The 63,429-nt window shown below is 54.4% G+C and overlaps 1 protein-coding gene across 1 annotated transcript; it reads left to right on the forward strand.

Annotated features, from left to right (window-relative positions):
- The first annotated feature begins 12,942 nt into the window (after positions 1-12,942).
- Positions 12,943-54,483, forward strand: Znf469 (zinc finger protein 469). The gene is made up of 3 exons (XM_075977502.1): positions 12,943-13,056; positions 40,342-40,403; positions 41,695-54,483. The coding sequence occupies exon 3, from the start codon at positions 41,822-41,824 to the stop codon at positions 53,243-53,245; it is 11,424 nt and encodes a 3,807-aa protein (XP_075833617.1). The 5' UTR covers positions 12,943-13,056; positions 40,342-40,403; positions 41,695-41,821; the 3' UTR covers positions 53,246-54,483.
- Positions 54,484-63,429: the final 8,946 nt, after the last annotated feature.

Raw genomic sequence — 63,429 nt, forward strand, 5'->3', positions numbered from 1 at the left:
TGGTTTGTTCCTCTGCCTCAATCCCCACCACTCACCCATTCTTCTGCTTGGGAGAGAACAAGTCATCATTACAGAAGGCTCTGTGTTCTGCAGCTGCCTTTTGTAAGAAATGTTTTTTCAAAGTAAAACCAATTTTTGTTGCTGTTTTTTCTTTTGAGACAGGGTCTCTCTGTGATGTAGTTCTGGCTGTCCTGGAGCTCATTATGTAGACTAGGCTGGCCTTGAACTCACAGAGATCCACCTGCTTCTGCTTCCTGAATGTTGGAATTAAAGGTGATTGCCACTATGCCTGGCCTCAAAAGAAAACAATTTTTGAAGAATGAGTTGATTGTACAAGATGCTGCTAAACAGCTGGAACTCACTGAGGCAAGCCCCAACTCTGTTCTTGCTTCTCAGAATAACTTCAGATGTCCTTGGTTCTTTACCTTCCTCCCTCAGTTTTAAATGAGTTTATTTATGCCTACCAAAAGCTCCTATGAGATTATTCAAATTATATGTGTCCCCGTCACCATCAGCAAGGTCACCATCAGCAACATCAGGGTCATCACCATCATCACCACACATCACTATTATCATAACTGTCGTCACCTTCATCATTACATCTGCCACCATTGCCATCGTCACCACCACTAATACTATTACCGTCCCCACCATTGCCATCCTGTTTTGCTCAAAGCCCAGACTTATGTCATCACCCTTTGGGTCCCTCAGAACTTGTCATAGAGATTGGCATGTGAGTGCTTAGCTAAGGTTTTTTTTAAGTAAATGGAATAAATGCCCATGTTCTGCATTTTAGTAATATGAAGAAATAAATTAGATGCTGAATTCTCAACGTGAGTATTTAAATTCACTTTAAGGATGAGGATAAATGCCAAGGCACTGGAGAGCTTGAGCCCAAGCTCCCAAACTTAGTTAGCGACGGTGCTGGGATCTGAGCATGCTCTGTCTGTCCCTGAAGCTTGGATTGTCTCCTGAGGAAGTCTAGGGAGAAGGCCCTCTGCCCTGGAACGTCTGTGTACTTAGGAACAGGAAATCTGGGAGGGCTTCAGAGGGGAACATGCATGATAAACTCAAGCAGGCATTTCTGAAGCAGGGTGAGTGGCCGCAGCCACCAATGGAAAGGCCGTGTGAGCGGTCTTTGTGCTAAGTTGATAGAAGCACATCGACCACCCACTATGCACCAGGCGCTGCTAGTCCCAGGGGCACCTTCCCGGGCTTGACACACAGCTCACTGGCCACCAGCTGGGATCTGGCTCTGGTCTCTGGGGTTCGGGGCTCATGTCCTCATCTGGAATTCAGAACAATGCGATGAAGAGCCCAGCTTTCCAAGACACATAGTTAGGAAAACACAAGAGCACAGCTCTCCCAAGCAGCTCCACTCCGGTGAACTCAGTGGACCTGGGCTGGCGCAAACAGACCTGCATTCTTACCCCCAGCCAGCGTCCGTGCAGAAGTCCCCAGTGCCCACAGATGAAAGCATCCCCATCCCGGCTTAATTCCGGATGAGTATCCTCCCTCCAAATTATGAGAGGAAATTCAATATTATTTTAGGACTTGCCTTTGCATAATAGCCACGGAGAGCAGAGAACAATCCAGGGCTTATAAAACACAAACAAGCCTCAGCTGACAGCCCCAGTTCTGCCCAGGAAGAGAGCTGGGCATTCAGGAGCAGTGCTTTTCTGGATAGATCAAGAATAGGTCACAGCCATGTGGATGCATTGTGGGAGGAACAGGGGATAGGCAAAAAAGCCAGCATATGCTGGACCATGTTAGGGATCCTCCTGGGCTTGGACATGGCCCTCGACCCTGAGTACAGGATTTGACTCCTCTGTGGAAGGCAGAGCTGGTCTGTGCAGCCCTCTTTCCTTGAGCGCCTGGCTCAGTCTGCTACAAGCCGCCTGGAAGGAGGTGTGGCTGCAGGTGTAGGCCTAGAAGACTTGGTGGTGGAGGGAGGGCATAGTAGTGGGCATGCCCACTATTTGGAAGGTGAGGTAGTAGGGGTGTGGCCTCTACTGTGGCTCTGCTTTAATTGTTCCTTGTTCTCAGGAGGTCTGAGCAGTGGTCTCTGCAAGAGGAGTGACTGGCTTCTGATCAGGGACATGGCATTGCGAGTCCTTCTGGACTCTCAAGCCAGAGATTCCCCTGGCCCCAAATACAAGTCCACCTTTCCTTCAAGGTAGGCAAGACACTCAACTCAGGCATCCATCTGCCCTGCCCACACCCTTGTGTGTCAGCCTGGTGTGCACACAAGTGCAGGTGACATTTGAATTCACCTTACTTCTTCCTGGAGCTCCTTGGCATGCTGGGGACAGCCCAGGAAGACAGTGTCCACCTGCTGGCACTTCTGCCTAGCAGAATGCAGCCAAGCCATGTGAGGACAGCCTGGAATTGAAGTCATCCCATAGCCTTCTGCTGAGTGACCCTGGGCAATTCACTTTGCCTTTCTGAACCCAGCAACCTCCTCTGGAGACAATGCTAGCAGATCAAGTCAAGTTCATAGAACATCTAGGCCAGTGGTAGTCGCATACGCCTTTAATCCCAGTCAGTACTCAAGAGGCAGCAGCAGGCAGATCTCTGAGCCTGGTCTCCAGAGCAAGTTTCAGGACAGCCAGGACTACAGAAAGAATGCCTGTCTCAAAAACAAATAAACAAAATCAAATTCACAGGACGGTCCTCACAGCGATTCCAGTTCCCACCACCCTGATTCCCAGATGAAGCAGGCTCACTCCTGCTACATTGTGTAGACTGAGCCAAGAGGCGAGAAAGCTTAGCCACTGGGTCCCAGAACCATAGTGAATAAAGGGCAGGCTGCTGGGAGCCTGTGCTCCCCACCAGCTGAGCAAGCCAGCTAACTGCTGGATGATGAAGCATGGGCCCAGAAATGTCTATACCCAACTGGTGGAAGACAGCCATAGACAACCCAGACCCACCAAGATGGCACCAGTCAGCCAAGCCAACCTACACCAGAGAACTGTTCGTGCCCTGTGGAACTTCAGTGCTAATATTTTAGCCATTTGCTGTGGGATTGGTTGTTGTGCAGCAAAGACTAACTGCTACAGCATCAGATACAAATATCGCTTCTTCTCCGTCTTGAGTCTGAGCTGCTTGGTCTTCTTCTGAAGCAGGAATACAAGACAGGGCCTAATAGGTGGCATTCTTCAGGGAAGGGAAGGCCAGCACAGACACACAGACATACCTTAGGATCCTCATACAGCCAAGTGCTCACCCCTCTCACCTATGTAGAACTTGACAGTTGACAGTGAGGTTGGCGCATGTCCATAAACCTCTGACAGAGTCCTTCAGATCTGCCCAGGAGTGTGATGAGCCCTGCAAGGAGAGGTGATCTTCTGGGTCCCATGCTGTGCTCTGCAGAGGCAGAACTCAAGCCCAGAGCTCCTGCAAGTATTAACAGCATGCTTCCATGTTGACGCTCATTCTCCACGCATGTGGCTTGTCCTTCCTGGTCCAGTTCTTTCTCAGTGACATCACTGATGACTGAACACTGCTTGTTGCGGGTCCTCCATTTGCAACGCTCCATTTGCAAGTCTCAGGGCCTTGCTCTGTGACATTTTCATCATTCCTATCCCCTTCACGTTTGCCCTCCTCACACCATCCTCAACTCCAGCCTCCTGACATCACCACCTTCAGCAACAACCTCACCGCCTCCAGTAGCATCACCAACATCATTGCGTCATCACCATCAAGATCACTGTCATCAACACCACTGCCATTGTCCTCACCCTAACCACTACTCGCATCAGCAACACTGTCATCACACCCTCGCTGTCTATCACTGCGGCATCTCTATGATCCTCACTGTGACCAGCAGTAACAGCATCATCCCATCTCGTCGGTACTCTTATCATTACTGTAAATCAATCACCATGATCGCTGTGATGCCAATCCTCATGACCACTGTCATCCCCATCCCCATCAGAGCTGTCATCACCACCATCATCATCACCGTCCTTGTTGCCATCATCACCATCATCTCCTCTCCATCACTATCATCATTATCCTTACCATCATTGTTACCATCATCACCTTCACCATCGTCCTCTCCACCCCTTGCCACCTTCATCGTCTTGGGATGAAAGCACTGTCTGATGGCTCTGTGCCTGGCATCTCATAAGCACGTTTTATTATGTCACTGAATCTCCTGACTACCCTTGAAGATGGTTTCTATATGTTAATTCTACTTTTCAAATGAAAAGGCTGGAATTCCTGGGTGGTGGGGGAATGCAGCTTATCCAGTTTCCACAGCTACAGCAGGCAGGGTCACCCTCCTCCCCTGGCTGCTACTGCACAGACTCCCGTCAGGGGTGTTTCCTCTTGCAACGAGACGGTTGAAACAGGCTGTGGGTAGTAAAATAAGCAAGGGCACAGGAGAGCGGGCAAAGAGGAAAAGAGTGTCATATTTGCCATCGAGACAGGATGCTGAGCTACCTCTATGGGGCAGACAGGCTGACATGCAGACGGCATTTGGGCTTCTGGCCTAAAGAACACATAAAAGCTCCCTTCTTAGACTGAACCCTGCCTATGTCACCATGACATCGCTCCTTCCCTAGGCCTCAGTTCCTTTGTCTATGATATGAAAAGCCTAGAGCAAGCTGTGTCCCCGAGGTTTCTGGCCCTGGGCTCCTCACGACTATGCCCATGACATGTCCACACTAGGTTAGGCACAGAGGACTTTCTGCAGGTGCAGCTTTTCTGAGAAGGTTTTAAAGGACAGGAAGAGCTTCTGGTGTCAAAGATGGGGGCATCCCATGCTGGGAAGGGTGTGTGGAGTGGAGGGGTGGAGCCTGCCTGTCCTGGGTAAAGGAAGCACCAAGCAGGCTCAAGGCTCTACAGTGGAGTGGACAGCAGGGTGCCCCACCTGGGGTCCAGCAGAGGAGGCAGGTGCACAGACAGCTACAGGCTGTGGCATGGAGACTTGACCTGTGTGGGTCTTGGAGAGTAAGTCAGAGTTTTCCCAGCTGGCAGACGTTGCAGGATGAAGGAATTTTCCAGGAAAGAGGGACATCAAATCCGGAGTCATCGAGGAGTAAGGACTAAGGAGTGCTGGGACGGCTGACCACAACTCATACAGCTTGAGTCGGGCCGAGGGAAAGTGGTCCTGGGACAGCTTAGGAGTGCTGGGATGGCTGACCACAACTCATACAGCTTGAGTCAGGCTGAGGGAAAGTGGTCCTGAGACTGTCGCTGATATGCATCCTTCTTATGGAGGCCAAGAAGCCGCATGGTTCTTCTGGGAGGGCACATGGCACCGCAGTCTGTGGTTTAGAAGACTTGCCCGTGGAGTCCGTGAACATTTCTCCAAATGTCTGGTGGACGGTGACCCCCGTTAGCAATTAAAGCATGACTAGAGTGTTGATGGCATGACCACTGAGCACTTGAGGGGGCCAAGAGCTGCTGGGCTCCTCCTGCTCCAGCACGAGGCTCACACCGCTTGAGTGACAGCTGCAGATTTCAGTGCAGCGGAGTCCACACCCTGACAGCACAAACACAGGAGTGGCCTTGTGCATTGAGCCTTGTGTCTGCCTTAGTAGTAACAGGGTTGTGTGCGCACAGACAGGCAGCATGGTGAGGACAGGCTTGGTGTTGGAACAGGCTCTGAAATGTGGTGGGTGATTGACATCACTAGACTTCTTGTTGACAATAAGGTGTAATTTGTGGCCAGTGTAGAAATCTGGGACAGTGGAAGAGGAAATAAGTCACCTACAAAAGTCATCAAAGGAGCTTGGGAGACGGCTCGGTCAGTAAAATGCTTACTGAGTAAGCTGAGGACTTCGGTTTGGATCCCCAGAACCCATATAAAAACGATGGCCCAGTGCAGGTCTTCTCAGGCTTGGGGACCCAGAAGAATCCCTGCCACTCACCAGCCAGACTGTCTAGCTCAACACGCAAGTCCCAGGTTCAGTGAAAAGCCTTGCCTAAAAATAAGAATAAAGTGGTAGAGGACACAGAATGTCAACCTCTGGCCTACACACGCACACACACGTACACACGTACACATGCACACACACACACCCCCCACACCACATGCACACGTACACATGCACACACACGCGCACACACACACCCCACACCACATGCACACGTACACATGCACACACACCCCCCACACCACATGCACACGTACACATGCACACACACCACATGCACATGTACACATGCACACACACACCACATGCACACGTACACATGCACACACACACCACATGCACACGTACACATGCACACACACACCACATGCACATGTACACATGCACACACACATATACAACATACACAAAAATCCACTCAGACCAGTAAGAGTTAACGCCCATGACAACCTATTGTGGGCCTCTCTGAATACTCAAGGCAGATTGCTCTTAGTCCCTGTGGAAATGGGCCTGGGGAAACTGAGGCAAGAGGAGGCACGGTAGTGTTGAAATTTAAACCTGGAATCTCTCAAGTTCGTGACCCTTCAGCAGTGAGGTGGACAAGTTCCCAATTCCAGGCCTTTGAAAGCCCACCAAGGGCTATATTACTCTCTAACCACAGTGGAGTCCACGCATGCTACCTGAAGACTTAGCTTGTTCCTCATAGGTTCGCTTCTGCCTGTTTTTTTGTTTGTTTGTTTGTTTGTTTGTTTGTGGTTCTGTTCATGTATTCCCTCAACAAATATAAACTATTCTACATGCCAGGCAAGCTCAGGGCCCTAGAGCCAATGCCGCTGACTGGACTGGGGCCATCAACCTTCACCGCCGCACAGAAGGAAGTCTGCTGACTGCTACCCTGTCCCTGCAAAGTCAGAGGGGACCATTGTTCAGGCCGTAGCAGCAGGTGGCAAAACGGAAGCGTGTTTTTTCTTTAGTGTCGCCAAAGGGAAGAGGCGCTGGCTTGAGTCTCGCTCGCCTGAGCTGGATAAGTTATCTGGAGAAAGATCCCAGGAGCCTTGCCACATTTTTTTCTAAAAGAATGTTGGAAGTCTCAGTGGCCAGGTATGGAAAAGACAGTTGGGCACACTAAGGCCATTCAGGGTGCTGACGCAGGCCCAGGTGGCAGAGAGAAGGACGCCGCTGTTCACCACAGACCCTCAAAGGGCCAGTTGTCTGCACACTCAGTGGGCACCCTGCAGATGAACAAAAACACTTCTCAAAGTGCCTTTTACACAAACCGTTCTCACAAACCTTCCCGGGCACCCCGAGTGAGTGATCGACCAGGACATGCAGATCCATAGAACTAGAAAAAGATAAAGGCTTAAAGATTTGGACAGAGGATATCCAAGCTTCTTCCCGAGCCCGGTCAGGATGCAGAGAGAGGATGGAGGCTGGCTCCAGGCTGCTGTCCCTTTCCTCCCTGCCCAAGGAACTGCCACTCCTTGGACCCAGCCTGGTGCCTCAACCTGGCCTCACTCTGGTTATGACTCATGAAAGGGCCCATTCATGCCCTGGCTGCTGGCTTGGGTTGCTGCAGCCGCTGCTCCCCACTGCCTCTGTTTTCATTTCATTAGAAGAACTCCGGTCCTGAAGGTTTATGCTTGGCTGAGTCAGGGATGCTCCAGAGAGGATGTCTCGACAGAGCCACCCACAGGCCCTAGCACATTCACTGGATGGCAGATGGGGAAACTGAGGCCACACAGCCTCAGAGTATAGGGATGGTTTGGGCTTAAGCCACCAGCTGCTATGGCATCCCAGACACTCAGAGGGGCTCAGGGGCAGCCAGAAGGCAGGAAGCCCTGACGAGATGAATTCTTCCACCCAACAGGGCTCTGGCTTCTTTCAGACATGCCCAGAGCCTCTAGGGACCCAGCCTCCTGTCCTACACACAGGAAGAGAGGTGTTTACCAGGGCTGGGAGAATGGGAGGCCTGGCACAGGCCTGGCTCACAGCAATATAGCCTCAGCCACTCCTAAAAGGGGCTTTTTCCAGGGGCTCCAACAGGTGTTCAGGACCTTCCACAACCCTGCTTCTCTCAGGTCTTCCCCAGCCCCCTTGGTGGAGGAGGGACTAAGAGCTCAGGCAGTGCCCATGAGAAGCTCTATCAGACCTAAGAGGGAGGGCTTTCTGAAAGAGGAGGGGTCAGCCTAGGTGCCCTTTGACTTGGGGTAAAAAGACTGCTGGGCCTCACACACAGAAGACCCTCTACCAACGAAAGTCTGTGGCCTTGACCAGACATGTGCTTAACAAATGTGGGTGGGTGAGCGTCGTCCACATGCGAAGCTCTCTCAGAAAGGACATCTTTGCCTGACCCCTCTTTTAAAAAAGAAGGGGGAAAAAATGGGACCACTTGGAAGCTAAGCAGAAAAAAAAGTCTCGCTCTGGGCTCTGAGTCATGCGCCACCGTCTGTCTGGAATGTCTCCTGGCCCTGCTGCTATTCACTCCACACTCAGCCCGCCCTAACTGGGCCTGACCAGTGAAGCTTCCCAAATCAGATGAGGTCAGGGTGGTTTGACCATAGACCCCTCCTCCTTTCCCTCTCCCCTCCCCATCTCTCACTCCCTCCTTCTTCCCTTCCCTCCGACTTTTCCATCACTATCTGTCCTCTCCTTCTCTCTTCCCATCCTTTCATCCTTCCCTTCCTCCCTGCATCCTCTTTTTCTTCTCCCTCCCCTCTCCCTGCTCCCACTTGAGGTACAACAGGCCCCTTATAATGTGCGTGCGTGCGGAGTTAAGAGATGAGCTGAGGGCAGCACTGAGGTTTATTCATTCCTATTTGATTTCCTTCCTCTACCCCAGAGCCTGGATTTGTTTTCCAATGCCGGGGGGAAACTTGGCCCCAGTTCTGACCAGACACTCAGGAGCAGGATAACCTTGGGGATCTCAGAAAGCTGTTCCCAGGGCCAGCACCCTACATCCTCCGGAGGCCCATGTTCCTCCCGCCTTGGACATCAGTTGCCAGGTACAACTGATCTTGACCCCAGGGCCCCGCCTGTGGCAGGGTATGTGAGGACAGAGGCACCAAGACCTCTAGCAGCTCTACCCTCCTGACGAGGGGATGTCGAGGTGACTGTCAATCAGAGCAAGTGGAAACTCAGAGAGGTTTCTCTCTTACCCAAGGACACAGAGCTGGCAGGAAGCATGGGAGGGGGTGGAGCTAGGGCTACTAGTGAACTCTGTGGATGGTTACAGACATGAACTTCTGAACTGACCGGTGGGGATCCACAGACACTGGCCGTGCTCCCAGTGGAGCACATGGCTCCACTTCCCACCAGCCCCACAGATGCTCCACTCGGCACTGGCCTAGAGGTAGTTCCTAGAGAGGTCTCTAAAGCTGTCGGAGCTTCTGCTGAGGAACAGGCTCAGGACCCTCCAAGTCCACTTGCCTCCACTGGCCACATGACCCAGGACAGAGAGTATGGATCTACCTAAGCACATGACCCATGATGTGGGAGCACCACTGTCCCTTTGGCTTCTCATGAGGTGCTTTTACATGGGTGCTGAGCAGGCCAGAAAGAGGAGCTTGACCCTAAGCCTGGGGCCAGGCTGTTCTCACTCTACCCTAACCACAGTGAGGAGGCAAGGCAGGCGAAATAGTTTGTTGGCTGTGCAGGGTGTGCCCCACCAGCCCCCACATCCGGGTGAGCTTCTTGTCTTCCAGCCTCAGTTTCTCCACTCTAGCAGTTGGCTTTGAAAATGCCTGGAGGAATCTAAGCAGGATACAGTTGCTCAGGCCTCTAAATGAGGCTGGTCTATGGGGAGAAGCATCATCTCTCATCACTTATTAGGGTGAGTGTCCTGATGCCCCCAAATGTGTCTGGTGCCTGTGTGTGTCTGTGTGTGTGTGTGTGTGTGCGTGTCTGTGTGTGTCTGTCTGTGTGTCTTGTCTCTGTGTGTCTGTGTGTCTTGTCTGTGTGTGTGTGTGTGTGTGTGTGTGTGTGTGTGTGTGTGTGTCTGTGCCACAGGCTGAGGTAGCTGGGTTCAAGCTTGCTAAAGTGTGACAATGTGGCCCTGGAATCCGCCAGAGGCTTCTGCTCCTCCCACCCTGCTCTGGTCCCATGGTGTGGTTTTTCTCTGCTTCAGGCAGAGGTTAAGGCGATGACTCAGGAGCACTGCTGGCTCCCTGGATGTCCCAGAGCCAGGAAGCCTCTTGCAGAGTGTGGCTGGCGCCAGCTTTGAGTGCTGGGTTGAGAGGGGCTAGGTCAGGTCCAGAGACCTGAACTCTACTGGATGGATGAATCGAGTTAGCCACTCTGGCTGGCCCATGATTCCCCTGGAGAACGGAAGTTCAGAACTCTCAGCTCTTCCCACACAGTACCAACTAGGGTGAAAGGCAGGAGGAGAGGCCCATGCTCCCCAGGAACCCCTTCCCCTCCCAATACCACCATGACTCATCCCCCAGCAGCTCCTCCCGGGGTAAACAGGTCACACTGTCAGGAACTCTGTCCCGTGTTCAGGACCAAGAGGAGGTAAGGCAACTGGAGATAAGCCCAAGGTAAGCCCAAGTCATCTGTGAGGACCCTGTCACCCAGAAAAGTCACATGACAGTATTGTCGTGCTCACACATGACTGATGTCTAGAGTTTGCGGAGACCTTGCCCCAGCTGTCCTATGCACACTAAGGCTTCAGAGGATCACAGTGGTCCCACCTGTGCCAGCCTGAACAGCACTGGTCAGTCACAGGTAGGTATGGAAGAGGATATAGGCTACCTCCAAACAGAGGGCTGACGAAAGCACAGGAGCCAGGAAAGAGCCAGCAGCTCCCAGAGCAAAGGAGGCCTGCCATACTTGTGGCCCCTGGACAATAAAGCAGGGTTGTAGTCCTCACACCTGCCTGGCCCCAGGAAGCACAGGGTCTATCCACTGTCAAGGCTGTGGCAACAGTTTTGGGCACCAATGGCCCTGTCTATTTTGTCTGTAGCCTGGGCAGTGTCCAGAGGCGCAGAGCTAGAGAAATATGTGTACATATACTACATGCATGCACATATCATATGCATGCACGAATACATGTACACACTGCACATACATGTATATGTATGCACAGATACATGCGTATGTATGCACAGATACACATACACACACAAACATACTGATGGATTTTGAAATCCTGACCTTTCTTAAAGTCAAAACAGACATCAAAAGAAGCCGGGCGATGGAGGCACATGCCTTTAGTCCCAGGACTCAGGAGGCAGAGGCAGGTGAATCTCTGTGAGTTCGAGGCCAGCATGGTCTACAGAGTGAGTTCCAGGACAGGCTTCAAAGCTACAGAGAAACCCTGTCTCAGGCAGTGTGTGTGTGGGGGGGGGATCAAAACAAACATCAAAAGGAAAAGAAGGTAACATCTTCCAAGGTCTCCGAGGTGGGGGACTCAACTCTAGGGCCTAGGAAACCCAGTTGCTGAGGCACCCCTGCATTCACAGTTGCTCAGAGTGTTTTCTGGGGAGCAGGCCCAGAATGATGCTTAGGAAATGTGATCCGAGTCCCAGTCCTGGGGTACAGGGCAGGACGGGGGGCCTCTCAGCTGCAGCCCAGGTTCCGTTTACATTCGCAGCCATTTCTGGCTCACAGCCACGAGCCAGGCTGAAAAGTCCCAGGAAGATCAACTTTGCACCGCGGTTCGCTAGAGTTCATAGCAAGCCACAGGTGAGTTGTTCAGTACAGGCCTTGGGACCTGCCCAAGGCCAGGAGTTTCCCAGAAAGCAGCCTGGGAAGCCTGTGCGGAGCCTTGCTTTGCATGATAAAGGTGTTCCCCGGAGGAGTGAAACCGGAACTTCTGAGTGGCAGCTCGACCCTCGGTGTGGGTAGGGGGCTGTTGAACCGGCTAGCTCTAACAGGGCCCCTTTCCGTTAAGAACCTTCACCTGGTCATTTACCATTGAGAAGCCCACAGATCCATGGTCAGATGAACCACGACTTGGTTTATCTAAAGTGAGAAGTGTCCTCAGTGGTCCTATCTCTCTCGGATCTGGTTTGTGAGCTCACATCTTGGATGTGTATGGTGTGTGCATGCGTCTGGAAACCAGAGATCGGCCTCTCGTGTCATTTCTCAAATGTCCACTTTGTTTTGGGAGATAGGGTCTCTTGTTGCCCTGGATCTCACCAATTAAATGGGCTGCCTGGTTAGCAAGCCCCGTGGTTCTGCATGGCTCTGCCCCCCCCCACACACACACACACTTTGTACGAGCGTGCTGGGGCATCGAACTTAGGGCTTCATGATGAGCTCAACACCTTAATGGAACCTCTTCCAGTTTTGTGGCCCCTGTCAGGTCCCTGATCTGTGAAGATTAGGTTAATGTGTTGGATGTAGCACTTGGTCAGATGATCTTAAAGGGGTGGGTCCCTCCTCTCTAGGGACCTAAATGGCTCCTTTCCTCCCCACTGTGTTTCGATGTGCCCAGTCCCAGGCTGGATGAGGGCCCAGCAGGAAGCCACCAAGGTTGGGGACCGCAAGCTCCACTTTTATGACAAGAGCCCCCTGTAGCACCTTGGAGGGCCAGAATTGATGGGGTTGGGGAGCGGGTTCCTCAAACTGAAGTTTCCCTTAAACAGGTGCCAGTTGTGACCGGCCTCCTGACCTTCAGGGCCAGAAGCCAGAGGAAGAGGTTTAGTTGCTTTTGGTGACCCAGGGACTGGGAGGACAGGGGGATGGATAGAGCTGCGACTAGAAGCCACACAGTGGAATGGTGGCAGCTGTTTCCAAAGTTGCGCCGAAGCCAGGCTTTCCGCCCAGCGGCGTGCCAGCTGTAAAACTGGCCAAGGAGAGTGGAGGGGAGGGGGATGGCCGGGGAGAGAGTTTCCCACCAGGCCGGCGTGGCTAGGTGGATCCCATGAAACCAACACCTAGGAAAAGCCGCGCTAAAAATAGCCGGGGCGGGGCGGGGGGCAAGCGTGTAACCCAAGCCGGGGCGCTGCTGTCGGGCTGCGCGTCCGGCCTCCGCGCGAGCGCTGCCCGCGGACCGGCCCGGGAGGCGGCCCTCTGCTCGCACCCCGCCCCAGGCGCAGCGCGGCGGCTCGGTGCCCGGCGGGCGGGCGGCCGGGGCGCTGCAGGCGGGGATGAGCGCTGGGGCTGCGCGGGCCGGGCGCGGGCGCCCCGCGCGTCCCTGGAGCTGGAGCTGCGCGTGGCCAGGGCGGAGGTGAGTGCGTGGTGCTGGAGTGTGCGGGGACGGGTGCGGTCACCGCGCTGCGCTCAGGGCGCAAGACTGGCTTCGGGTCCCCACTCGAAGTGAGACGAGCTGCGTGCGCCGAGCACCAAACACGGGGCATCTTGACCGAGGCCCTGGGAGAGCCGTTGGCGACGTCGCTGGCTCTTTGCGAAGTGCAGAGCTAGCATCGCCAGTGCCCTGGGGAGTCAGAGCTGCGGGTTGAGGGAGGTGGTGCGGTGGCTCATTCATTGAGCCCTGGAGCCTTTGGTCTGCGACCTCACTGATGCCCGCTCGGGACATCCTAAGGTCCGATGCCGCGGGCGTGATGGGGTTCTGTTAAGGTACTGGAGGGTCGCCACGCTGTTGCTTCCGCCTGGAGGCCCATCGCGCCCCCACCCACCCTGTGCTTTGGGGCAGCTCCGCTGGAGAAGTCCACAGAGTTAAGCGAAGCCTACCGCGGGGACACTGCGCCCCTCGTGGCGATGGTGGGAAGAGGAGGGTATCGGGATTCATCCCGACTTCAGTGGCCGCCCAGACCCTGTCCTGCACCCGGGACCCCGGGGTGGAGACAGCAATGCAGACAGGGGACGGTGGAGACGGGGCAGCTGAGCTGCTGAGTGGGGTTCAGGCTCCAGCTGAGGGAATTGACGGATTCTCTGTCGGCTAGACTGACCGGACTGTGTGGGGACTGTGCCACGTGTTACTACTGCATTTAATCTTCAGCCGTGAGATGGGTGGGACCCCATGCTCTAGATGAAGAAAGAGAGGGTCGGAGTGGCCTGTGGTGCCCCGCTGGAAAACAGCAGAGTTGCTGACAGTGTCTACCCACACTGCCAGCTGACTCTGGTCCAGTCCTGCCTGGTAGAGGGACAAAGGTGTGTTGAGGCGTCTGTGTCCTGCGCTGTCCCAACTGTCTTGACTCAGCCAACACCCAAATCCGGAAAATAACAAGACAAGCAAGTAAAATGCCTGGGCGTATTGACAGGGCTAGTCAGGAAGAGCAGGAGCCGAGCAGGAGTCCCTTTAAGATGGCAGCCTTCTTCCCCCCACGAGCTTGACCTGACAGGTCCCAGAGGGCTGGGCAGAGCCGACAGTGTATGTCTTTCTAATGGTGAATGGGAAGAGGCCCGCCCAGGGTCGCTGTGAGGTGCAGTCTGGGAGATACAGGTGAGAGCCATGAGTGAACTCCCGGCTGGCAGTATTCCAGGGCTTTGTGGAGGTCAGCAAGTTCCAGGATTTCAGAGCCAAAGAGGATTCTAAGGAGGCCATGAACTTACAGCGTTCATCAGTGTTCTGGCCTCCACAAGACCCTATCCTCTGGGTCATTGGCTGCTTGCATGCCTCTAGTGATGGGATCCCACCCCTTCGCAGCAGCTTGAGCCTGCTGTCCTGCCACTGGTAGGGGATCTCTTTAAGTTTGGTCCAGAGCTTTTAGCTGTCAGTCATCTGGAGTGACAGACAGCACATTAAGCTAACACCCACGGCTGCCCTTCACTTCCTACCAAGTCTTTGGTGAGTGTAACTTCTCTGACTCAGCACTGCTGGCCAGAAAGCAGCCTGCCACCTGCCCTGGGGAGACATGCCCTGGGTCTCTGCATGTCCCTCACTCTTGCTAAATACCAGGGTGGCCTGGAAGCAGAGGCCAGGCCACACGCTTATTGGCACTTATCTGCAGCCTGGAATTCTGGGTCAACCACCCCTCTTGAGAATAATTCCATTTCTGTGCCTGCTTCCAACTCTAGAGCTGTAACCGAGTGTGGGGGAGGGGCAGACCTTCCAAAGAGTACCCAGGGTAGGTTATGTGGCCTTGGACAAGTCACCAAACCTCTCTGGGCCTGGGTATCAGAAAGATAGAAAGACCCGTGAGGGTGTAAGGTTGTAGCTGATGGTCTACGTGGAGGCAAGTAGCCAGGCACACAGGGCGCCATCTGCTTCTTCTCATCCTCACAAGCCTTCCTTCTGCCCACCTTCACCTCACTTCCTCCCGGAACTCCTGGGTTAAAGGGAAGGATGAAGAGTGAGCTCACCCTCAGTGCAGCCCCTACCTCCCACACCTGCCCTGGGCTCCAAGCCCAGGACACTCATTTCCTTTCCCACCTGGGACACCTCCCATTCTGTCCCTGTCCTTCCTGGCCATTACCAGAGCAGGTGAAGCAGTATCCCCTCCCACACTGCCAACATGGTCCCGCCCCTTTCCAAGCAATGCTCTGCCCCCTCGGACTATAAATGACGCTCTCAACCCCACTCCCTGTGATGGCCCAGGATACTCAGACCCAAGCATGGCAGGAGGGCGATACCAAGTGGGCTTGGGGCTTTGTGTTGAGGTGAGATGGCCTGACCATTACCAGGAAAGGTTTCTGTGTCCTCCCCCTTTCTCTGTATGCTTACCATTCCCCCTGGAGGCTGGGGCTGGGGCAGTAGACGCTGTCTAGTGTTAGCCTAAAGTACCATCATGAAGTCTACCAACAGCCCACCAATGGCAGAAAAGTAGGTCAGTGCAGGTGGGTAGCTGTTTGCTGCACTAGGGTGCTTAGCTCACCAAGACTCCACACACCTCAGGGCTGTTTCTTCCCAGAAGAGCATCTCATCTTATATATCAGAGCCCCCACATTGGCCCCATGATGTCTATGCTGTATGTGAGGGGCTGTTTTTGTTTCCAATGATTACACTCAACCGTGTGTGTGTGTGTGTGTGTGTGTGTGTGTGTGTATGTATTGGGAAATGACCTCCCTCTCCAGAGACCCAAAGAACCAAGGCAGCCATCATTTCCGACTCGGGATCCCCCCGTCAGGTGTTAACCTTCTAGTGTACATCTCTCTCCCCACGGCTTAAGAAAGGTTGAGAAGTGGGCAGGGAGGCTCCTGGGATCCACCCGGAGGTGCTGCAGGCTTGGCTGTGGTCAGCAATGAGTTCCTGCTCCAGATGTTCTTCAGAGCTGGTCTCTGTCCGCCTCTCGCTGCTGCTGCTGCTGCAGAAGCTTGCACTGAGTCCAAACTGGAGCAAGTGTGCCTGGCACAGTAAGCTGGGGGCTGTGACCTGCCTTTAAACCACCCGCTTCCACGTCCAGCCTGGCAGGATTGAAGTGGTCGCTGGGAATTACACTGTTGTTTAAATGGAGCCTGCCCTAGGGAGGCAACGCCCAAGCTAAGCTCTGCTTATGAGCATGGAGAGACACTGGCCATACACCCAACACCCAGCCATTCCAGACCTCCCTATCCAGTCCTTCCCATCACCCAGGGCTTAAAGAAAGAGGGCTCCATTATCTGCAGGGAGCTGGGAACCAAGTTCTCTTTTCTTCTAGGTGATTCTCACCCCCACCCCTCCTCCACTCAGTCCTGCTTCCTCCAGATCAGAAGGGTGATCCCCATGGGTGAGGAGAATATGAGCTTGGGGACCTCTGAGCTCCAGACCTAGTTTCTTTTCTCCTGGACCTTGCAGTATGCAAGACCAGGATAGGCTTGGAGATATGATCTGCATAACAGTGGCCAGGAATGGAGACCTCTCTGCCTAAGCCCTCCCTAACCTAGGACCCTGAGTTACTGTACAGACTGTTTGTGAGAGACCAAAGACAGGTGAGAGCTATGGTGAATGGCCTCGCATGTGAGTCGCTGCAGACGATGCCCAGGAGACAGGCTGAGGAAGCTTCCCCTCCCATCCAGGCTCCTCCTGCCGGTGCCGGTGCCAGTGGCCAATGGGGGACATTCCGTCCCCTGGCTGCCTCTCACAGTGTCTGTCCTGTCTTTGGCTGCTCCAGGGCTGGCATCTCAGCCAGCCACCTAACAGAGTCAACATTCATGAGCAGCAGTCAAGGCCCCAACCGGCTGGGGCCCTGCAGCGCCTGCAGAATGTGACCGTTAGGAGCGCCCCTGAGTGGCATTTTCCACATTCCTCGGGGGCCACTGGCCAATCTGGCCTTGGCAATGTGTAAACAGGTTGCTCTGCAGGACCTGGATGTGGCCACTGGGCCACAGGAGCAGGAGTGTGGAGTCCTGAGACCATGGCTTTCCAGGCCAGGAGCCAGGCTGCTGGTCTGGTCCTAAAAGAATCCGCTCTTTTGGCAGAGGCTGGGGTGCAAGCTGTGGTGGGTACCATCACTGTCCACGGCAGCCTACAAGGCAGGGGCCTTTTTTTCCCCCCTCACCACACAGCACCCTTTCAAAGTGTAAAGTTCTGTGGACTTTAGTATGCTCACAGAGCTGTGCAATCACGATCTAGTTCTAGAACATTCCATCCCCTCCCCCAACTCCTCCCAGCCTCCAGCAACCGCTAATCTCCTCTCTACCTCTATGGATTTGCTTATTCTGGACATTTCATGTACATATGCTCATGCTTTGCGGCTTTCCGCGTCTGGCTTCTCTCACTGGGTGTCATGTGTTCAGAGCTTGAGAGGCTGCGTCTGTCAGAACGTCGGACTAAGTCTGGCTGGACCGTGTCCTGCTTTGGGCACCACGTACTCATCCCTGAAGGAGATGTGTGGTCACTATGCATCCTGCTGCTATGGGTATTTGTGTTCAGGTGTTGTATGGGCGGATGTTTTCGTTTCTCCCTAGTGGAGGGTCTGGGCCCATGGTTGCTCACTGTGTGTCCCACCGTACCTGTGCCTTGTCAGATCTGCACAAGTCAGTGAACAGTAGAAGCCACTCACTCCTTCTGAGGATGAGGGCTGTGACTCTGGTGGAGAATGCATTGTTCCGGGGCGGATTCCCACTCCGCAGAGAGAGCAGGGGACAGGTCTATCCTGTGAGAGGCTTTATCCCATCCCTCCTGAGATGCTCAGAGCCTCCACTTTCTCACCTCCATGGGCTGTGCTCCAGTCCCCGAGCAGATAATACCCTGTCTTCCTCGTGAGACGCTGAGCTACCCAGCCCCTGAGCCACTCCTGCAGGAGACTGGTCCTTGAGGAGGGATCCTAGAACATGATCAAAAAGCACATCCTACCAATCCTTCTTGCAGCCCCCTTCAAGAGAGCTGGCAGCTGTCCAGGGTCACCGAGTGTCCAAGACGGTGGCTATCAGATCCTTGGGGAGCCACTTGAAAATGGCCCTGAACCGCCATTGAGCGTGGGCGACCTTCTTGCTCTGCACAAGAAAGGGGCTTTCTGAGATCAGGTGGGCCGTTCAGACCTGTCTCAAGCCCAGTGGGTTCCCCATCCCATCGTGCATCCCTGGAATGCACTCAGGAGAGGCAGACCAAGTGGGCAGGATACACACGGCTCTTGGTACGGCACGTACCCCAAGGTACCCAGTGATAAGTAATGACGGTCAGAGGGTCTAGACCAGGCTGCCTAAACCCCTGTGGGCCCTGGACAGGAGGTTACTGCTACACATGTGTTTCTGCTGATTTAGCCAGAGCAGCCATGTCAGGTGGATATGGGCTTGATAGGGAGAGGGCTGGGACTTACGTGGCCCTAAAGTTGGCACCAAACACCTAGAAGTCAGGCTGCACTGCAGGGACAAGTGCTGGGACAGTTCACTGTGCCAGAACACAGGCTGGGGGAGGAGGAAACATGGAACCAGCACCTCAGTAGGGAAGATGAGAAGAAAGACTCCAAGGTTGTTCCAGGAAATTCAGGGAGAACATGGACAGGCTGCCTTGGAGCCCAAGCTATGCAGATCGATAGATCGTTCAGGGGCTTCCCCTCCTCAAGGGCCCAGAGAGTGGCCAAGAGGAGGTTCCCAGGCAGGGCCTGCAGGGGTGGTGGGACTCTACCTAAGTCTGCCATCTCCCCAGGCACAGGCTCCTGTTGCACTGTTTTATAGGTGAGGAAACTGAGGTGAAGGGACTTTCCGGGACATTTATGGAGAGGGCCAGGTGCACTCAGAAGCTCACAGGAAAAGGATCTCCGTAAACAGCGGATACTGGCCCAGTGTGAGGCCACCAGGGCCGTGCTGTGGTTTGTCATCCAGGGCTTGTTCTGTGGCTATCAGGCCAGGCCCATAGTACCTGTACTGGCCCAGCCTGAGAACAGAATACAGCTGTGGCCAGGACATGTCTACATACTGTGGTGTTTGTGTGTGTGTGTGTGTGTGTGTGTGTGTGTGTGTGTGTGTGTGTGTGTATAGGTCAGAGGTCAACCTCAGGTATTATTCCTCAGCCACCATCCACCTTGCTTTTTGGAGACAGGATCTCTTACTGGCCTAGAATTGGCCAATTCAGCTGGGTTTGCTGACAGGGACTCCACCGGTCACCTCCTCACCAGTGCTGGGGTTACAAGCACATGCCGCCATGCCTGACTTTTCTTGTGGGTCCTAAAGATGGAAGTCAGACTCTCAAACTCAGGCCGTAAGCACATTTTGGCTGCTGTAATAGAACATTGTTATAAAGAGCTGTGTGTTGGTGCTGGATGATATGTTCTCCTTGTAAACCTGTGATCCCATCTTCATTGTGCCTGCTTGGCTCCTGGCTTTGCGCTGAGGGCTTCCAATGCCTTCACCTGCCGCCTAGCATCCATAGTGTTCTGCTTCTTCAGGCTCTTGCGCGAAAATCGCCTGCACTGCTGGTTGTCCAGCGGCAGGGTGAGGTATAACCCTGTCATTCCCTTTGAAGACAGGTCAGTGCCTGAGGACCCAGGAAAGACTCCCCGGAGCTATTGGTCTCTGAGGTGGATTTTGAAGGATGGCAGAAGTTTGTTGAGCATTCATGATAGGACAGAGGAGTCTGAATAGAGGAAGCGGCACACACAAAGGCTAGAGACACGTCCCCGTGGGTTGTCCTGGACCCCTCGTGTTTCCTGTCCACAGCTTCTCATGCATAGCTCCTGTCTGTACACCACACCACTGCCCACGAACTCAGTTCACTCCAGCTGGCCTCTATATTGCTGTCACGAGTTAGCAAATGGAATGGAGCTCTGGACCGCCATGTTACGCATCTGTTGAAGCCCCAGCAAAAGCCATACTTGTTGAGAACATATTTCCTCAACTTCCCAATAGAGAGACAAGATGTGGCAACCCTGGGAGAACTAAGGTGTCCAGAGCATGTGCTGAGTCTCAGGGGGACAAGCCCTGGCACCATTAAAGAGGCTCCGAGTGTCCTAGGTCAAAGTCACCAAGTAATCCCAGGGGAAATAGGTTGTGATAGGTTTATTCATGTGCTATGAATGTGGCTGTCCATGTCTCTCAGCTCTGGCATCCATGGTCTGGGTCTACCTCTGGGTAAAGCCCTTGGGACAGCATCTCCAGCCATCTGTGGACCAAAAGAAGCCTCCCAGATAGTGTCGTCTCCATTGCTCTCCGGGACATCATGATCAGCCTTGGGGGTCACCCTAACAAATCAGAGAGGCCAAGATCTGTTTCTCAGGCCGACCCACACTACTTACTAGAGAGAAGGCTTCTGGGCCTGCAGAACACCAAGAATCCACTTCCACAAGCCTTGCCCACGAGAAGGGGCAGGTTCATCGCAGCCACCTCTGAGGCTTCCCGAGAAATCTCTCACTTTGGAGAATGGGCAGCTGATCCGGGAATTCTGGGAATATCCAAACATTGTGCAGGCTCTGGTCAGAGCGGCTCAAAACCCAGGATAGTATACTAAGGTGACCCAAAGGCAGAAGCTGTGGGTTACATGTGAACATGGAAGGAGTGGTAGGGTGTCTTTGTTGGTCCGTTTGATTTTCACACTGGCCCCTTTCTCCCATTCCTGGATCATGACACCAGTTGAGGGCTGTCACCCTTCAGAGTTAAGGACCTCATGGAGCCCTAGTGCAGAAGGGCCTCTGGGCGTGGACCTGGGGTGAGTCGGGATGTGGGCGGACAAGTTGGTCCCTACAATCTCAGTAAACATCTGGCCACAGGGCCCGGCAGGAACCTGACCTTGTGGGTACCACTCGGCTGGCAGCTGTGACCAGTCTATAAATACATTCTGAAATGGACCAGCCCACATGCATTCCTGCCTCCGCACCCCAAGTGCCCTCCCAGCGGAAGACAGGCCGCCAGGGGCCTTGTGCCTGGCCAGGCAGTCACTCCTGGTGAGTGGGACTATGTCCACCCTGGGGTCAGCTCAGGGCTCACAGCATCCGATCGTTATCTGAGTACCCACAGCCAGCCCAGCACCGGCGTCTGCATTTAGCTTGGGGAAAAGCTCCCGTGCCGGCAGCCTGCTTTTCTTGGATGTCTAGGCTGTGTTTATGCCAGGCTGGAGCCTGGGGAGTAATTAGAGTCTCCAAGGGACCTGCCTGCCCTGGGTGGCCAGGGTCTGGGCACCAATGCTGTCAGAGCCAGGGACCCTCTTGGGGAACGGGGAAAGGGGAAAGGTGGTTTTGGCCCAGGCTAAGCAGTCAGCATTCAGCAGGAGGGGACTTCGAGTGGGGTCAGCCCTGAAGCTGTGAGCTTTGTTGAAGTATGTTACCTCTTGGAGCCTCTGATTTCATCCAGAGATCACAGGCCTTTTTTGAACAGGGTGAAGCTGGCAACTGATCTGACAGCCTTTGCACACCACAGGCTGGCCCTAGTGCCCCACGTTATTGTCCCTACGGAAAGTAGAGCTGGTGCTGTCCCCAGATTCTCACTCGGGGGTATCTTAGATACATTGTCTAGCCAAGGCCACCAGGGCTCTCAAAACATGAGCAGTATTGACCTCAGGCAGGACGGTCCACATCCTCACCTGTACCCGCTATGCAAGATGTGTGTGACATCCAGTGTCCTTTGAGAAGTTGGAGTGGTCACATGAGGGAAAGCAATGGGTGGCAGGACCTTGATGGATGTGACTTATAGCAAACCACTTATATTCCACATGAAATGTGTGTTTTTAAGTATCTGAGATATGTTGTCTGGTTTTTAACTCCCAGCTTCAAAGGCAAGGGTCTGTTTGTGTATGTTGCATCTTGGGAGCCATACATGGCAGGGAGCAATGAGGGGCAGACCTGGAGCACACAAGACAAATGTCCCAACCCTGGCCCTTTGGACCATTCCTAGAGTTGTCCTGGAGTGATTTCCCCAGGACACTAGCTGTGAATCATCATTGACTTGGTTCTAAAGACCAGGGGACATCAGGGGTTCAGAGTCGGAGGATTGCAAGTCTCTCTCCCAGACAGTGGCTGTGGCATCTAGAGTCTGCTCAGTGTGGCTCCCCTTGTGACCTGTGGTCACTGCAGGCACCCATGTCGACTGCACCCCTGACCCTCCCAGAAGCCTTTCCTCCCTCCCAGTCTACATGTGACTTTGCTATGTCTCATCCTCTGCGGCTGCTTTACCAGCCCCAGCTTCTCTTTCTCTTCTGGGATCCGGACTTTACTACCAGCTTGCCTCCTGCAGCTTTGGGATTCCACCCATGGCTCCCCTGGGAATGAGTTATCTCTAGCGACCTTTCACCTGGAGGGAATTCCAAATAAGAGACGGTTTCTCTTATGACTGGTGAGCTCATCGGGGGGCCCATGGGCAGGCAGATACATATATTTCATACATCCTTGTAAACATGTGTACTTTTATGGAGCTATATATTATTCATGTTATTACATAAATAACGTGCAACTATACATAAAAGTATATACTGTCACATGTGTGTGCGCTATATATTTTTATGAATTGCTTGGTGATTGAGTTGGAGTGTGCCATTCTTGACTATCTCAAACATTAAGTGGGACTTTTCCCTGATTTTTGGTGCCTGTAGCAGCTGCAGTGAGATTGCAAGACCCCGCAGTCAGACAGGATGATGACCAATGCGTAGACTCTAAAGTCAGACTCCTGCATTCTGCACTGGGTCATCTCCAATCCAGGGAAGCTACAGGCACATGGCACTTGGGATGCCGTGTCAAAAGCACGTGTCAGCTGGCATCTTTGACCTGGATCAGTTAGAAGCAGGTGCCACGTCCAGGGAGCTCTTGTCTTCAGCGCCTGTGCCCAAATGCTGTGACTTTGGCTGTGTAGGTACCCTTGGAAGGGCAGAGTGAGGGCGTCCACCGACAGTGTCCTAATGGCAGAGATGAGCGAGGATATGTGCTGCCTGGGCTCAGGCTCCACATTCAGCAAGCAGAGGTCCTCGGAGGGCACGAAGGTCACCCGCCATTTCTAGGTTCTGCTGTACATTTGACCCTGTCTCATTTCTCCCCATGACCCTGCCCTTTGATTAGCTGTCCTACTCAAGTGTGAACAATAGCGCTGTAATTCAGACTCCACAGAAGGGAAGTTACTGCCTTGTGAGCCTAAGATAGATGCAGAGTGTGTTTTAAACAGAGGTATATCCAGGTTCCCTGGGAGTGCTGTCAAAATCAGCCACATCCCTTGTCTCCAGTCTCCAGAAACCCTCTTCAGGGTAGCTCAGAGACCACACACCTCAACCAATTTCTCTAATCTATGATGGACAAGCTCTTCTGCAGCCAGCTCAGGTCACATCTATTCTGGAACCTGCAGTATGATCAGTCCCTCCCAGGGCTCCAGGGTGGGACTGCTCTTCCTCCCTGCCCTGCGTACCTTTGTCCCCAGCTCTCTTAGGCTATTGTTTGGGCTACGATGATTGCTAGGAAGGACACAGTGGTAGAGAAGAAAGGCTGGGCGTTGAATTTCAGATTCTCTGGGCTAGAAGGCGAGGGCACACGGCTGCTAAATTAGCAGTATGGGCCATCCTGTAGACATGAATTTGGTGTTAATACACACTAGAATGTTTGTCTTCTGTATGTGAGGTAGATAGGTTGAAGGATAGCAAAGAGGGCATACATTACACAGATGATCAATGAATGGATGATAGAGAGAGAGAGAGAGAGAGAGAGAGAGAGAGAGAGAGAGAGAGAGAGAGAGAGAGAGAGTTGATAGATGCATAGATGGCAGAGGGATAGATGATTTTTAAAAATTGTTTAATGGCGCATACTCCTCGGTGAGACTTAGGAGATTTAAACAAAGATGTCATGGCCTGAGAGTGGAGGTCCCCACTGGAGAGGACTCTGTGCCACAGACCACTTGGAGCTGTGTGTGGGCATGGGCACCGAACTCAACAGTGGTACATGTACCTGTGCCCAGCTCCCACTGGGGACAGGACCCTGGAGATGAGAACGCTATACCTGCCCCTGTACACTCTGCCAGAGGCTGTTACAGGGGCCACAGGGTGCCCAGCAGCTAAGTGGGCAGAGGCCTTCATTAGGTAGCTACACAAAGCCTGTTAGGAAAGCTGAGCCGGGAGCCAAAGACTCTGTCTATAAAGAACACACAGGAAGAGGGCCCTGTGTGTGATCCTGCCACTGGGCTAACTCTAGTCTCCAGCTCTTTGAAGCAGCAGTGGGCACTGGGTCCTCCTAAGCACTCGTCTGTCCTCACACACCAGAGGAAGGGTCTCAGAGTGGGCACTGCCCTTCGCCGTCAGAGATGTCGGGCAGGGAGCTGCCACAGAGACACAGTACAGCCATCTGCATTTTCTTGTCCTCTGCAGTTTGGGGCTCCTTCTGCTCTTGCCTACCCACTCATGGGGACTGCTTTCACTGGCAATTGGATTTTAAGTTCAACCCCTGGGAGGCATTTTGGGGAGTCTCAGTGCCCTCTACTCCCCTCCCTCTACATGAGAGCAGAGACAGCAAAGCTCCAAGGCCCAGACTTTCAGGATGTCACTTCCTCCTGGTCATGTTAGTTGAAATAGGACAGGAGCCAGCCTGGGCCTTGGGAAGGGGACAAAGTTCCTGTCTTGATGTGAGGGGCCACACACCCTTGATGGCCACAGGATATGCCCTGTGGTGTCACTTGGTTCGAAGATGACACTAGAGACTGAAACAAGTTTGGGTTAGGGGCACTCTATGCTGGGTGTCTGGGAGCCACAGATGGCCAGGGAGTGCAGCATACTCGAGCCTATATGGGGGGACAGTGGCCTGACAGAGACAGTTCCCCTCTAGTGAACCTGACGTCCAGATCATCCACGGTGTCTGCACTGTTCCTATGCAACTATGCATCTAATCGTTGATGCCTTGGAGGGTAACTACAGCAGCCCCCACCCTTCTCCTCACCCAAGTCTCAGGAAGCTGGAGCCAGAACCCTGGGCAGCTGCCCCCTCCCTCACTGCCCCCTCCCATCCCAGGGCTCTGTCATGCTGGGCTCAGCAGATGAACAGGAGTCTGGGACACAGTGATGTGGTAGGAAGAACACCTTCCCGTCCCTGATTTGGCTTCAAGTGGTAGAAGCCTGGTGGTCCTGTCCCAGTGAGCTGTGTCCTGTGTGAGCCACTCCTATACTTCTCTGGACCTGGATTCTTTTCCAGGAATCCAGGGATTATGTCATTGCTACCCCAGCAGGGATTAATACAAAAGTCAGCCCAGATATGGCAGTAGATCTTGGGGTCAAGGTGGCGTCCAGGAGGCATCTTTATTGTGGGGTCAGGTAGCGTCAGGGGAACACTTTTGTCACCTAGTTCCAGAGCCACTGCTGAGGCCCAGAGTCCACAGAAAGCCTTCTGGGATTGCAGACCTGAGTTGGGTTCTCATTCTACCCCAACCTAAGGGGTCACCCTGAGCTCCCATCCCTTGATAGGGTGGATGGAAACTGGATAAGTGGCCCTGAGACACAGCCTCTGAACCCTAGCATCCATATGCCTGGCTGAGGGACTAGCCAGCAGGGACGGCAGCTGCTCTTCCAAATGCAAGAATGAGATAGACAGGGCCCAAGTTCAGCTTCTGCCTCCCTAGGGTCATCCTCTGCCTGCCAGGAAGGAGCTCTGTCTGGGCCGCTGTGGGTCATGGGACCTCCATGCCAGGTGGTCCCCTTGGAGCATGAGATGAGATGTTTTGTAGCAGCCACTTCCTCTCGACTGTGAAAACAGCATTGGCATCAGAAGGGCAGACCTTGTCAGTGCCTCACAGCCTCTTTAAAAAACAACAACAACAAAGGGTATATGTGGTGTGGTATGGGTGTGTGTGTGTGTGTGTGCGTGCATGAGTGTATGCTTGCGTGTATGTGTGTGCGTGTGTGTGTGTGTGTAAAGAATGTGTGGGTAGGTGAGTACCATCTGCTGGGCACTGTGCCAAACGCCAGAAGCACAGCAGTGACCCTGTCCCAGACCCTGCCTCCTGGAACTTCCTGCTGATGCAAATTCACCCTCGTCTTCTTGGGCTAAGACTTGCTTTTTCCGTGCTGAGATCTTTGCATTCTGAGCAGACACTGCAGTTGGACCACAGAGTCACAGATGTATGACAAGAGAGGCCTTTGGGGGAGGAGAGGCCTGGAGTGCCTGTGGGCAGAGGGTGCTGTGTGGCCACGTTGCCTCTGAAGATCCCCACGGAGATGGATGTGTCCCTGCCTCAGTTTACCCTACGTAAGTTTACCCTTTGTGGTCGATGGAGTCCGTGCCTGCTCCAAACTAGGTTCATCTCTCCATGGGCTGGCTCCCTTAACCACTCATTTTACTGGAGGGGAAACCGAGGCTGGAGGGCCAGCCCAAGGACACTGATTCTGTTAGGCTGTCCCAGGGCTCTGCTGACTAATGGCTGGCTGTGACTGAGAACAGGAAAGATGACATCTCCAGGGAAATGACAGCAGAAACCATCAGCCACATACATCAGAACAGAAAGCCATGGAGATAAGAGTCTACAAAAGCTGCGTGAGCACACAGAGGAGAAAGGCAAGGAAGGAAAACAAGCGTAAAGGAGGCCCCAAAGGAATCAGGGCCACACTGGTAGCCCCATGCAAGGTCCTGCTCCCCAGTTTCCTACCTGGTATAGATTCCCCCTGGTCTATGGTAAGCCAAGGATTCACCCCTGTATGTAATGTGGCTGCTTCCTCTATATGTCCAGCAGGGTGACCGTGTGTCAGGGTTTCCCTAGAATGATCCCTGATGCCCCATCCTAACTGGCCAAGTCTTTCCTGTGTTAACTCAGCTCAGTGGCCTCTAAAACCCTCTGAACTGGTGCATAACCCTGGGCAGGTCTCACACATGTCCCTGGAGATGCTCAAGACTGTCTTAACTAGAGTGAAATCAGACAGGCTGCCCATGGGACCAATGTCCCACACTCTGTAGGCCCGCTGCCTTCTCAAGAGCAATGGGAAACAGGGAGGTGCTGCTTTCTGTAATACAATAGCTTCATACCAGTGGGGTTTGATTGAATCTGAATGCTTCCAGAGACAGCCAGAACTTTCACCAGTGATGGTCAAGCTCATGTTTTTACTGTAGATCACTTCCACAAAACAGCCTTTGAGGTGTTGCCTGCCCCACACCCAGCCACCGGACAGACAGGAGGTACCACCCCACCGTGGGCATCTGATTTCATCAGCCTGTGTTCCTCATTCGTTCTGTATTGTCAAAGAACATCAGAGATGCCAGGCTATACTGCTGTAGGAAAGCCGTATCGTTGTAGAGACTTCCGCCAAGACAGCAGGTACCCTGTGTAGCAGGCGTGAGAGACAGGCCTGGCATCTACATGGTGTGCTGACAAGCCACTAGTGTGAGTTGGTCACCTATGCCATCTCAACGAGCACAGTGTCATGGTGACTGTGTCCTGGTGGTATCCTTTCCTCAGCCTCTTGGAGAGAGGGAGGACCACAAGGAGACCCTACCCTAGCTACAGGGCAGGCCCCGGGGCTACCTGGAATCTTCTGAGACAAGAGTTCCTAGGCACTCATGGGCCAACACATAACTGAGTGCACTCACCAGCTGGCTTAAGCCTTTTGGGCTGGTAAATGTGGAGCATGGGCACAGAGGGGGCACCCTGGAAAGGAGCTGCAGACAACCAATGTGGGGCAAACAGGTGTTAAATGAGGTCTAGTGTGGTCGAGAGGCCTAATCCCTGTGGCAGCCACCCAGATGTATGACACACCCATGACCCAGCAGTGAGTACCCAGCAGGACCACCTGTGAGTCCCCACATGGGTTCAGGTTAGTTAGATACAGGGGGGGGGAACAATTTAAAGTAGGCTTAGCAGAAATGATACCACTGGCTCAAACAGCTTGGCTGCGGGGGAGTCCTTCAGGTGTAGCTAAATCCAGGCGCTGAAGCATGGATTAAGATGAGGGATTGGACAACGCCCAGGAGAAAATGTGAAGTGTTGGTACCAGCAGCAAGAAGATGGGAGAGGGGACCAGAGACAGATGCCCATAACAAGGGCCTTTTACAGAACGTGCCAGTGAGGAAAGCAGGCAGAGGAAGACCCCAGCCCAGACGCCCGACTGCAGACTGGCAGTCTTGGCCATCCCCAAGCAGCATGTGTTTGCAAGCCCGGATGACTGACTGCCCAAGCTTTTGTAGAAGCAGGAGAGGTGTCCAGGCTGAGCCTGGGGGCAAATATGAGGTTGGGCTAGGCTCTGGTGCCTGGGTGGCGACTGTTAGTTCTCATATTGCCCTGGGTCTCCAGCATGCGTCTGTTTCCCACCTGCCTCGATTACCCCCTCACCTAGCACCTAGGGATACTGCCCAGTGGACCTTGCTGGAGAAGGTTTCCAGGGAGTGGACACAGTTCTGCACTGAGGCATGCGAGGCTGTTCGCACAGCTGGGCCTGCAGATTCCAAGGGAATTTAGAGACCCCCCCCCAGGAAATGCCAACAAATATTGAGGTCTCCAGACCCCAAAGCCAACCCCTTTACACCTCCATGGTGGGGACCTGACTCATCTGACCTGTCCCAGGCCCTTCCTGCCAGGACCTTGCCCTACCTCTGCCACTGACCAGGCCAGACCTGCTCTCTGCTATGGGCCGCAAAAGCAGAAAAGTCCCTGCAGCTCCATGTGGCCCTGTGTTCCCCGACCCCCCGCCCGGACACACCCCAGAGCTCTTGGCAGCTGGAGAGCGCTAACGTGGCTGAATGGCTTTGGGGGACTTTGAAGGAGACTAATTAAAACCAGCTGAGATGTGGGAACTGGGAGGTGGGGAGCCAGGGGCGCTTTCCACAGGATGTGGAGGGTACAAAGGCCCTTGTAGTGGCCCACTGCCTCTATGCTGTGACCAGGGAGTCTTGCTGGGCCCATGACCCTCCCAGTCCACCTCAGCCTAGCTAGAAGTGAAACCCTTCTATGAGGTGGGGTGCTGACTACAGGAAATGGACAGCTGTGTGGTGTGTTTTAGGGTTCACGTGTACATGTGTGTGCACATGTGTCTCACATGACTGTGTTTATTTTTTTTTTTTTTTTGGTTTTTCGAGACAGGGTTTCTCTGTGGCTTTGGAGCCTGTCCTGGAACTAGCTCTTGTAGACCAGGCTGGTCTCGAACTCACAGAGATCCACCTGCCTCTGCCTCCCGAGTGCTGGGATTAAAGGCGTGCGCCACCACCGCCCGGCTACATGACTGTGTTTATAAGTGCACACATGGGATGTGACTCTCAGAGTGGTCCTGTGTGCATGCCTCAGTTTACCCACTATCCAAAGTTGCCCTGCAACCTTTGCTTGGTTGGGTGCTGCCTGCAGGGTCAGGGACAGCCATTCAGCTTGATCAGCCTGTGTGGTGTTTATCAGAAGATGCAGGACTCTGTGGAGGACTTGGCTCTTGGTGTTCACATTATTAAAGCATCTCTTGCTGTGCGCCTGATGTCCAGAGAGGATAATGTGGGGAGAAGAGCCATAGTCTCCACCTCTGTGGGAACTATTGCCTCTAACTGCACACACCTGGGCAGCAGAGGGCTCTGACTGGCTTTGGTGGGGTCAGAAGCCATGTTTGTGGTGGCTACTTTTCCATTTCACTGTCCACAGTGTCTGACAAGAAAAGAAAAGGAAGGGAGGGAGGAAAGAAGGAAGAAAGGAAGGGAAGGAGGGAGGGAGGGAGGGAGGGAGGGAGGAAGGAAGGAAGGAAGGAAGGAAGGAAGGAAGGAAGGAAGGAAGGAAGGAAGGAAGGAAGGGCTTATTATAGCCCACACTTGCAAACCATTGGTTCCCTTCCATCGTGGTAGGGAGAGCCCAGCAGGCAGCCCCATTCATGGCAGTGGGAAAGTGTGACAGAGGCTGTTCACATCACCATGGGCCAGGAAGCAGAGAGCACACAATAAGAGCCAGTGGCAGGTACAGCCTTTCATGGCCTGCACCAGTGACCCACTTCCACCAGCCATGCCCCACCTCTTGGGGTTCCTAGGACCTCCCAAGATAGCTGGATCGAGTCTGCAGCGGCCTTTCGGATCCTAACCACGGTAGTGCCCCCTGCGTCAACCCAGCTGGATCTCCCCCTTTCCTTGGTACAATGTGGTATGCACCACTGAGCCAAGGGGAGACTGTGGCTTCTTCCCCAGAAGCCCAGGTATAAGAAAGCCTCAGCCTCACAGCCAGGGCCAGGCTGGCCAGGGGCAGGGAGATCCATCATGCCTATTTTTTTCTGATGAGAAAGTAGAGTCTGGAAATGATTTCATTGCTGTTGTTTTCATTCGAGCTGGATGTGGTAGCACAGACCTGTCCTAGAACTCAGGAGGCTAAGGCAGAGAGAAGTCCACTCTGGTGTGTGTGTGTGTGTGTTTCATGGAGCTGAGAATGACCTTGAACTTCAGATCCAGCTGCTTCGGATCCGGTGCTGGGGTCGTAGGTGTGCACCGCCACACATGGGAGTTGCTTTTTGGGTTTTGTTTGTGTTTGTTTGTTTAAATGTGGTCTGAGAATCAAACCCAGGGCTTCATGCTTGCAAGGCAAGTACTCTACCAACTGAGCTATAGCCCCAGCCCTCAGCAGCCCCATTTATTTCCCTCTAGTGCAGGTCCTCACTCAGGCAAGACACCTTACTATGTAGCTACACCCTGGCCCCCAAATCACTTTTTAAGTAGCTGCATCCACTCTATGTTTAGACCCTATGTCTGCCTCCCTAGTGCAGATTGGGACAGATAAATACACAGCAGTGAAGCACAGCCAGGGTCACTGAGAACGTCACCTGCTGGACAGTGTGTTCCCACAAACTCCAAGAGGCAAGACGGTTCTCAGACCTAATTGCAGATGGCACATGAAGCTCAGAGAGGCTGAGTCAGTTGTCTGTGGCCGCACAGCAAGGAAGTGCAGAGCCTGCCCTTTAACCAACACCTACAGAGAAGGATTTATGGCGGGATTTATGGCACAAGTGTGTGAGGCCAGGACCCTCTCTCTGGGTCATCCTATCATCAATGGCCTGGCTGACCAAGTCCACGCATCAGGACCACACATCATGGACTGTCAGCTGCAGTCAGGTCCCTTGTCTGTGTCTTATGTCGCATCCCAGGCCCTCCAAGGAGACTGGATCTGTGAACATGTGCCACCACGGCTACCCTCTTGGCCAGCAGAGCTTCCCCTCCAGCACAAGAGGCTCTGGATCCCCAGAGCAGCGAGCCCTGCAGGCTGTGGATGCACAGACCACCCTGGGGTCCTTCTCATCACCTTTACCCAAGGTGGCTACTCCACTAATTACATTAGACTTTCATACCTTGGGGTGTGATGTCCCCAGGGGTCTAGACTGGTGAGGTCACCTGTGATGAGGCCCATGCCCTACAGTTATACCCCACTTGGCATGTGGAGGGGGTCTGAGGTGAGTGATAAGGGACTTGCCGTGCCTTGACTCATGGGCAGCTGGGCACAGGCATCTAGTCAGATGTGACAGCGCCATGGAAAGGTGAAGGGGGCTCCGACTGGTTACGGCACCTGTGAAGTGGGAATGCACCGAGCATCTGTGTTTGGTGTTGGGGTGTGTGTGATACACACTGCCTCCTCTAGATGGCCACATACTGTGGGGGCAAGATTAGTTAGAAGAGTTCTCAGAGGACTCTCTGATGCCCTTCTGTACTCCCCTTTGGGCAGAAAGTGGGAGAGACAAGCTCACTGTGACTTATTCCCTTTTTGCTCTGGACGTCAGGAAGCTCCCCCAATAAGGTTTATCCTTCCCTTTGTGTTGTGAGCTCCTCATCTTTACTAAGCTTGCTTTGGTACCCTTTGGGCAGAGAGTGCGCAAGTTTTGAAGAAATGGAGTTGGGCTGAGAGGATTAAGGAATACATGGGGAAGGCTGCCACAGTAGGCCACTGTGGAGACAAGCCTCAGAAGAAATGGCCAGATGACTAGAAATCCGTCCTGCAGTTATATATAAAGCCCCGCTGTGTGCATAGAACTAAATATAAACTCACTCCTTCCAGAACCCTCTGTCTCTTTCCTGCTTACTCCTGTTCTCATGGGCTTCTCAGACGGTCCTGTCCTCCTACCTGAGTCCTCCTGTGGGACCCAAGCTGGGCTCCCACTCTTCACCCAACTCCCAGGCCCAGCAAACACCCTCCAACTGGAAGAGGAAAACACCACAGAGAGGGGGCAGAGCAGGAGGGAGGAAAGAGAGGGGTGGAGGGAGAAGGAAGGAGGGAGAAAGAGCTGTGCTGGCCCCAGCCAACACAAGCTTGCAGCCCATGGAGCTGCCTGTGAGATGAATGTTAGCCTTATTCAACAGCACCCCATTTCCCTAAAACGGGCCCCTCTGTAGCCAGCTGCAGGAGCTGGGGCTGAGCCCAGTGAGGGGCATCCCTACTAGGCCCCTCTACATGAGTGGGTCACATGACCCGTAGCCATAGACTCAGGTCGGTGTGCTGTGTGAGGAAGTTCCTGACCTCATTGTGCCTCAGTTTCTTCACCTGCAAAAGTTGGGTGGTGACCGAGCGAGAGTGGGCGTGTGAGACCAGGACTCAGTTGTATGATCTGTGATTTTGGCAGGACCCACAGCAGGGATGCAGGCTGGAAACCCATCCATACTGGGGCAGGGGGGAGACCACAATGGAGAGGAGTGACCTTATGATAGAAATAGGAAGACCCCAGAGTGGGGAGGGAGATGGAGACCCTGAGGAAGGAATGGAGAAACTAGTGTGAAAGGGGGCTCTAGTGTGGATGAGTAGACATGCTTAGCTCGCAGAAGACCATAGAGGGTACAGGAGATGATATGCTGTAGGTTTCATGTGTGTGTGTGCACATGTGTCGTGTGCCCACGTCTTGCATATGATCCCTGAGTACAGGGAGAAAAACAGTGTCCCGGAGACAGAGCTGGTTGAAAACAGGAGGAGCACACTCGGGTTGTGTGGCTGCAGTCAGGGGACTTTGCTGCTACCTGGCCATCTGCTGGCAGCTTGGCCAGACCCAGGCTTCTAAGTCTTGACAGCCTCTACCCTGCCACACCCCCAGAGCTGACCCTCACAGGGTCCTTCCCACGGCCTTCTGTGCAGACTTTAGCACATTTCTGATCCCTTCTGAGCTCCGCTGCATGGGCAGCCTACAAGGTGGTTGTGAAAGTCTCTAGAGTTTCCCAGAATATGTAAACCCTTTTAAACTCAGGAGACCTCTGAGGGTATCCCACCTGGGCCAGTGGGACCAGTCAATCTCAGCCACAGCGGTGCCCCATTAGTGAGGCAGGGTGCAGTGTGTGGGTGAATGAATGAATGAATGAGTGTGTGAGTGAATGAGTGATTACATGAGTGAGTGAGTTTGTGAATAAGTGTGTGAGTATGTAAGTGTGTGATGAATGTGTGAGTGTGTGGATGAGTGAGTGTGTGAGTGTGTGGATGAGTGAGTGTGTGAGTGTGTGAATGAATGGGTGAATATGTGAATGGATGAGTGTGTGAGTGTGTGAATGAATGGGTGAGTGTGTGAGTGTGTGAATGAGTGAGTGTGTGAGTGTGTGAATGAATGGGTGAATATGTGAATGGATGAGTGTGTGAGTGTGTGAATGAATGGGTGAGTGTGTGAGTGTGTGAATGAGTGAGTGTGTGAGTGTGAATGAGTGAGTATGTGTGTGATGAATGGGTGAGTGTGTGAATGTGGGAATATGAATGAGAGAAAGAGTGAGTGTGTGGACAAATGAATGAATAAGGAGTGTGTATGTGAACAGTAAATACATAGGTGAGTGTGTGAATGAATGAGTGTGTGATTATGAGAGTGTGTGAATGAATGGGTGAGTATGTGAATGGATGAGTGTGTGAGTGTGTGAATGAATGGGTGAGGATGTGAGTGTGTGTGTATGTGCGTGTGTGAATGAATGAGTGAGTGTGTGAATGAATGGGTGAGTGTGTGAGTGTGTGAATGAATGGGTGAGGATGTGAGTGTGTGTGTATGTGCGTGTGTGAATGAATGAGTGAGTGTGTGAATGAATGGGTGAGTGAATGAGTGTGTGAGTATGAATGAGAGAATCAGTGAGTAAGTACATGGACAAATGAATGAATAACTGAGTGTGTCTGTGAACAGTGAACACGTAGGTGAGTGTGTGAATGAACGAGTGAGTGAGAGTGTATGAGCCGGCTCTGGTGAGGACAGCTGACCCCATGTGCCCAAAGGAAGGTCACCATCCGCAAACCACAGGCAGAATCCAGCCGACGGCTCCAGCCCACGCGGTAGTTATTTTGTCGTAGGTGAATTTGTTGCCAGGTTTCAAATGGGGAGATTTCACTTTAAAACTTGGATTTCAGGCTTTTCCTGAGGAATCTTTCGTGTCCTGACAACTACAGCAGGCTGGCTGCCACGGCACCCACTGACCAAGCAGGAATTGGGAAGGGGGAGGCCCAGGGATGCAGAGAGCCTGGGCATGTCATCCGTCACACCCCTTCCTCCAGAAGATGCTGGCCGTGTCCTCTGTCCCAAGCAGTGTCCCTGGCAATGGAGGACATAACTGTGCACATTACACAGAAATGTCAGCCCTCAGAATACAGTGGAAGAAGGGGTGTCGAGGCCAACAATTCTATGTTGGCAAGAAGGGAACTGCATAGGTCAGTCACCCGAAAAATGTCAGTACCAAGGAGGTGAGGGTCCCTGGAAACGGGTGGGCTCAGTGGGTGGCTTTCACACAGGGACCCAAAGGATGGGAAGAGTGGGGTGCCACCTCAGTGTCACCTCTGGTTCCCTCCCACTGCAGCCCCCCGCTGGCCCTTGGCTTTATAAACCTTGGTGGATGGCATATAGAGACTGCCCAGGGTTCTAAGCCCCAGGTTGCAGAGCAGCCACGCAGACAGCAAATTACAGGCTGGGTGGGGCAGCAGCACTGGGGAGGATGTGGTAGGCCGGAAGAGCTTGCAGAGAAAGCTCCAGACTGTGAAGCCTGCTTAGGCCTGGGAGAATAGACATGGTGACCACCCTATCCACCTATAGACCCAGGCCTCTGCAAAGCCATTTATTGAGGCAGGGTCTTGGGGGTGACCTGAAGTGGTGGGGTAGGTCTGTAGGCATTTGTGCATTTGGTCAGTCCAGCAGGCTATGGCATTAGGAGCAGTCAATGTTGGGCTATGGTCACTGTAGTAGGCTTCTGATGTGGAGGGGATTGGGGGTAACAAAAGGGGTTAAGAGTCAAAGCTGGAGAGATGGCTCAGTGGTTAAGAGCATTGCCTGCTCTTCCAAAGGTCCTGAGTTCAATTCCCAGCAACCACATGGTGGCTCACAACCATCTGTAAAGAGGTCTGGCGCCCTCTTCTGGCCTGAAGGCATACACACAGAATATTGTATACATAATAAATAAATATTTAAAAAAAAAAAAAAGAGTCAAAGACCCAGGTGAGGGGTGTGTCTTGGAGCGGAGGGCAGCCTGCATTTGCTGTACGGTTTAGAAAGCCCTGACTATGAGGGAGGGTCTCTGGGACCGCAGAGTCCTAGCGTCCCCTATGGCTTCAGACCCCCCACAGGGGCAGCAAGAGGAACACATGGTGTGGACTCCTGTGTGAGCCATCACCAGAGCAGAGCAGCTAGGGGAGCCGGGAAGAATACAGCAAAGAGGAGGGTCTGGTACCCGTCAGCAGGAGCACCTATGAGTACGAGGGACAAACCCATGTGATTCAGCAGGACTGGAAGCCAAGGGGACCACTGGAAGAAGACAGTGGGCAGGCCCTGCAATAGGAAGCCGTGATGGGATCCCACAAGGCTTCCTCTCCCATCCCGGGCTGGGGCCTCCTGCCATTGCTGTGGGCCATTCTAGGGAGGACATTCTGGTAAGAGTCAGCTCTGAGCAGGTACTTCAGAGTCGAGGTGCACTAGGCCACCCCTTCCTCCAGGCTACTGTAACCGCCTTGTGCTGGTTACAGCTGAGCAGGAACCTCAGCAAAGGGCAGGGACCAAGCCTGGACTATTTCTGGCCATCCTCCCTCCACCCAAATGGTCTTCCTAGACCATTTTGTTTTGTTTGTTTTTCTAGAGATAGAGGCTCACTATGTAGCTCTGGTTGTCCTGGAACTCACTCTGTAGACCAGGCTGGCCTTGAACTCACAGAGATCTGTCTGCCTCTGCCTCCCAAGTACTGGGATTAAAGATGTGTGCCACTGTGCCCAGCAGAGATTGATACTCTTAGATGTCCCCATTAGTCACTGGCCAGCAAGTCTAGACAAGCAAACCAGGCCTCTCGTTTCCAGCTGCCAGTGACTGAGTGAGGTCACACACCTTGAGAAGGACAGCTATAATTGAGACGGCTGCTGCTCTGAGCAACGAGGAAGTTCGTGGTCCCAGATGTCTTCTCTCTGTTCTATGGCCTTGGAAGAGTCCTTTGCCCTGAGCCTGTCCCTCACCTGAGTAGACTCTTAGAGAAGATGGCTGTGGTAGCTGTCTAGAGATGTCCTGGGCCTTGGGGCCCTTGCTGGCTACAGTTAGGTGGGAGCCTTGACAAAGAACAGGGACCATTGCTGTTGGTAGGCAAACCTAGGCCCACCCACTGCCCTCCTTTGGCCTCTCAACCAGGGCCAGTCCTAGAGGACAGAGGGCAGCAGCTGGACGTGGCTTGAAGCATCCCATCCAAAAGGCCCTGTGCCATGGGAGATGCCACACCCATTTTAGAAGTGAGTAATCTGAGGCCAAGACCCCTACGCTGGGCTTGCACCACAGAGCTAGCTGGGATGCTATTGTGGGGAGGGGCACAGACACGCTTCCCATGGGAGATCAGGACAGTCCTCGAGTTCCCTGACTGAGGGGAATCTAGCCCCTCAGTCTCACTCTGCAGACAGTCCCTGGGGTTACAGCCACAGTCCAGGTAGCCACTGAGACAAGTTTGCCCAGGCGGTAGCAAGAGGCGGTAACCATGGGCAGAGCCCGAGAGTGAACACAGCTGGAGAGAGTACAGCCCGTGTGACAGCCGTCTGACCTGGAATCCACACTCAGTGCCTTCAGTTCCTTATCTGTACTTGAGGAATGGGCACCTGCTTCCTGGAGAGTGACAGCAACAGTGACGCCATGTAGCTAACTCCCTGCCCCGATTGACCGACAGGGCTTGTCCTCACACGGTCAGCACTTGGGGGCTCCTTCCTCGAGCTGGGGCAAGTGTGTAGCCCTAAGCAATGCCAGTCCTCCCCCGGCCTCTACTCAACCTTCTCCTCATATCCTTAGGCAACAAACTTATAACCACTTTTGGTGGGAAAGGAGTAGACAGGATCAGGAACGAGATGCAGCAGGAGAACCATATGCAATCCTCAGAAGTGTGTCAACCTCATTCCTTGGGACACGTTTCTTTGCCCACACACAGACAGTGTGAACCTCAGGAAGGAGACAGGCACAAATGATCACCAGGTCACATTGTCCCAGAGGGCCAACTCTTAGGGGCTACAAATACAGTTCCCTCTTATTTGCCCCAGGCACCGTCAACCCCCTCATCAGTGACCTGGAAGGTGGGAAGACAGCCTGGCCCACCTCATGCCACCCTCTCACCGTGTCTCACACCAAGTCCTGAGACTGTGTGGCATCATGCAGGCTTCCTACTGCATGCCCAGACCCGGTCTAGGGCTCCAGTCTCATCACAGATAAGACCACTGAGAGGCAGGCAGCACAGTGTGATCATGGAAGGCACCCTGGGCTGACACCCCAGGTGCTAGAGCTGTGGAAGGCAGGTGCAGTCCTCTCAGTACACAAATGTCCACTCTAGACCCCATCTGTAGATGTTCTAGAGTGGGGTCCACAATGGGATCCCCATTTGGAGTTCCCGGGACCACTGAGCCCAGCCACACCTCTGCATAGCCCAGGATCTTCACGATGGCAGGGGGACATGGTGTAGGGGCTAAGCTTGGTATTGACAGTGAGAAGTGAGCTGTGTGCCAAAGCCCTGGCCATTGGGCACCTTGAGACACAGGGCTAACCCTCTGTTCCTTGGTGCCTAAGAAGTGCAGGTGACTGCCAAGGGCCTTGGAGAGCCGAATCATGACCCTGGGCTGTTGGCAGCACTCACTCCGGTCAGGGATGGCTTCTTAGTGGTGACAGCACCTGATCAAGGCTGGTCCTGGAAGCTGTGTGGTTAGCTGAGGAGCCTGGGTGCAGAGAAAGGTTCTAGCAGGCTTGTGCACAGTTGATGTGTGGAGTCTGGGTGAGCTAAGCATCCCTTCTCGGGACCAGCATCACGTCTCTGTAGCACAAGGGATGAGGAGAGAGTGCCTGGTACTTGGCCTTGCCCTATGCCAGCTCTCAGCTATTTGGACAGCGGTGTGGTCCTGCCTTCAAGCAGGAATCTTGCCTTTCCCACTGCTACCTCCTTGTCATCTTGGACAACATTATTGTGCCCCCTCCCACTTACACTCCCTTATCTCCCTTCTGCTAAAGGATCTCATATATGCACCCCGATAAGGCAGCGCAGGCCCCGCTTCCCAGCCCCGTCCCAATGCCGGCCTCTACTTTCCCCAGAGTAATTAAGATAAATGCACCTGATAGCGTGCTCCGTATTCTTAAGCGCACCCTCTGGGCCACATCGCAGATATAATTTTACCTGCAGAGGTTTATCTGAGCGCTCGGGTAACAGTTTGTAAGGAAAGCGGCAGCGTTTGAAGAAACAGGAAAGGGGAATGGCTGAAAGGAACATCAAGGCACAGCAGCTGCAGCCCCTCCCCAGGACTCTGAGCAGCCCAGGCCGCTGAGAGAAAAGGAATGCCCCACCCCTCCAGGGATGCTGGGGCCAGCTGGGGATCTGGGGTTTGGATCTCTCCTCCAGTTCAAAAGGGTCCTGGCCTGCTGAAACCCACACCAACACAACAGCGCCAAGGGGGTTTGCTGGGAGCCCAGGCCGGGGAGAACCCTGCTTATGCTGTCCATAGTCCTTGCACTCGGACAGGGAGCCAGGGTCTGGCACTCTAGCTCTAGGGTGCTGATGGCAGAACATGGGTGCAAAAGACTAAGGACAGAGTAGATTGAACAAGTGGAGACAGCTGTCCAAGAACCTGGGACCAGCCAGGATGGAAAAGATGAGAATCAGGTGCTGAGACAGGGACTTCAGGCTTTGATGGGTGTAAGAGAGGCAAGGAAGGATACATGCTGTCTACATTTATGTCACTGCTTGGCAGTGTTCCCACTGTGTCATCTTGGGCAAGTCACAGACCTCTCTGACTTCTATAGCTGTTCATTGCCTGTCGTTACAGTAACCTGGAAGCCGTGAATCAGTCACACCTCGTACTTGCCTGGCCCAGCATCTGGTGCAGGAATTGGCTGGTGGATGAAGGATGAACAGATAGATGATGGATAAATAAATGTAGTCTGAATGCTAATTGGTCTTCATAATAAAAATCTGGAGTCAGGGATTAGGGGGCGAAGGCTGCTCTGCTTCTCTGATTTTTAGGCAAGCTTTATTAAAGCACAAACAAAATATCGCAATGGATAAATGGATGGATGATGGGTGGTAAATGCATGAATGACAGGTGGATAGGTAGATGGATGGATGGATGGATGGATGATGGATGATAAATGGTAGATGCATAGCTGATGAATGGATGGGTGGATGGATGGTTGGATGGATGGATGGATGGATGGATGGATGGATGGGTGGGTGGGTGGATCGATGGGTGGGTGGATCGATGGGTGGGTGGATGGATGGATGGATGGATGGTTGGGTGGATGGATGATGGATGGATGGGTGGGTGGATGGATGGATGATGGATGGATGGATGGATGGGTGGGTGGATGATGGATGGATGGATGGGTGGGTGGATGGATGATGGATGGATGGGTGGGTGGATGGATGGATGGGTGGGTGGATGGATGGATGGATGGATGATGAATGGATGGATGGGTGAATGGATGGGTGGATGGATGGATGGTTGGGTGGATGGATGGATGGATGATGGATGGATGGATGATGGATGGATGGGTGGGTGGATGGATGGATGGATGGATGATGAATGGATGGATGGGTGAATGGATGGGTGGATGGATGACAGGTGGTGGATGTTGGGTAGAGGAATAGAGTTCTGAGCACACTGGTGGGATTGCCAGTTTCCAGGCCTACTCTTTGGGGCCTGTAGGTGGTTTGACACTATGGCACTGGGCAGGCTAGAAGCCTCAGGTCTGACAGCTCCTGGGGTGTACAGTAGCTAGAACGCAGCTGTGGCAGAATGACTTACAACACCCACCCCAGTGGGGCTGGCATTTACTCTCTCTGCTTCAAGACACACTGAAGAAAAACAGCAAGCTCTCATGCAGGAACAAGCAAGGATCCTCTGGAGGAAACAGAACACCCCAAATTCTAACACACTGTCCCCTCTCTTTGCAGCCAAGAAGATCCTGTCCTCAGGCAATTATTCAGAAGTCCAGTGAGGGGCTCCAGGTCCCCAGGTATGTCATGAGTACATGTGGGGGCCACTGTCACTGACTGGAGGAGGTGCCTTGTCCCTGAAGCTCCCTCCACCCCAGCACACCACTCTTGTCTCCCACTCAGTAAATTGGCTGGCCTTTTTCTGAGCCAGGCCATCTGACAGGCAGTTTGAAATTGTAGCTCTGAGCAGCATAGATGGCAGGGTCACCTGACGGCCCCTGGAGTGTGAGTGGCTAGGGCACAGCTGTGGCAGACTGGCCCACACCACCCACTTGCCAGTGAGCTCAGTTCTGCCCTAGGATGCCTTCCTGAAGCCAAGAGGTTCACTAGGAGCCCTGCCTTCTCCTTAGCCCTCCATGAAGGCTCCTCTTCTTAGCCGGTGGTGTCACTCATCAGGTAGGGGCTTCATGGGGACCCTGGTTACTTATGTCCCCTGCCACCTAGTCCTTGGGAGTTTCTGGATCCAATGTGGCATGGCTGAGTTCTGCATTGGACTGGAAAGTGCCCCTCTGGAGGGCTCACTCCCTTCACTGGTAGTGAGGCCTTGGGAAAATTGCCTGGGTTCTTTACCCATAATCAGAGGTGACAGAAGCAATTATGACTGTCTGAGCCTCTGTGTGGACAAAGGACTCATATTCAGCAGCGCGGTGATGATGTTAACACCATCGGCCCCACCACATAACCGGTCAATAAATAAGTCTTTCCTGAGGACCCAGTTGCCTGACCCAGTGAGGACCATAGAAGGGAAGGAGACTCTTCTCCAGGTGGGGAGGCTGGAGAGGAGCCTAGATGTGGCAGATGAAGTCCCATGTTGTCCTGTCCTGTCCCTGCCACCCAACCAAGTCTAACCTGCTCTCTGGTCTGCTGTGGTTGCTTCTCAGTGTGAGCGGTATGCTGCCCACTGCTGGTGGACACTGGAACTTCATCTACCCTGAAGATCTGAGACAGGCCTGCCCTAAATTAATGGTGCTTTTCATGCCCAGCAGGTAGCGATTGGGACTCCTCTGCAGAGGCAAGTGGTCTTCTCAGATATTCAGACCCCTCTCCCTTTTTCATTTTCTCCCCCTACCTTCTTATCATACCTCTCTAATATCCCTGGCTCCATTTGTAGGGGGGATCCTACTGTCCGAGCCAGTCACCCTCTTTTCTGAGACAGGTGTTTCTATGCCAGTCACACAAGTGATGGCTGCTTCGGGCCTAGACATGGTTTCCATAGGAGACTTCAAAGTCCAGCATGGGCTTCCTGCCTTAGCCCACCTGTAAAATCCAGCCCCCATGAACCTGCAGCTCATTTATGGTCTTTCCTTGCAGGCTTCACGCAGGACCATGAGTACAGGCTTCCCTGAGCCCCGTCAAGGGGTGAGGATGGCCCCCCAGCCCATTGCCTGGGCTGCTCCTCCAACCACTGCATCCTCCTAGCATTCGGGACCGTGGGGTCATGCCAGGAGAGCAGCCCCCAACTCTGCTCAGAAATTTGCAGCCCTGCCAAGTTGCCAGCAGCCTCAGGTGCCCCTCTCAACAGCCCCTCAAGGACCACAGCTCTGCCAACAGGACCACCCGGGGCATGAGAGATGAAGGCAACAAGACCCAGGCCCAAGGTTCGCCTGAAGCGCAGCTGTCTCAGGCCAAAGAGGTGAAGCAAGAGGACCTGCTCCTGAGAGCGCAGGCCCCAGCAGGAGAGAGCTGTGCACACGCTTACTCATGGCTGGCTGGCAGGATGGAGAGCAGCCACTCACCGCTCCACAACCTAAGCACTTCAAGGATCAGATGCATCCCGGATGAGCCAACTGCAGACCCAAGACATGAAGCCCCCCAGGTGTCGGAGACCAAGGCTCTTCGGGTCCAAAAGACCAGAGCCCGCCGCAGGCCCAGCCTCCCAAGGGCCGAGGCCCTCCCCTCCCAGGAAGAGAATGGTTCCCAAAGGTGCTTTCAGGAGGCCCCTTCCAGCTTTACCTCCACCAACTGTACCTCACCAAGTGCCACCCCTGGGTCCTTACCCCAGAGGGCCTCCCAGAGCAGTGGCACCAGCCCCCATAGGCCTGCTTCTGGCCCTAACGTCCAGGCCACTGGGACCAACCCCTGGCCTCCTGCTGCTGAAAACAGCTTCCCAGGTGCTAATTTTGGGGTCCCCTCTACAAAGCCCAAGCCCTTCCCTGAAGGGAGCAGGGCTAGCAGCCCCCAGGGGGTCTCTGTCCCCTACCCTTTCCCTGTAGAGACGGCCCAGCATGAGCAGGCACCTGGGACAATGTTGTACACCTTCCACCAGCCCTTGGTGGCTTGGTCTGAGGAGGCCCTGGGTACAAACCCCACCTACCCATCCCTACCCTGCAACCCAGGCCAGTCGGTGGGAGCTAACACTCCCAGTGATCTTGGAGGTGCCCTCTCCCCACCTGGTGCTGCTCATTTGGTCCCAAGCCCCTTCCATGACAGTTTGCACAAGAGCCTGACCAAAGGCCTTCCTGAAGGGCCCCCTCCCATTCGTGATGGACTGGGAAGTCCCAGGGGTCCCCCGAATCCTCCACCACAAAGGCACTTTCCAGGGCAGGGGTACGGAGCTAATGGGGTGGGTACCAGCCCAGTGCCTCTGGACACAGAGCTGCCCACCCCTGGGCCACCACCCACTCATCTGCCCCAGCTGTGGGATTCCTCAGCAGCTTCTTACCCCACATCTACCCTGGGACCAGCAGTTGCTGCCAGGACAGCCTTCTTCGAAGACCAGCAGCTCTGCCTCCCCCAGAGTCCCCCACTGCCCTGGTCCCCAGCGCTTACCACCCCTATGCCAAATTCCCACCAAATAGGGGTGCTGAGCCGACTGACATTCCCCAGGGGGTCTTCTGAGTGGCAGGGAGACAGCCAGGGAGCTCTGAGTGCTCTGAATACAATCTCCAGGCCTGGGGAGACACGGTCAGCTCTCAGAAACAGCCCCGGTCAGCCAAGCAGTTCCCCAAGGCTGCTAGCCTATGGTGGGCTGAAGGACCCTGGGACCCAGCCCCTGTTCTTTGGGGGGAACCAGCCCCAGGTGTCACCCCAAGGGGCCCTCAGCCTGCCCCCACCCAGGGTGATGGGAGCCTCTCCCAGTGAGTCCCCTCTCCCGTCACCTGCAACCAACACAGCCAGCAGCAGCACCTGCTCGTCTCTATCACCACCATCCAGTAGCCCAGCCAACCCCAGCTCTGAGGATAGCCAGCAACCTGGACCCCTCAGGTCCTCAGCCTTATTCCTGCCCCCAACCCATTCCCAGGAGACCAGCAGCCCCTTCCCTTCCCCAGAGCCCACACACACCCTCCCTACATGCTACCAATCAGAGTCGGCGAAAGCCTTCCCTCTCCCCACAGAGGGGCCAGGAGTTGAGGATGCTTTCAAGAGCCTGGAGGGAGCCCCGTTCCCCCACAAGAGCCCCTCACTGGGCAGAGACAGGGCGCAGGGCTTTGCTCCACAGCCACCACCGTACTCTGCCCAACACTTCTCCCTCAGCAGCGCCAGCCTGGACCAGCTAGATGTACTGCTGACCTGCAGACAGTGTGATCGCAACTACAGTAGCCTAGCAGCCTTCCTGGAACACAGGCCATTCTGCAGCCTGCTGCTAGCCAAGACCAAGGATGGCTCCCTGCAGCCCCCGGGGCTACCCACACCCACCACCACCTCAAAGGCACCCACTGATGCACACTCAGGCTTGCTTGAACACAACCAGACTGTTCCCTTCCTGCTAACCAGAGATGATCAGGGGGACAGCAAAGATGACTCCCTGAGAACAGGCTTTCTGCCCCCCAGCCTGGCTGTTGCCCCATTCCCACTCGCCCCCACCTCAGACCTTGACATGGAAGATGATGCTAAGCTGGACAGGCTCATCACTGAGGCACTCAACGGCATGGAGTACCAATCAGACAACCCTGAGATAGACAGCAGCTTCATTGATGTCTTTGCTGATGAGGAGCCTTCAGGCTCCAGGGGGCCCAATGCTGGGCATTCCCTCAATACCCAGCTGGGAGCAACTCCCAAGAATGCTACCCAGCCCCAGCTCCCGTCCAGAGTTGTCATGCCAGAATCTCAAACTCCCTGCACTGAAGACAGGGGCTGCCTGGCCCGAAACAGGCCCAAAACCCGCTCCCTGGGCTTGGCATCTGCAGAAGCAGATGCCACCACCCTGGTCAGGCAGCAGAGGAGAGGGAAGCAATTCAAGTTGTTTCGGAAAGAGCCGGGTGTGACCAAGGGCACTAATATCCCTGCCAGAGCCATCTGCCTAAGACCAAGGAAGAAGGGCCACAGTGCTGAGCGGCCCCAGCCCAAGGACCGTAGAAGTCAGGCTCGCAAGGGACATGCTCACGCAGACCACAGCACCCCCAGGACCACCTCTAAAGAGACCAGGAGCTCCAAGCACCTGCAGCTGTCCTCTGGGAAAGACACCAGGAAAAGGAGGGGTCGAGGTGGCTCCTGGAGCAAGGAGCTCATACACAAGATAGTACAACAGAAAAACAGATGCCACCGGCGGCAAGTACCACGTGGCCAGGTCTCCTGTGTCTCTCTGTTGCCTGCAAGACCACCTAGCACCCAGAAGGGCAGGCTCAGGGGCCAAGGCTATCCCTCTGAGTCTGAGGAGGAGGGTGACATGCAGCAGCGGGATTCGGGGGCTCCTGCCCAAGACTGTTCCCGCCACAGCCGCCAACGGTGGCGCCAAGGCAAGAAGAGAAAGAAAGAGGATGCAACCCAGGACCCAAGAAAGGTCATGAGGCAAGAGCCTGGTGAAAACCGGGGCTCCCTGACTCCAAAGAGGACACACAGCCTGTTGCAGAGCTTGGATGCTAGAGAAGTCCCTGTGGAGAGAGGCCCTGAGCATAGTGATCACCCCACAGTAGCCCCAAAACATCCTCCACACATCCTCACCACCACCGAGACCCAAGAGGAAGCAACTCTGGGCTTCCCCCAGGAGGTCAAGAAGCTTGAAGTTTCTGCTGAGCTACACCCGGACACCACAGAACTCACAGAGAGGTCTGGTTCTCCAGCAAGCTGTGGCGGGAAGAGCCACAGACCCGCTGCTCCAGTGCTCCCACAGGCTGAAAGCCCCAGGCCATCCAGCAGTCACCCTGAAACACTATCAGGAAAGAGCATGCCAGCAGCAGATGCAGGCTGTCGCCTAGGTACCTCTGGGTGCATGGAGTCCCCCAGTTTGCATACCAGAGAAGACTCCTCTGCTGCTCAGCCTGGAGGGTGCCTGGCACCCATTGATAAGGCGGCAAGTCCTTTCCACACTGAATCCAGAATCCCGGTTTTTGAGAACTCTGGTTCTGGTTGCGACCTTAACCACTGTGACAGACATTCTATAGGGTGTCCAGCTGCCAAAAGAGGGCCCCTGCCTAACAATGACACCCCCTGTGAATTGTTCCTCGGATCCAAGGACCTAGCTAACTGCTTCCCTGAAGATCTGTGCTCCAAGCCTTTAGCTATGGACACACCACCAGCGGGCGGCTGCTACCTTGGGCGGCAGAGTATGGAGACTCTTGAGTCAGCTCCACCAAAGAATCCACCCTACCCGGTTGAAGCAGACCCAGGCAAGGTGCCTTCGCCACTGACCTTGGAGTCCACATCCCTGTTTGTAGGGCTGCCTGAGGATGGATTTGACCCACCGCTCTTTGACAGCTTGTCTGCAAACAGGGTCCCCCATGTGCCCCTGGTGTGTACTGACCCTCTCCCTAAGAAACCTCTGACAGATCCCCTGTACCCCCCGTTCTTGCTGCTGGAGGAAGTTTCTCCAGTGCCGCCTGGCCCCTTTCCTGGCCTCTCCAAGAGAAAAGGACTCAGTAAGAAGTGTGGCTTTGAGCAGACAGTGCCTCCCAGCCCTCCTTCTGTGTCTGAGAACAGAGGTGACTGTAGTGGTAGCCTAATGAGCAATCTGTGCGCGGATGAACTAGAGATCAAAAGGTTGGTGACTGAACTAGAAAGCCAGCTGCAAGGGAAAGGGAGCACACAGGGGGCCTTGGGAGAGCCTGAGGAAGCTGCACCAGAAGGCAGGATGGACCCAAGTCCACGGCAGGCCTCCCTGCTGCCCGCTCCTCAGGCCACCTCACCCCACAGAGACATCCTCTCAGCAGCCAGCCTTACAAGTCTTGAGGGGTCAAATTCACAGCAGGAAGGGGCCCTCAGGAACCCCCAGAAACAGTGGTCGTACCTAACCTCCTGCCACACAGGCAATGCAGCAGCTCCCCCAGGTACCCAGAAAGACCCTGGTTCTGGGGCTCCTCTCAGTCCTGAACATTTTGGCCTCAGTTTTCAGACAGTGCAGGAGGCCAGCATCTCCCCCACAGCCTGTCCAGTCCCCCTAAGTGACCCTTTGCCTGACTCCAACAAGCGACAGGCACCCTTGTTACATGCTGAGAGCTTAGACAAGTACAGCCCAAACCATGAGCTTTTGTTTTCTAAAAATAATGAAGTTTCTGGGACAGGGGAAACTTCCCCACAGCTGCTTCCCAGTAAACATACAAGAGGGCATTCTCCAGACCCCTGTGAGGCCCAGGAGCCCTGCGCAAGTTCCTCTGCACTAGAAGGATTCAACAACCCCAGTGCCTACCTGGCCTTAGAGCCCAACTTGGTGCTTAAGGGTGAAGAGGGTGTCACCTCCTCTCCAAGTGTTAGCTCCAGCCATGACTCCAAAGGACACCTTGAGGGTCAAGCAGGAAGTCCCATGGGAACTATGCTTACCAACCCCATTGCAAAGGATCCTGGCTTTAAAGATGAGTCTGTCCCTGCAGGGGCCTCTCCACTTTCTACTCTCCAGAGTGACAAGGCTTGGTCCCATCCCATACCAGATCCTTCCTGGGTGACCAGTGCCCCCCATGGACAGAGGCCCCAGGAACCAGCCTGTGCCTCCTTTCCTCTGCTCCAGATCCTGGGTGCTAGAGCCAAGAGTGAAGACAATACTCAGGGCCTTCATCCCGGGGACCCCTCGGAGGCCAGTGTGAAAGGGGGCTCCTCAGGGGCTGTAAAGATGCCAGCTCTAACTACAGACATCCGAAAGAAACGGAGTTCCAAAGTAGATGGACATCTGGGTTCACCAGGTCAATCTAAAAAGACCAAAGGCCGAGGTCAAGCTAACAGATTTCAACCAAATAACTGGAGGAGCCTGGGAAACCCGGACACACTCGCTAAGGTCAGGGCCTGTTTGGAAGAGAGGCCGGCCAGGAGCAGAGGGGCACGTCAGGGGAACCGAGCAGCCCGGAGCTTTAGGGAACAAGCAATGCCCTCCGCAAGTCCCACCCACCCTGATGGCACTTCCTCAGCTTCCATCCTGACCACACTCCCTCTCCAGATGGAGCGAGCAGAGAGAAGCCCAGAGAGGGCGGTCAGCCCACCGCTGCTGTTTAGCAATAGGGACCTGGCCCTCTCCACCACCTCCCCAGCCACACCTACTCCCAATGACCTTGAGTCCCTACTGCAGGAAGACCCTGGGGCCAGAGTCAAGGCTATCGGGCCACCAGCACCTTCCTCCTACGCAGAACTACCCAGCCCCTTCCATCAGCCAGCCTATGCTGTCTTGGCACCTCTGGGAAAGGCCAGTCATGGCCAAGCCTCCAAAGATGCTGGGCTGCTAACAATCCCTACATCACCGGTAACAAGCCACTGTGGCTCTGAAGTGACTTTATCCCACCACTCACTCCCAGGGACCAACGATCCCAAAGACCCTTCCTCGGGCCCACTTGGCCCTATCAGTTTCTCAGCCCCTGTAATACTTGACAGGGACAGCCCCAAAGGTATCACAGTAAGAACATTAGAAGATTCTGGAAAAGAGGAGCTGAGGACATCTCCTGCCCATGCCACTGCTCCTCCCCCAGAGGGTCCCAGCTCCCCCAAAATAATCATCAAAACTGCCCCTCTGACCAGCATTCCCACCAAAGATGACCTAGATTCAGATGAGAGACTTGAGGTGCCAGACCCCCACTGCATGGAAATCCCACCCCTCAGCAGCCCAGAAAGGACATACCACAAGGACCCTTCCTTAGGGGCCCAGAGCAGCACACCCTGCCCTGGCCACAGCGAACACCACAGCATTGTAGCTGTGCCCACAGACCTTGCTACCCTGGGAACTACAGGACCAGACTTTCAGATCTGCCAAGAAGATAAGGCAGCAGCCAGCATGGAGGAACAGGACAACCCAGGGACACCTGGGGCAAGACACTCTGATGTTACTAAGGTACCCAGAGCCAATGCCCGAGGCACGCCTGCGGGGCTCCACTCGGCCCTGACAGCCTCTCTAAGCTGCACAGCCCCTGACTCCAGGCCTGAGTCTCCTCAGCAGGGAATCAATATCTCTCACCCTTCTCCCCAGAAGGGCCTCTTCAGCCCCCAAGAGTCTAAACGGAGGCCCCGGGGCTTAAAAAATAAGCCAGACTCAACAGGGAAGACCCCAGCTGGGCTACCCATGACCTGTGAACTCTGTTCAGCCTCTTTTCTCTCCAGAGCAGGCCTAAGCCGGCACAAAGCCAGGAAGCACCGGCCACGCAGGGAGGCTAGCTCCCAGCTGAGCCCCATGACGGTGCCAGCTTGCCAGCCTCCAGATTCCATGACCCAAGCATGCCAGACCCCTGGGAAGAGAAGCTGCAAGGTGCTTGGGAAAAGGAGATCAAGTCACTCACCCGTAGGCCCTGGCCACTCTTCTGAGCCACCTCTCCTCCAAGCCTCTACACCTGAGGACACCGTGGGTCCTGAGATGCTGAAGGTAACTAGTGAGAAATCTGAGGGACGCAAGACACCAGCTGTTCCTCTCAGCCAGCAACCACACACCCTGGGTCTGACTGAGCAAGGAAAGGGTGCGAAGGCTCCGGCCTCAAAACCAAGGAGACCAGATGGCTGGCCAGCAGACCAGCTCCATCCCAACCTTGCAGAAGTGAGAGACCAGAGACAAGGTGGGGAGCCTGCTGATTCCTCCAGCCACCCAGAGAGGAAATCAAACAGGAAAGGGGGAAAGCCGAGAGTGAGGAGGGAGAAGCATGGTCCTAGAGACACTGCCCACGTGACTTCAAATAGGGACCTCTCAAATCCATCCGCCACATGTGGCGATCTTCGGACCCCCTTGAGCCTCTCGCCCGAGGAAGAATGCAGGGCAGCTGTCTATAGACGACCACCTCTATCCCCCACGGTAGAGCCCAGAATGCTAGAGGATGATACAGATATGGACACAGGGGTCCTGGGTCCAGAAGCAATGCCGGCACAGAATGCCCCCCAAGAGTGGCGAGTCTGTCAAGGGATGATAGAGAGAGAACAACCAGATGAACAGAAGGCAGCCTGGGCACAGTGGTTCTGGGGACCAGGAGAAGCCAGGCCATTGGACGGTGGAGGAGAACCATCACAGGCTGTTGAGAGTCAACCTGCAGAAGACGGCAGAGGGACCAAAGGTAGGTTAGATGGAGGCGTTGGTAAGGGGACATCTGACTTGCCTGACTGCACACACGGTCTTAAAGTGAACAGCACCATCGGCAGCTGCCCCCAGAGTCCTATCGATGACTCAAAAACCCCGAGTGAAGTTCCAGAGCCCAAGGGCACCACTCCTGAAGCCCCCAGCCCAGGTCAAAGGGAACCTCTAGACTTCGATGACGAGGTATCCTTCTCTCAGCTCTTCCCCATGGATGGCCGCCTTGCTCAGAAGAAGAACCTACGTGTCTACGGGAAGCGCTGCAAAAGGCCAAAGCGCCCACCACCAAAGGAGCCCAGCCCTGAGGTGGTAGACAATGCTGCGCTCCTCTCCACACGCCTGCCCACAGATCTCAGTGACTCGGGCTCCCTCTGCCTGTCCCGTGAGGAAGAGGACCTGTGGGATGATGAAACCAGGAGTTTGCCCGAGTCCCTCCTCCTGGATGGGCTCCTGAGCAGTAAGGCACCTGGCCTTGACCCCTGGACCCCCAGCTTCAGCCTGTGGGCCCTGGATTCCAACAGAGAGGCCACCGATATGGAGGATGAGCCCTCCTGCTTCACCGAGAACCAGGATGAGTGGTCTGAGGCCATCCCTCAGCTGCACATGGTCCCAGCAGCCTGGCGAGACCTGGAGCTGTGTAGCCCTACCTGTGAAACACCCTCTTCCCTTGGAGACACGAGTCCGGAACCCCCTAACCTGGAAAGAGAACATGATGTTAGGCTTTCTGGGAATGCCAGCATGCCCCCACTTTACGTTAAAGACTTTGAGGTGCTCAGCACCCAGCTGGAGATACAAGACCTGTGCTTTCTAGGACCCTGTGATGACCTTGCTGACCTCCCCAACGCGAGCATCTTAGACTTCCAAACTACAGCAAACCCACAGGGGCCTCCAAACAAAAGAACAGAGGAAGCTGCCAGGGCCAGGGGAGCCAAAGGCAGAGACCGGCCAGTGAAGGGCAGGAGGGCCTCCTACAAGTGTAGGGTGTGCTTCCAGCGCTTCCACAGCCTCGGTGAGCTGGACCTACACAAGCTGGCACACAGCCCCTCACCACCCCCTACTTGCTACATGTGTGTGGAGCGCAGGTTCAGCTCTCGGGAACTTCTTCGGGAGCATCTGTGGGAAAAGCATGTGCAGGGCAAAGCTGGGCCATGGGCCTGTGGCATGTGCCTGAAGGAGGTAGCCGATGTCTGGATGTACAACCAGCACCTGCGGGAGCATGCAGCCCGCTTTGCCAGAAACGGACAGGCTCGGCGAGCCCTGGGAGACCTGCCGGGGTGCTTGGAAGGGGAAGACACTCTCACACATTTCCTGAACAGTATTGTGGAGCGAGCATCCAAACCCCAGAGGACCAAGCACTCAATTGGCAGGGCCAACAAAGATTCATCAGAGCAAGAAGGAGAAGCAGGGAAGAAAATCCCAAGAAGAAGGGTGAAACACAAGGTGCCTGGCTCAGTCACTCCCAGCCAAGGCCAAGATGGTGCCTTGCTCTCACTCAGTCCAGCAACTGAAGGAGGCAGCCCATCCGTTCTGACCAGCAGCTCTGCCATCTGCTCTGGCTCTGTCAAAACACCCCCGACTCCATCCCTAGACCCCTGGTCCCACAGTGAGTCCCTCCTCCAAGCGGTCCCAGTGCATGAGGACTGCAAGGACCCCTCCCGTGACTGCCACCACTGTGGAAAGCAGTTCCCCAAGCCCTTCAAGCTGCAGCGCCATCTGGCGGTGCATAGCCCACAGCGTGTCTACCTGTGTCCCCGGTGCCCACAGGTCTACCCTGAGCACTGGGAGCTAAGGGTGCACCTGGGCCTGACCCACGGCGTGAAAGAGGAGAGGGAACTGCCACACATGCCTCTCTATGCCTGTGAGCTCTGTGCCAACGTCATGCATGTCATCAGGAGGTCTTTTGTCTGCAGCTCTTGCAACTACACCTTTGCCAAGAAGGAACAGTTTGACAGACACATGGACAAGCACCTGAGGAGTGGCCAGCAGCCCTTCGCTCTCAGAAGTGTCAGACGGCCCGGAGTTCCTGGGAGGAAGACCCAGGTCCCCCAGGACGTGCTACCCGGCAAGCAGCACAGGGTGGCTGTGCCCTCCAGCTCTCCTGAGCCCAGCACTGACCGAGTCCCATCCACAAGCAGCCCCCCTCCTAGAGAGGACTCCCTCCCTGCACTACCCCTGATCTGTTCAGAGACAGCTCCTAGCCCCATACTAGACCAGTCCAGTTCTCAAGAGAGGCCTGTGGACCAGGCAGACCACTCACTCAAGGGGAGCAACCCACCGTTGACTGGCCAGGACCTTCCACCGCCATCCCTGTCTCCTTTCTCGGCTGCCTCGGCTGAAGGTACAGATGACTGTAAGCTGGACAGAGCCCTGGAGAAACCAGAAGATGAGGCTTCCTTAGGCAGTCTTGAGCCATGTAAGTGGCAAACTCCCCCAGGAGAAAAGAGAGCCCTTCAGCTGTTCTCAGGAAAACACAGGAGCCCGGGCACCCGAGGCAAGTGTGCCCCTGGCTGTTCCCCAAGAGACCCTTCCCAGCTCCAGAAGGAGTGGCTAGGGACTGCACACCGCAGGGTACCTGAGGGGAGACAAGAGGTTCCCTCCCAGAAGGGAAGTGCCACCAAGCCAGGGGCCTGCTTGAGTTCCTCCAAGCACAGATCAGCAGTGCCCCCTAGCAAAGTGCTGAAGCTGCCCCCACCGCCAAGAAAACCTATAGGGGTGGGGACCCCCACATGTGGAGGGCTGGTTCAGAGTCATGAGGAAAAGGGAAGAGCCAGCACTTCTAAAGTTAAGCTGAGACCCAGCTCTCAGGGCAGTGGGGGTCTACAGCCCCCCACTCAGACAGGGGGTGGCAGCCAGCCCCAGCCAACCAGTGGACAGCTCCAAAGTGAGACGGCTTCCACCCCCACCGAGCCCAGCTGTCCTAGCTGGGGGAGCTCCACCCCTGACCAGCCCCCACCTCAAGCCCACACTAAGGGCAGCACCAGGGGTCCCAGAGAAGCTGATCATCAGGGGGTCCAGTTGCATTCAAGTCCCAGGGAAAAAAGAGAAAACAATGAAAAAAAGAGGAAGGGCCAGGCCCTGGGACTGGCCAGGCATGGAAACATGGAGAGCATGGGGAGAGTCCCCTCCGCCCCTGAAAAGTCATCCAGGGCCCCTCGAAAGCAAGCAACTCCCAGCCGAGTTCCCCCTGTCAAGTCCAGACCCAGTAGCCAGAGCGGCAGGACAAGGCCACAGTCATCAGCACAGAAGAAAGGGGACCTGGGCCACACTTCTGAAAAGGGCTCCTTCCCCCAGGCAAGACCCCTGTCCAGGCCATACAAACGGGTCAGAGCTGTCTATGGCGTTGAACACACGGAACCCCGAGAACACCGGACAGCAGAAGCCCAGAGCGACCTCCTCAGCCAGCTGTTTGGGCAGAAACTGACCAGCTTCAAAATCCCTCTAAAGAAAGACAATTCCCAGTAGTCCACAAGAGAGGGTGCCTGGGGGCCCAGCTGATGGGCTCTGTCTGGCCCTTGGAGTTAGAGGCAGCTCAGTTTGAGACCACTCATCTGTTTCTTTGACTTCCCACAGATTCTCCAACATATCAGAGAGCGGATTGCTGCTGGGGCCAGGGCTTTGTGCTGGAGGGCTAGGGTTGAGGGAAGGACCAGCCTCAGCCCCGCTGAGATTGTGCACCTGCTTTCTTGGTACCAAGTACTTAGAGAGAGCGGCTCACTGAAACCAAGTCCTGTTGGCAGGGTGCTTCGCACGGTAAAACCCGCGTTTGAAGGTTTGCACAGGGTCCCCTATCTCCTAACAGGGAAGCACATTAAGGCAGCCAAGCCAGACAGTGGCAGCTGCCTTGTCTTGCTGCTGTTGCTAAGATTCCACAGTGACCTTGGAAGTCACATGAGAGAGGACCCACGCTCTCTACTCGGGCCATTTCTGAGCCACCTGGTCCTTGAGAGCGTGACAGGACCATCCCCCAACCACAAAGTCATGCTGGCCTCCAGCTGCACTGCTCATGTTCCCAACACCTTGTCCCCAGGGACTGAGTTGCTCTGTGGGACGCAGAGAAAGCCATACTTTGGCCAGTGCCCAGCGGATCCCTCGGCCCTCTGGCCCTTTCCTAGTGCCTTCCTCCCCCATGGGGCTCTGTTTCTAGGTCCCAGAAAGCCTGATCCAAAGGTTCTGGTGCTACTCCCATGCTGTAATGTGAATACAGGCTCCCTGGTCTTCTTTGAACCACAGGATAGTTAGGGTGGGGAGACCTAACCAGGGAGGCTCCAGCCCAGGCCTTGAGCCTCACAGGTCTCCCCAGATGAGCTCCAGTCCCAGGGTCCCAGCAGTGAAGGGACCCTCAAGGCTGGACTGTGGGTGTGGTTTGTGCACTGGCATGATCCTGCCAACTACATAGCTGCCGAAATAGCATTGTGTATCAAAATGGGCAGGAGGAGACGCTTCCCGTTTCTCCTAGGGAGTCTTAGAGTTTCCTGGCTTGTTTTTGTTGTGTAGTTTTTAGCTTGGGTGCAATGTGAGTGTCAAAAGGTTTTATTTTGACATTTTAAACAAGACCAAATCAGGCCCGAACTGCCTCCGTAGAAGGTGCTGGGGTCTTTCAGAATGCCTCTTTCAAATAGAAAAAGACGTGGGCAGGGGGCCCCTGAGGTCGTACTGTAAAAGTTACAGCTAACTCGTCTTTTCAAATATATTCCCACTATTTTCGCAGAAACCACTTGGCTCTGTGGCATCTTTTCTTGCTCCTGCTTCTCACTGGAGCCCGTATGTGGCTCAGGAAGCACTTGTTTTGATGGCAACTTCCTAGGGCCACTGTGTGCTATGAACCAAGCCGAAGCTTGGGCAGGCCAGAGAGGGACTGAAGGGGGATCGGAATCCTCTGAGATGGATTTGGGAGAGCAGAGAAGTGGATAAGGTGGCATAAACGGGACCAGGGAGGGGCGGGGAAGGGATTTGACCATACAGGGCCCTTGCTAGTAGTGTTTGGGCCAGAGATGCTCAGAGGAGTGGTTTATCTGGTTTGGGTCTTAGAAAATATTTGAAGGACTCCAAGGTGGAGACCCAGTGGACCAACAGGGTCCACTGTCCTCCTCATCCTTCATCAACAGGGTTCAAGAAGCACCCCAGTTAGCAGCAACCCCATCACCTAGGACTAGAGTTGAGTTATTGGTCAAATGTCACAGACTGGTGGAACTCTACCCTCACACACACCCTAAAGAGCTGACTTAGGGTCAGTTTCTTGGAGACATACAGGCTCTACCAGAGCTTGACATGAGCAAGTCCCAACCCCGGTCCGTGCATGCATCCTGTGACCCATAGACACACAGAGGGTATAACCCTAGCCTGACCACCAGGTGGCAGCATCCACCCAGCCTGACTTGTCACCTGAGCACAAAAACAGTCCTCGGGAACCTAGTGGGTCTCAAAACACTGTGAGGGAGAGAGCTAGGGATTTCTAAATGCACATGCATCCGGCAGGCAGGTACCAATGGGCACACACTGCACACATGGCCCACACGTGAGTGCTCACACGTGTACAGGCACTCTCTGAAAGTACACCTGCTCAGCCTCCAGGACACATCCAGGTGCCCATTGCCTGCCTGACAAATACCTGATCTGTGTGATTTGGGATGCATTTGACAGGCAGGGACTTGGCTCTAGAGAAGCACGGGGTAGGCTTACGTTGAAGTGAGAGCCAAGAAACAGTGAATTACCCAGAAGGGGGACTGCAGGGACTCCCAGCCCTGGGAATCATCAGGGCCACTATCCCACAAACCTTTCCCGTATCCTCAGGCAGGGCCACTTCACCCCTGAGGCTCCAAGGCCCCTCCTGGCTGCCATTTCCCCTCAGGAGCTGCCTCAAGGAGAGGAGAATATAGGCGATAGCTTTTCCACAGCGTCCATTACAAGTTCCCAGGTCCATCTCAGCCTGCGTAAGGAGGAGGGGAGGAGAGATGGCCAGGCCTAGGATCAGAGGGGGGACAGGTGACAGGCAGAAACTCTGGGTTTCAGCTGGGCACCAGACAGCACGAGGTTCAAGAGAGCCATTGGCAGCGTGGACAGACACACTTGGTGTTTCTATGGCTTGAGCCCATAGTCTCTGGGGAACTGAGGCTGGAGGTTCATGGGAATGACTGCTATCATGTCAGCGTGGCTCCAGGGATGGATGACTGGGGACGTAAGGAAACGAAGAAAAGGCAGGTACAAAAAGACAGAGAGAACTGGGCTCAGAGAGCCTAGGTTCTCTGATGGAAAAGCCGCAGCAGCCCCAAAGCTCAGCGTGTTTATTATATAGAATCGAGCAGCCAGAAGGCAGGGTTATTGCAGACAGCTGAGCAAGGAGGAAGGGTTTATGGCATACAGCTGGATGGAGGAGGTAGGTTTAGATCGTCTTAGCAGTCTTTGGATCTTGTTGGTCCGCTGGGTCTCCACCTCAGAGCAGTCTCTGTAGGGAAGTGGTCTTCAGGCCGTAAACATTCAGGGGGAGAAAGCTATGGTGGCCATTTTCTGTACACATTGTCAACAGTTACATGTGGACCAGAAGAGAAGGCTTTGCCATTCCCCTCAGGTTCTGGGGTCCTTGACATGGCTGTGGTGTGGCCATGACAACTATACACATTTACTCAGGATCTCACATACTCAGGCCTTCCTCTGCTCCCCCACAGCCTGCTTTGGACACTGCCTCTGCTTGGCTTGCTGTAGCACCTCACAGAGTCTGTGCTCCTGGACCTAGGAAAGCCTGACTGGTGTGGGAAGAATTGAAAGGACAGGATTAGGCTCGCAAGATGGCTCTGTGGGTTAAAGGCTTTGACGGTGCAGGCCTAGTGGCCTGTGTTCAGTCCCCAGAACCTACAAAAAGGTGGAAGGAGAGCTGGCTCTGGTGTTCTCTGCCCTCCACACACTCATTCACTGTCACACACAACAATAAGGCAGGCAGGAAGGAAGGAAGGAAGGAAGGAAGGAAGGAAGGAAGGAAGGAAGGAAGGAAGGAAGGAAGGGCAGGATCCAGAAAGTCACCTCTAGGGAAACAGAAGCTGCCCAGGTGTGGGAGGGTACAGTATAATGCTAGGTGCCCATGGCTGGGTTCCTTGTCATGTTCCCATGAGGCGTTGGGGCTTGTAGATTCCAGGGATCCTAGGAACCCCACCGTGGCCCATTTGGGCCTGGAAGACCCAGTTGCAGCCTACAGGTTCTTCCAACTTCCAGCAACTGAGGTGAGTGACACAGGGCCTGCCCCAAGCCACAGTCCCAGACACCCTAGGGGTGGAGCATCATAGGCAGGCAGGCACAATGAGACCCATCTGTTGCCCTCCCAGTGTGCAAGGGGACCCAAGGTCACAGGCCACTTTCACATAGAACATAACACCGTCTGCCTCCCTAACTGCTGGCGTGGCCTTGAGGAGAGAAGCTCAAGGCCCCTGGTCTCCAGCCCTATAGAGGTGGGGAGAAGAGGCAGGCGTAGTCTACCTAGGCCCAGTATTTGGTGGGGAATGGATAGATAGACCCCCAGTCTCTGTTTTCCAAGACACCCAGTGCTGTCTCTGGGGCCCCAGGAAGAGAGCATGTGACTGTCACAGTGATGAGAGTGACAGGATTTGGCTGCTTTCCTGCAGCCCTAAGTGGATATCATGCTCAACACACATCCTGCCACCCTGGCACCCAGCAGCTCTCTCCTCAGCCCTAGCTCCAGATGCAAGGCTGGCTGGTGCGGAACATCTGAGTTTCACGACCAAGCCTTGGGCTTAAATGGGCTCTGTAAAGTCTTATGAGCAGCTGTGAGATGGGGAGAAATGGGGTTTGTGAGGCTCTGGGCTCGCCCCCGTGATAAGCAGTCAGTGGAGAGAGAAAGCAGACAAAACAGCTGGGGTGTTCCACAGTGCTCCTACTGCAGGCCTCAGAGTGACATCACAGTAGCTCCCACAGTCCCCAGCAGGCCAGGATGGGGCCCCTCCTGTGGTGAGGAACGGGACATTAGACAAAGGCCACCCATGCTCCTCGATGGGGGCAGGGTGAGTGGTACACAGCAGCTGCAGGCTGAGAGCAGCTGAGATCCAGCCAGGTGATGCTGGTCTCCTTGTTCCAACCCTCCTGAGCGCCCACGAGGGTGAGGGCGAGTCTAGCTTGCTCTTGAGGTCCTGCTCTTAATAGACTGTCCAGTGCTCCCTTAGGACAGCTGTGACCGCCAGGCAGACCTCCCTCCCCTCTACCTGAGCATAGCTGAGGGTCGGAAGAGCCCCTGAGGACACAAGGCCTCTGTCCATGCCTGCAGTTACCCCAAGAATCTTGGCTCACATTTTCACCAAGGGCTGCTCTCCAAGGACATTATGAGCACATCCCAGACACACTCTCCAGTGTGCTGGCATCTCTCTGAGTGGTCCTTTCTGACCCCTGGCAACGGGCCACGGTCCTGTCTTCCACCTGGCATGTCGGGGTCCTTGTGTATTGCTAGTTCTGTTTGAAAGCAGCAGTTTGTCCCCCAGTATCTTGTCATAAGTAGCTATAGGAGCCACTGCACATGGACATCCAACCTGGCCATAGCTGGCCATGACCTGAGATCCTTGGCGCCTTGTATCCCACAGGTCCCCATGCCTAGGGTGTAGCTGATGACCCTGGATGTCCAAACAGGCCACTTTATGGCCGTCATCTGCAGCTGGCCCCACAGCTGGTGCTCAGTACCCCACTCCATACATGACTGCTGCCTTATAACTATTATTCCTGTAGTCAATGCTGAATGAGGATTCAACATGGGTGCTGGGTCTGGCTACTGACCAAGCAGGTCCTGCTTCTGCCTCCCCTGGCCTCCCTCCAGCAACTGCAGTCAGCTGAGGTGACCAAAAGCCAAAGCAGGCTTCCTAGTGACTTCTGCCTCAGGCCAGTCCATTGCCAGAGGGTTTAAAAAGCCTGTACAGTCATAGTCATCATCCTTGCTGACTTCCCATTGGCTGGAGCAGGGCTTGGGCCAGAGTGGGGTTGACCGCGGAGGACTGGTAGGTGTGGCCTGCTCAACCCCACCTGGCCTCCCCCAGGTATCCAGCTCCCTCCCTTACCTTCTGATTTATTCTGGTCATTTTATCATGGGCCTCTCCTAGCCATGGCTGTACTGAGGAAAGCCCGTGAGTCAGTTTTACGTTGCTACAAAATACCCACGGTAACCACACAGTTTAAAAAAGAAAGGCTCCAATTTGCTCATAGCGTCAGGGCAAGCACCTGCATCGGCCCGTTTTTGGAGGGTGATGGATGGAGGGCATCTGTGGCCAGAGATCATAGGAGAAACAAAACCCACTTGTTGATTAGGAGAGAGAAAGACCAAGAGGGGATAGGGACTCCCAGTCCCCTTGTGTGCAGATCCCAGTAACCAAAGGGCCTCTACTGAACCACAATTTGTAAGGCCCCAGCACCCCCAAACATTGCCACCTGAAAAAAACTCCAACATAGGCATTGGTGGGAAAGAGACTCAGAATCCTAGACCCCCATAGCACCTCCAGCTAGTGTCCCCCTTCTTGACTTCCCAGAAGGACACATATCCTTCCATATTCTACACCTACCCATTGCATTTAGCCTTCCAGAGCTTTCGCAAAACTAGAGCTTCTGACCCTCCAGTGTGCCCACTTCTGTCGCCATGTTCATCTTTCCCTGCTCTCCTCTGCCACCCACTGCCTCTAACCTTCCCGTGTGGTCCAAACCACCCATGACTTCTGTCTACTGTCTCCCTCTTTCTCTACCCTGCACCCCTGTGGCAGGGATGTCTGGTTCATCGCTTATCCCACTGCCTCAGCTTGGCCCATCATCTTCGTGGAGAGAAGGAAGGACAGAAGGAAGGGGACAGAAGTGAGGCTGGGGGAGGAAGGAGGGACGAAACAGGAGTGGAAAGCATGCTGAAGGAAGCAGGTCCTGCAGGTGACATGTTCTCTGACCTCCAGCTCAGACGTCGGTGATGTCTGCCTGCACCCCTGCCTGGAGCGGGGATACAAGTCACTCGAGGAAAAAAAAGTCACTCAAGGAGTAACGTGAAGGGTGGATCTTGGCTTATGCTCGCAATATCCAATGACAGTGTCTGGTGTAAGTCTGTGGTCCCTGGCTGTCAGAGGGCGTGGCTTGTTAGAGACCTCAGCCGTGTCCGTGGCCCTGCAGGAGGTGAGAGGGCTTAAGCTGGTGGCCCACACCAGCTCCTTCTCCCTCTGCTGGCTTCTGACCTCTGTAGTGGTCATGAACGGGACCTCTCCCCAGAGCCCGTCAGAGCCATGGAGAACAGACCAACATTCCACACTGCCTAGACAGCCAGCCGGATCCAGGAGCCAGCTCCACTAGGCCTGCCTCCTTCAGTGGCCTCCCGGTTCCTAACTTAATTTATTTTGACATCCTGGCTGCCATTTGACCTCCTTAGGGAGTCACGTGGTGTTTAAAACTCATTATCCTCCATTGAAACAGGAAGTTAATTAAACCCTTCACACAGCTGGCGCTGACGAATGTCAGGATAGGCCCCTGGCACGGCTGCCTGGTGTCTCCAGGGCCCAGAGTGACTGGCAGTAGAGGAAGAGAAGCCTGACCCAGGCAAGGGGTAGGGAAAGGTCTGGGCCTCTTCCCCAAAGCAGAATTCAGCATCCATTCTAAGGCAGATTGTGGGCATTTTTTCAGGGGAATCCAGCTCTGCCCTTACCTGCTGTGTGGCTCCAGGCAAATGACTTTACCTCTCTGAGCCTCCATTTATCTAGCTGGCAAATGGTAATTCTATCAGTTCCTCCTTCAGAAAGCTGTTATGATTGATACATGAACAAGGCAGTGCTCAGTTTAGAGGCTGGTACCATGGCGCCCGTCCTTGTCACTGCTAGTGAGGGATGGCTACCTGCAGCTGCCTTTCAAGCTGGAACAGAGAGGAAAAGGGATTCCCTCCAGAAAGGTGAGAAGGATGGGCCAGGCGATGGAAGGGAGGGGTGTACACAGCACCCAAACAGCTAATGCAATGGCCCTGGGGCCACAGGACTTTGGGACCCACATGTAGGACCCTTAATTTCTAAAGGGGAAAAACAGGGTCTCATTCAAGGCAAGGCAATACTGGAACTCAGGGCAATCCTCTTGCTTCAGCCTCCCTAGTAATGAGATTAGAGACATGTACCACCACACCCAACTAAGACAAGTGTCTGTGTAGTTAACATAATGGCTCCCATTGTTTCAGCCTCTCATAGGGATGCCAGTGAATGTGGGGACCAGCTGGAGCTGGAGACTGTGGTCAGGGTGGTGGTAACGGAGGGCCAGAGGAGATGGGGGCAAAGCCAAGTCCTAGAGAACCTGAGCCACCAGGACATGAAGCCACAGAGACTGGATGATCGCAGTAGCTAGTGGAGTTTGGGGGAGACCGAGGAGCCACTGCCGCACGCTCCCGCCTCCCAGCCTCTGTGCCAGGGCCACTTCTCCTCCTCTGTTCTGAGCATCCTCAATCCTTCGAGGTCTAGCATAGGTTTCTAAAATGGGCTCTGAGTCTCTCAAAAGCCAGTACCGGGGTGAATCAGCACAGAATATGCCCATCAGTCCAAGGAGCCAGCCTTAGGGGAGAGGACCCGGCCAGACAAGACATAAACCTAGACCCCCAGGGCTGGGGGATGGGGACTGAGGTCTGAGAAGCCCTTGGTGACTGTAACCCACTTCCACCACCAGGAGGAAACCAAAGTCCTCCCCAAGGTCCCACCCTTCAAAACAACAGAAAAGGATCCAAGGCAGTTGGATCTGCAGTTTGGGCTGCATCCAGCCCAAAATTTAGCAGAGGACTCTGGGGTTGCTTCCTGAGACCACATCCCAGCTCTCTGTCTCTTAGAAAGGATCTAGGCCTGTCCGAGCCTCGGTTTCTGCATCTGTGATATCCTTGGGCCGTCACCAAAACGGCAGCATTAAATGTCCTAGAATCACCCTGCTGCTTTCCGCCTGGAAGATGTCTCCTCCACAGCATAACCCTTTGAGACCTACACAAGGTTCCAGAAAACCCAAGCCACCTCTGATGGGAGCTCAAAGAATGCTGACAGTAACAAAACCTCCAGCCTGTCCTGTGTGCCGATAGCCCACTTGGCACTTCTCAGCAAAGCCCCTGGAGACCTACTACTAAGCCTTGGGTCTCCAGGAGAGCTGGAATCCCTGCAACCACAGCAGGACTTCCCTGCTCTGAACAGAGTCTTCCTGCTCTACACAGGGAGTTGACAACAAGGCCCTTGGCTGAAACCATCCTGTTTCCATGCTGGCTCTGGCTGTGAACTTGCCACTCCCAGTAGACACTCAGAAATCGGGGCCCACAGTGGGAGCCTGTGGAAGGTAGAGGGGAGGGAGGAAGGCACTCGGGAAGCTGCAAGCCTAGGCAGTAGCAGGACTTACCACTTGTCACAGAACCCTGGAGACACACAGCCCCTGGTGGGAGGATGTAGGGTTCAGCGTTCTGCTATCGCCATGATGGGAGTCTTCATTTTCAAACAGGAGCCCCATATTTTCATCTTGCTTTGGGCCCCACAAATGATGCAGCCTGTCCTGGTCGACAGGCTCTGTGTGGTTGAGTGACAGACCTAAGCATGTCCTTTTCTCCCAGCTTGGCCTCTGGACACAGCATCATACAAGTAAATCAGGTCAGGCGAAGAAGGGTCTAAAGAGATGCCATCTCCTTTTCTGGCATCCCAGGCAGACATTACTAATCGAAAACCAGTTTCCTCTCACGACTCTCAGATTCCAGCTCAACACAGGTTTTGTCCAGCAGCTCCAGCCTACGTGATACTTCCCGAGTACCCAGCTTCTCGCCACTGCCCTACATGCCAGCTCCTAGCCACCTCCTAGGACCCCCCAACTCCTAAGCCCCTTCCTAAAAAGCATCCCTCTCTTGAGAAGAGGCAGTACCTATGGAAACGGACCAGATGGATGCCTGTCCAGTGCTGACAGGTCTTGGGACCCCTAGACTGAGAAGAGCCAGCATATGTGGGGTTCCCAGCTCCTTTGGGGAAGGGGTGGGAAGCTGGGCAACCATGTGCAGATCTTGGGTCCTGGCCTTGGTGTTCCTGTATGACCAAGGGTGCAGCATCCTGTCCCACTGGGCAGTCCTGCACAGGGGCCTTCACTGCGTGGGAGTGATGGTAGGGAGGGGCTAGCCACCCTTCTCCTCCTTTCTGCAAGGGCCTCAGTAACAGACACTGGAAGGAAACAGGTCTCACACCAGAACACCTGATACCTGGCATCTGGCAAACTTCCAAGGGGACATGAATGGTGACAGTTGTAACCGACTGAAGACTGTCTACCAGCTAGGTGGGGGCCAGGTGGCTTCCCTGTGGGGACTTTGTTTCCCCATGTGCTATGAGGAGGGGCAGTAGACATCAATGACACCCATCTGGATGTTCCATTTGGATGAGGACCTGACTCCTATCCCCAGCTGTGACATCTTGAGCATGTCTCACATCTCAATGTCCTCAAAGAACATGAGGAACGTTCTTGACTGTGTGGGCCACTGCAAATCTGCCTGCTTGGGGCTGTATGAACAGGGAAGACGGGTGGGGGCTAACACCTTCTTAGCAGATGTCCACCGTGACCTCGGCTGTAGTTAAGCAAGGACAACTGACCTCTGGCTCCTTCCGGATTTCCAGACAGGTCTGAGTTCAACAGAGTAAAGCCTGAGTTTCCCCAGCCCA

The sequence above is a fragment of the Microtus pennsylvanicus genome, chromosome 6 (genome assembly GCF_037038515.1).
Source record: "Microtus pennsylvanicus isolate mMicPen1 chromosome 6, mMicPen1.hap1, whole genome shotgun sequence".
Lineage (NCBI taxonomy): Eukaryota > Metazoa > Chordata > Mammalia > Rodentia > Cricetidae > Microtus > Microtus pennsylvanicus.

What these genes read in the sequence shown, in the direction of transcription:
- Znf469 (XM_075977502.1), top strand. Translation starts at nt 41,822, where the DNA reads ATGCCAGGAGAGCAGCCCCCAACTCTGCTCAGAAATTTGCAGCCCTGC.